Genomic DNA, 72,089 nt, shown 5'->3' on the forward strand with positions numbered 1-72,089 from the left:
TAACATTTTTGCGCTCTCCGCCGAACGCGAAAATGTCAAATTATCGCAATTTCCGCGAGCGGAACGGAAATTTAGCCCAGGCCTAATTTCTATTACTAGGTTCGATTGAAAAATGTGCCAATTCTTCCCCATTCGTTTTTGCAATTCCTGGCCTTGGTTGCTCTGATAGTCAGTCTCACTATCCCTTTTCTGATGTTTGCTCATGAAATTAAGAAGGCTATTCTCCCTTGTTAGTCTATTTTCTTTTTCTTGTGTTTCTCCTAGGGCAATCTCACTATACCCTCTAGATCTGAATTTTTTAATTATTTCATTCTGAAAGGCTTCTGCATCAGTGTCCAGACTGCTACTTCACTTGGCCCGTACTTTTTCTCCATACGGCATACTCGCTATGAGATGTTTTGGATGGAAGCTAGTGGCATCTAGTAGTGTATTGCCTGAAGTTAGCTTCCTGTACACCTTAGTGGCTTTGTATTTTTAGCAATGAATACTTCCGAATATAGAAAATTCACTTTTTCCTGACTTACTTCACCCGTGAATTTCAAATTTAGCTCATTCTCATTGATTGTGTTGATAAATTGTCTAGCACTCTCCTGCGTTCCCTTCCAGATTACAAATAAATCATCTATGAATCGCAGCCACACTGCTATGTTTTGCTCCCACATATCTCTGTGGCTGCCCCGTAGCACCTGCTCCTCCCACCAGCCCATGTGGAGACAAACATAGCTGGGTAAGAAGAAGGCCCCTTTTGTGGTCCCACACTTCTGATGATATAGGTGATTATCAAATAGAGAGCAATTGTTTTCCAAACACTGTTTCACCATTTTCAGTAACATCTGTGTGTGTCTGTATACCGCTAGTAGTCACCTCTATCAAAAATATTTCACTGCCCTCATTTCATCTGTGTGACAAATGCTGATATAGAGTGATGTTATATCTAGGGACATGTACATAGTTATGTTCTCAAGGAATATCAAAAACAATTTTCAAAAAATTCCCTTATCTTTAAAAAAAAATGGGAAATCCTACCCATGTGGCTGTAAAAAATAATCAATGTACTTAGATATGTTCTCATATACTTCCCAATAGCAATTATAATTGGTCTACTGGGCTGTTTGACCACGTCTTTGTGGATTTTTGGTATGAAGTACATAAGTGGCATTCTCGAATGGTCATTTCGCAAGAATAGATTTCCGCCTGTTTGAGTAGCCCCTTATTGCGCCACTCCATTAGTTCTGCTTTGACTCGTGCCTTCTGAAGAACCAGGGCCTTATGGGCCTGGCGGCGCAGGGCATGCCTTAATCTCCTGAGTTCACCTGCTTTGTTGAACAGAGACACAGGACATTCTGTTGAGCGTAGAAGATCAGGTTTATTAGCTGCAGCTAAGTACAGTTGTCCCAGAAGTACACTCAGTATGTTCTTAGGAGATTGCCAGTTTACTCCGTGGCACACAATCTTTTATAGCACATAGATTCACCAAGAACACTCCCAATGCATACATGGTTATCCAATGAGAAGAGTTTGAAAACAAGATATAACCAATGAGAAAAGTTTGAAAACAAGATATCAAGTAACCCAAATAAACCTCTCTTCCAACTGTTTTTGTCACCCTCCCCACAACTTAATCAGTGGTAGTGTCTACAACTCAACTTGCAGGTGGCAGGACATATTTGTATGCTTTGGAGGACAGTTGTGAAATGAGAGAATACAAGTAGAGAATATAGCGAAGGCCAGAAGATAAGATAAAGTTAGGAAAGAATGGTGTGAACCGACAGACAGTTGAGACAGGGTTTAGTCAAACCAGATGAGGATTAGTGGACTCAGCCAGTCCCTGACATCAGTCTCGTAAACAGAGGCAGAAGGTTATTTGACACGTCGCAGTAAGATCAGCAGAAAAACTTCGTTCATTGTGCTGCCTGAGTGAGGGCAACACAAAATGGCGGTGGAACACACAAAAAATGGTGGCTGAATGCAAGCGAGATCGAAAATCGAATTTCCTCTCTTCTCTTGGGCCCAGTGTTCATATTCTCCACCGGCATAACACAGCAGATTTTAATTTGCAACTATGCTTCTTCCTTATATTCTTTGACTGGCCACAAGACAATATTGCCTCCTTTATCTGAATTATATGTATATATATATATGTCTTTTCTCTTTGGGTTGATTCTGACATGATCCTTTTTTAACATCGGTGCTATGCAGTTATGATGTGGAAGCATTATATGGATTGACAGCTATGTTTGTTTTGCTATTTCTATTTTGTGATGTCCAGGTGGTCCAAGAAGAAGATCGATTGAGAATACCCATTACTTTAATTGTGAATATAGAAGGAGGAAAGAGGCTACTATCAAGAATAATGAGTCAGGAATAGAAGCAAAGAAATTTATTTAAGGCCCACTTGGGCGTAGTACTTTTCCTAGATTTTGTTTATCATGCTAATTTATCCTTTTATCATATTTGGGATTATAGATGTTCCTCTTTCCATTAATTTTTTCACTAATCTTTTGAAGTTTTTACCCACTTGGGTTTAATTCTGAGAAAAGAGATTTAATGTAATTGAACATTACATTGATTTTTTGACTGAGATACCTAATCTTTTCTCACTTGAGATGTATTATTTTGGTACCTAATTGTGAGAAGAAGATATTCAGAAAATGAGGGTTACAAGTAACATGTGAGGTAATATGGATGTTAACATCTCTAAACGAGTAACGGCCAGTTGAAGGACAGCCGCTACACAAGTAACAATGTCTGGGATTTAGGAATATGTATGACAGAATTATGAATGCATTGTTTTCTTCCTTTGAATGTAAAACTTTATTGCAAAACTTTATCAAAAGTAAATTTCTACAAGAGTAACGGTTGTTGAGGAGCAGCCACAATACAAGTAACATTGATTGTGTTTTGAATTCATGCACATGCTCGAATTTTGATAGGCACCAAGCGTTTTCTTTCCTCTGTATGCATTACTTTATCGCATAATCAGATTAGGGTACCATTATGTTTGGTCTTCATTTTCCGTTCTAAGATGGCCGCCATGTAGCTTGATAGAGGTATATACAAACTGCTATCCTCTTTTGCTGTTGATGTTTTGAACGCAGCTCCGATGTTTCTTTGTCTCTTTTTGCATGTATTTAAACTGTTGAATTGTAAACAGTCGGTTACCCGTGACCAAGACGATACGGTCGTCGAAACGCGTTGGGTATTTATTTGGCTTTCATGCACTGAATTAAATCTTGGGATTTACGAAAGACGCTGTTTATGTATCTTTGGGGAAGGAGTGCATACGTGTACGCGATACACTTGGTGGAACTGGAATTTATACAGGACTCCCTCGGACCCTGCTTTGCACCGCTGCTTTGTGTCCCGGTACCCGAGGATGTGAAAATTGTGTTAAAGTTAGTATCCGGTTGACCGCGGTATATCCAGGAGGATTTGAAACGGACTAATGGGCTGTGCAATTTAACGGCGAAATCCAGTGCCACGATTCAGGCGGGTTCAGTTGGTGTGATTCTGTCGGCACTCACGGAGGTGCTATGGATGTGGCATGCTGTATGAAGATTCGAAGTAAGTGAATTTTGCACGTTTATCTAATCTTTAGCCCTGGAATTTTTACGTTTCATGGTATTCCGTTTGGGACACCGCCTCCAGTTAAAGTGAAATTTACCGCTGCGTTTCATGCTGCATCTCTATACGCACTGTATGTCGAGGTGTGCGGGGCTCCCCTACAATTGTATATGACTACCGGCTGGTTGTCATATTGACATTTAAAACCAAGATTTACAGAAAGTGCATCTCACACCAATGGCAGCGGAGTAATAAGCCAGGCCATGGAGTAATGTAATATTGAAGCCAAGAAGGATTATTATGGATCAGGATACAGAATCACGGAGGAGACTCAGAGCCAAAACCATGTTTGTGAAGACGGCTGAACAGTTACAAGCGGATGAACAGGTGGCGGCTCCTTTGTCCCTACACCACAAATATCAAAAACTCGAGAAATTAATAAGGAAAGAGATTTCCAAATGGTGGGAGGCGATAACGTTGGAGAAGTATCAGGAAGAAAAAAGAGTCCCAAGGGGACTCCGCATTTTGATTGCTCCATCATATGAAGACCCGGATCCTGAGCTTGCGGAGGAATGGGCGGAGAATTTAATGGATTGCTCTAATCGTATGCTTTCCATCTTGATCAAATACGCTTGGAAAGAAAGAGCTATCTTGCTTAAAAATATCGCTGAATTGAAAGAAGAGATTCAGAAGGAAGATACGATGGAAAATTTTACCATCAAGTTGGATGAGATTCAAAAAAAGATAGACAAGTATGAAGAAGAGATCATTGCAAAGAAAGAAAGGAAATTTTTGCGAGATAAGATCGATTACCAATCGGGAAGGGTATTTACGTTCAGCCGTAAATATGACCATGTGAATTGTAAAGGACTGCAAGGAAGTATAGATATAATTCAAACAAATGTTGGAGCTGAGAGTGACATCAGTGAGAGCGATGTCTCGGAGGATGGTACACCGGAATCAACCAACATTTCAATTAAACCAGCAAATTTTTGGGAGGAGTTCCGTCTAATGAATTTGACGTCAAATCAACAGAATTGGCAAATCGACAGAGGTCGAGGAAGAGGACGCGGACGCATCTTCAGAGGATGCGGCAGAGGAAGAGGAAAAACTACAAGAGAAATATCACCATCTACAAACAAATCAGGAGGGGTGGATGGTGGAAAAACAACAGCAACCCCAATGGGAGTGGAAACACGGGGTCAAAAAAGATGAGGAAAATGAATGACTGCAGAAATGTGGTAAATCTTTCTCTACGTTCTCTGAGTCCAGCTGAACATGAGGTGTTGCAATATGGCCTCTCTTTCTGTCCTTCCTCTAACTTTTCTTACTCCCAAGAAAGAATTGATCTTTTTCATTTCACACGTAAATTACGATTGCACAAATGGCACAAATTGAAAGTGAAAAACACCGGGGTCCCTCGGACAATCTCGACAGGTTCTCCGGTGATCGAAACTATTAATGAAGTAAATACTCTAATTGCCCTCAAAGAATTGGATTATGACAATGTGGAATCAATACCAATTAATGCACAATCATTGGGTTACAGAGTTGATTTGAATTGCCCCAATCACTTTAAACCAAAATCTATTTTTAACCCGACATTGCCATCCAGTGGTATTGATATTTTTGAGACATTGGTCATCAATGACCTTAAAAAACTGGCAAAAGGGAGAACATGGTCCCATGATAATTTAACCAAGAAACATAGACTGGCAATCAAATCCTTACAATCAGATCGTAATATTGTGATCCGACAGTCAGATAAAGGTGGGAACGTGGTTATTTTGAATGTACATGATTACTTACAGGAAGGGCTACGACAGGTTAATGATCAGGATTATTATGAGCAAGTACCCATCAGTGATATTGATGAGTCAAATGTTATCTTTCATAATATGCTGAAGGAATGGCACTCTAAGAGCCTTTTGGAATGGGATGAATATTCTTTCCTGTTGAACCGTAACCCAAAAGTAGCCATCCTGTACCTACTACCTAAACTGCATAAAAATTCCATCTCTCCCCCTAGGAGACCGATTGTTTCTTCGATCGGTTCTCTACTTGAAAACACATCTAAATACATTGATTTTTTCTTGCGTCCATATGTGGAAACCATGCCTTCTTATTTAAAAGATAGTAAGGACTTCTTGAATAAAATCAAAGATATTGTCTGGCGGGAAGGATTTTTGCTTATCACTTTGGATGTTTGCAGCCTCTATACATCTATTGTACATGCGGATGGTCTAGAGGCTTGCAAACAATTCTTGGGTAACCGCTCTGTCTCTTTTGTGGAGCACAATGAAATGATTTTAAGCATGATGAAATTTTGTCTTGAAAAAAATTTTTTTGTCTTTAATGATAACTTTTATAGACAAAAACAGGGCACAGCTATGGGCACCTGCTTTGCTCCCAGTTTTGCTAACCTTTTTATGGGCTACTGGGAGCAGCAGGTGTCCAGAACCTAAGAGTTATACCGCAGCCATGTAAAAGTATGGCTGCGGTATATTGATAACTTATTTATCATCTGGGAGGGATCTCGTGAACTAGCTGAAAATTTCATCTCCATTTTGAACATGAACACTAAAAATCTGACATTTGAGGGCACCATAAGTAATCATAAAATTCAGTTCTTGGATTTGGAAATTGAAGCAGTAGACAATAGACTCTGTTCTAGACTTTATCGCAAATTTTCTGCAGGTAACACTCTGCTATATGCAGAAAGCAGTCATCCAAAAACATTGATCCGCAGCATTCCGTACGGGGAATTTCTCCGGGCTCGGAGAAATTGCAGTACGGAGGCAGACTTTAAGCATGAAAGTGACTGCATGACCAAAAGGTTCTTGGAAAGAGGCTATACAACCAATGTGATACAAGAAGCACATCTAAAGGCAATCCAGTTTACACAAACTGAATTGCTAAGACCTAAAGCAGCAACTAAGGAGAATGATGATCAGGTTGTTAGATTCATTAGTACGTTTAATTCCAGTTCCTATGCGGTTAGGAAATGTCTTAATAGACATTGGGAGATCCTGAAGACGGAATCTACCTTGGATGACATATTAGGGGATGCTATCAACATTACCTATAGAAAAGCAAATTCCCTTAAGGACAGACTATGTAGCAATGAGGTACCTTGCACTAAAGGTATATATATGGACATACAGGGTTTTTTTACTTGTATGTCCTGCAAGGCCTGTAAAACTAGTTCCAATGTCAAAACTGTACATTATCCAGTCTCTGACACCAACAGACGTATTGAGAAACATCTGACATGTCTGTCAGATTATTGTGTTTACGTCTTGATATGTCCATGCCCCAAAAAGTATGTTGGCAGCACTATGTTTGCTGCTAAGAAACGGATTTTGGAACATATGAGGGCAATCCAGAACAAGGACAAGCTATCCCCTATTGCCAGACACTTCGAAGAGTTCCATAAGAGCAATCGGAACCTGTTAAGATTTTTTGTTATTGACAGAATCCTACCTTCTAATAGAGGAGGTGATAGAATTCGTAAGTTGCGTCAACTTGAATCCAGGTATATTATGGAACTAAATACGAAGATTCCAGCAGGGTTAAACTCTGAAGAAGAATTGTCGTGGCATTTGGGGGATTAAGTGTATTACTTATCATGCTTATTGAGCTTATTTAGCTTATCATGCTTTCTCTCAAATGATCCCTGTTTCCAGCTTCTTTGTTAATGCTCTGAATCTTACTGTCATATCTTTATTCCCTTCCTCATTTTGCCATACCTTTTATTATGCTAAAAAAGCTAAAAAAAACTCATATATTTATGAGAAATTTAAGACATAATTGGTTGCACGTATGGGCTGGCTCTGTCTTTTCTCTTTGGGTTGATTCTGACATGATCCTTTTTTAACATCGGTGCTATGCAGTTATGATGTGGAAGCATTATATGGATTGACAGCTATGTTTGTTTTGCTATTTCTATTTTGTGATGTCCAGGTGGTCCAAGAAGAAGATCGATTGAGAATACCCATTACTTTAATTGTGAATATAGAAGGAGGAAAGAGGCTACTATCAAGAATAATGAGTCAGGAATAGAAGCAAAGAAATTTATTTAAGGCCCACTTGGGCGTAGTACTTTTCCTAGATTTTGTTTATCATGCTAATTTATCCTTTTATCATATTTGGGATTATAGATGTTCCTCTTTCCATTAATTTTTTCACTAATCTTTTGAAGTTTTTACCCACTTGGGTTTAATTCTGAGAAAAGAGATTTAATGTAATTGAACATTACATTGATTTTTTGACTGAGATACCTAATCTTTTCTCACTTGAGATGTATTATTTTGGTACCTAATTGTGAGAAGAAGATATTCAGAAAATGAGGGTTACAAGTAACATGTGAGGTAATATGGATGTTAACATCTCTAAACGAGTAACGGCCAGTTGAAGGACAGCCGCTACACAAGTAACAATGTCTGGGATTTAGGCATATGTATGACAGAATTATGAATGCATCGTTTTCTTCCTTTGAATGTAAAACTTTATTGCAAAACTTTATCAAAAGTAAATTTCTACAAGAGTAACGGTTGTTGAGGAGCAGCCACAATACAAGTAACATTGATTGTGTTTTGAATTCATGCACATGCTCGAATTTTGATAGGCACCAAGCGTTTTCTTTCCTCTGTATGCATTACTTTATCGCATAATCAGATTAGGGTACCATTATGTTTGGTCTTCATTTACCGTTCTAAGATGGCCGCCATGTAGCTTGATAGAGGTATATACAAACTGCTATCCTCTTTTGCTGTTGATGTTTTGAACGCAGCTCCGATGTTTCTTTGTCTCTTTTTGTATGTATTTAAACTGTTGAATTGTAAACAGTCGGTTACCCGTGACCAAGACGATACGGTCGTCGAAACGCGTTGGGTATTTATTTGGCTTTCATGCACTGAATTAAATCTTGGGATTTACGAAAGACGCTGTTTGTGTATCATTGGGGAAGGAGTGCATACGTGTACGCGATAAACTTGGTGGAACTGAAATATATATATATATATATATATATATATATATATATATAATCTACTGGCGTTTGCCAGTAGATAGTTATAGTTAGGACCTATTTTCCATAGGAAATCTGCAACATTCTATTCCCAATAAGTCTGGCACTGATTGACGAATCTTCGCGAAATTTTTCAAACTTTTGGCCAGCTCCACTCCGCTCCTACCCTGAAAGTTTTGTGGTGATTCGTCAAGCGGGGACCGAGAAAAAAGGGGGGTCCCAAAACGCATTTTCCCCATGCAATTTCCCATTGGATCTGTTGTCGCAGCTACAGCCCGAACCGCTGAACGGAATGACACCAAATTTGGCAAAGAGGTAGTCCTTTGTTCAGACTCGTGCCTTTTGCAAAAATGGTGTGAATCTGTTCAGTAGTTCCTGAAAAAATTAAGATAAAATGTTAGTGATATCTATGGCCGCGGAGGATCCGCGGACCGTACACGCACCGTAAGCGCACCCTCTCCGAACCAAGCGCGCACCCTCCTGATCGTGCGCTGAATGCTAATTGGCAGTCGAGTGTCTCTCTACATTCGAAACCAGGAACTGTTGGCGCCCATTTTCTGCCTTGGTAGAAGCGAGGCTAAAGAAGCAAGGGGAATAAGTGTGTAAAACATATAAAGGCAGCAGAGTGGAAATACTCTGACCCTTTAGAGGTGCTTAGGGGGTGCCAGAAGGACCCCCTGGGGCCCCCTTTTTAAAAAATAAAAAACGGCAAAATACGCGCACGGTGCGCGTATCCTAACGCATTTAGTGCACGGATTCTCACGCGTTGGGTGCACGGATCCACGGCAATGTTTTTGGAAAAAAGACAATAAATCATTGGTTGTATGACTACTTTCTACACTGAAAGGTAGGGTGTATATTTCTGTTTTTTAAAGGTATGACTCTTATTGGTTAACAAAAACAGATTGTACGGAACATTATATATGATAAGCTGATATGTTGAAAAGTCAAGCACACTTCCTGTCTTGTTTAGTAATATTGTGTGCTGAACTTGTGACCTGTGAGGTCAGTGCAGTGTTCCATGACCTGTTTCTATGGTAACAGGCAGAAGGCAGATTGGGGGAAGGGTTGAAATGTATTTCAGTTGGAAAGAGTTGAAATGTTTAACCAATAGAAATGTGTGTTTGCTTTTGAGTTTATGTGTGAAGGATTGTGATTTGATGTTTACATGTATATGTGTGGAAAATGAAAGGGAAACTTTTCCATTCTTTGTTTTTGCTGAGAGGTGAACAGTGCAGAGATTCTGTAAAAGAAAATATGGTGAGTGATTGATATACTTCTTAATCTACAAAAGAACTTGAAAGATGAGTTATTTAATTGTGAGGGGATGTATGTAGACTATTTTGATTTTAATCAGACTAATGTATTTCTCCTGCTAACGTGTAGGGAGTACTTTTTTTCTGTACAATGTGTGTGCATGTAGAAACCATTCTGTGATAAGCATTTGTGTTTTTCATGTGTTTGTAGACAGATAACTGTGCTGTTTTTATATTTTGGTAGAATTAGAAACCAGTCATTGTTTATGAATTTGTGAAATGAGTTATGTTATGTTTCTATACTAAAATTTAGTACTACTTCTAGATGAAGAAATGTGTTTTGGTATAGTGCAAGGGATAGTGTTGTTTGTCTAGAATCACACAGTGAGTCTGTGTGCATTTGGGAACCACTGTGAGAGAAGCATTTGGTAACATCGTGTATTTGCTGACAGATAACTGTTTTAACTTGTCATGTCGTGAAGTTTTAGTAGCATTAGAAGACAGTTATGGCTTATGATTTGATTAAATGAGTCAGGCTTTGACAGAAAAGTGCAGTCCTGAAATATGTAGATTGTGTGCAGTTCCCTTACCACTTGCACTGTAGTGAATGAGTTTTGGTAAACTCCTAGGGATAGTGGTGCTTGTCTAGAATCACACTGTGAGTCTGTGTGCATTTGGGAACCACTGTGAGAGAAGCGTTTGGTAACATTGTGTATTTGCTGACAGATAACTTTTTTAAAACCTGTCATGTTGTGAAGTTTTAGTAGCATTAGAATCCAGTGTTTGCTTATGCATTGATTAAATGAGCCATGCTTTGACACTGATGTGCTATACTTAAATATGTAGATTGTGTTCAGTACCATTAACTCTTCTAGACTAGTGAATGAGTTTTGGTAAACTCCCAGGATAGTGTTAATTGTCTAAAATCACACTGTGAGTCTGTGTGCATTTGGGTAAGGATTGTGAGAGAAGCATTTGGTAACATTGTGCATTTGCTGACAGATAACTGTTTTAAAACCGGTCATGTTGTCAAGTTTTAGTAGCATTAGAAGACAGTTATGGCTTATGCTTTCATTTAATGAGTCAGGCATTGACAGTAAATTGCAGTCGTGAAATATGTAGATTGTGTGCAGTTCCCTTACCACTTGCACTGTAGTGAATGAGTTTTGGTAAACTCCTAGGGATAGTGGTGCTTGTCTAGAATCACACTGTGAGTTAGTGTGTATTTGGGATCAGTGTGAGAGAAGCATTTGGTAACATCATGTATTTGCTGACAGATAACTGTTTTAAAACCTGTCATGTTGTGAATTTTTAGTAGCATTAGAATCCAGTCTTTGCTTATGCGTTGATTAAATGAGTCATGCTTTGACACTGATGTGCTGTACTTAAATATGTAGATTGTGTGCAGTTCTCTTACCACTTGCACTGTAGTGAATGAGTTTTGGTAAACTCCTAGGATAGTGTTGCTTGTCTAAAATCACACTGTGAGTCTGTGTGCATTTGGGAACCACTGTGAGAGAAGCATTTGGTAGCATCGTGTATTTGCTGACAGATAACTATTTTAAAGCCTGTCATGTTGGCAAGTTTTAGTAGCATTAGAAGCTAGTCATTGCTTATGCGTTGATTAAATGAGTCAGGCATTGACACTAAAGTGCAGTCCTGAAATATGAAGATTGTGTGCAGTTCCCTTACCACTTCCACAGTAGTGAATGATTTTTGGTAAACTCCTAGGTATACTGGTTGTTGTCTAGAATCACACTGTGAGTCTGTGTGCATTTGGGAACCACTGTGAGAGAAGCATTTGGTAACACTGTGTATTTGCTGACAGATAACTAATTTAAAACCTCTCATGGTGTCAAGTTTTAGTAGCATTAGAAGCTAGTCTTTGCTTATGCATTGATAAAATGAGTCAGGGTTTGACACTAAGGTGCAGTACCATGTACTATTCTGTTCACTGTGGCAGAACTGAAAATGTAAAAGTTTTACCTAAGCACTGTCCTAGAAGTAGTCTGATTATTTAGTCAGTTTCTAAGTACCAAATAGATTGCTTCAAATGTCTATGCAGTATGCATATAGTGTTCTAACATACTATACACTTGTCTTTTACACCTTCACTTCCCTAGTCAGTATCCATACACTTACAGAAAACATCCTGTCACTTCCTTTGCAGTCCTCTAGAGACCCATTCAACAGCATGTAATAATCCATTCACTGTGCCAAAAACCAAACACTTATAAAATTCACCAAGACACTCTCTTTCCAGTACTCTAATGATTCAGTCACTGCCTAAGTATTCATGCACTGAGCCAGGCCTTAGCACATGAACTTCTTCAAACCCCTATCCACTATGCATGCAGTCCTCTAACCACCTGCACACTTGTCTTTCACACCTTCAATTCCCCAGTCAGTGTCCGTTCACTTCCAGCAAACACCCTGCACTGCCGTTGCACTCCTCTAGTGACCCATTCATCATCATGTACTAATCCATTCACTGCGCCAAACCCTAATAAATTCACCAAGGCACTCTCCTTGAAGTACTCTAATCATTCAGTCAGTACCCAAGTACTCATCCAGTGACCCAGGCCTTAGTATATGGACTGCTTCAGACCCTTATCCACTATGCATGCAGTCCTCTAACCACGTACACAATTGTCTTTCACACCTTCAATTCCCTAGTCAGTATCCATACACTTCCAGGACATACCCTGTCACTCCCTTTGCAGTCTTCTAGTGACCCACTCAGCACCATGTACTAATCCATTCACTGTGCTAAAACCCAAACACTTATAAATTCACCAAGATACTATCTTTGCAGTACTCTGATCATTCAGTCAGTGCCTAAGTATTCATACACTGAGCCAGGCCTTAGCACATGGACTGCTTCAAACCCCTATGCACTATGCATGCAGTCTTCTAACCACCTAGACACTTGTCTTTCACATTTTCAATTTCCTAGTCAGTATCCATACAGTCCAGCACTTGTCACTGCCTTTGCACTCCTCTAGTGACCCATTCAGTACCAAGTACTAATCCATTCCCTGTGCGAAAAGCCTAGCACTTATAAATTCACCTAGGCACTCTCCTTGCTGTACTCTAATCATTCAGTCAGTACCCAAGTAGTCATGAAGTGAGCCAGGCCTTAGCACATGGACTGCTTTAAATGCCTATGCTGTATGGATGCAGTCCTCTAATCACCTACACAGTTGTGTTTCATACCTTCTATTCCCTAGTTAGTATTCATACTCTTCTAGCAAACACCCTGTCACTCACCGAGTGTGTCTCCTTATAGTACTGTAATCATTTAGTCAGTTAGCATGTAGTCTTTTAGTGATGTAGGCTTTAGGGCATGAACTGCTTCAAAGTAGTATGCACTATGCATGTAGTGTTTTAACGATCGTCACACTTGTGGTTCAGGGCTATAGTTTCTTAGTCAGTATTTATATAAAATGTGTATGTACAGTAATGGAATAGTATAAATTTGAAAGTTATTAATATACATTTATTTGTGATTGTTTTTTACAGATACAGAACAGGAGTGTTTCTCATCTGTTTGCACTCTTCTCGTGCAAGATTGTTTGGATGAAGGGTCCTTAGGTGTTTCATCATACTTGCTGTGCCGCACGAGTATTTGTTGTTAGGATCCCCTCGTAACAGAACTCTTTGGCAAATCTTGCGAGTGACGAAGGTGACATTGGTCTTTGTTTGCCCCTTGGGAAAAGTAAAACATTTCCTCACCACTGAAGAAAAACGTTGTGGGCGTGGTGCCTTCTGCAAAAAAATTTGCTCAGATTCGGTAAATATTTTAAAGTGGCAACATTTACAGTTTTTGTAAATTGAACTTATAAAATTTTGTTAGCTGTATGCATTTTACATATCTGTGATTTGTTTCTTGTGGTATTTTGTTGAGAATACCAAGTTCAGATTTTCCAGGTCTGTCGTCGACCTCCATGGTCCCCACAGGAGTGTTCCGCCTTGTTGTTTTGTATTATTGTTGGTACATTTTGTTTATTAGTTTATTGTTCATATATATGTTAATAAAAAAATAAAGTTTGAAAATAGTTTATCGTTTATATATTTATTATTATAAAAAATAATGTTTGAAAAAATAATTAATAACGTTTTTGGTTGTTCTCTTACTGCTGTGTGACTCTTTCTTGTTCTTATGACTGTTATTTGATGGAGTCCACCGTGGTGTTAAATTTTGGGGCACTTATCGCTTGAATACTGGTGATATCTGCAGTTTGCACCAACTTCTGAATAGTGTGTTAGATTTATCTCAACTTTACTTCCGTTAAAGTGCTGATAATGAAATGGAGAGTAGCCATTCCCGTGCAAAAAGACACGAGGTGCACCTTTCCAATTTATTCTAAATACTAAAATTCTGTATTGAATTGCACTGAGGTATTGGCTGCACTTACAGTGTACACACAAAATCTATTACGAAATCTCATTGTATTTATATTGATTGGGAATAGTGCGTCAGGTGCTGGATCTTGACGAGATACACTGCTCAGTTCGTATATTGTTCTGCACACGAAAAAAATCACATCACAACTTTCACACCAATTGCAATGCGAAACAAATTCCGACAATAAGACACGTTAGCACCAGGGATTTTACACCTGCTTTCTGCTGGTGTTAAGCAGGACAACTACCTGCACCATGAAAGGGAACACAGCCAAGAGCCACACCAGAATACCCACAGGTGCCATAGAGTCAATGAGCATGATACAGGTATACCCATGAGGGCCAGAAGACTCATCTCAACAACTCCAGGACCGCCAATTCCCTATAAACCCACATCTAAGTAAGTGTGTCCCTGTGGTCATTGTCTTAGCATGAAAGGCACGAGCCCTGCAACATCACAGTGTGCTGTCACCTCAGCGTTGGCAGTGAGCCTGCATGTGTAGCTACGTACGCATCTTCCTGCATGCACAACTGGCGTGTGCTGGTCTGGGGTTCACAGGTCAGTGCAGGGGTGTGCCTATCCGGCAAGGGGAACGGGGTGTCTCGGACATGTCCGTTTACAGGAAGTGTGGTAAGTGTGTCTCTGTGTTCTGGTGTGGCCTGCTACAAGAGCCGCAGCAGTCGATGTTGTAAAGTGGCATGCACCACCTCCAAACGGCACTGTGATGTTGTAGTTGGAATGTAGCAGGACATGCGCAAATAGGCATTACAATGGTGTGCCGTACGAGTGCACGAGATACAACAGCGCACCGTACAAAAGTGTGGGGGCTCGTGGGAGGGAGGAGCAGCCGTTTGGCAACATAACGCACACAGTGAACTCGACCATGTGCCACATGCTGGGCATCTCATCCATGATGACCACGGTCGCAGACATCCCACAACACCAATGACTGGCTTTTGTACACATCCTGTATGAATACAGCGTGGTTTTCACTTCTATGCTCGTTCAGTGGTGTGATGTTGGTGGGTTGTGTGACTTGTGCTCCTTGTTGTTGTGTTTCATTTTGGCCATTGTTAGTCTATATGTGTGTTGTACTTAATTGTGCATGTGTGCCATTCTGCCCATCACCTCCCTCCCCCCACTCCCTGCTTCTTCCTCTTCCTAGTGCTGTTGTGTCTATAATTTTGTTGCTGCACACATAAATACATGTAAAGAATAAATTAGAATAGTTCCTTGATTCTTTTAGGTTTCAAAACTTCTCTATTGGTTTCTTTTTAATTTTCCATATGAACCATTTTTTTAATATTCAACAACACATAGAAGTCAGAAGTGCAACGTATTCTATCAACACACTTTCTAGAACATTCTACAACACGTGCAGGTTAAAAGTTCATCGATTTTTTTAAACTTAACGATATTTTTTTTTTAACATTTTCTTGAACATTGAACGACACGTGCAGGTTAAAAGTTCACGATTGTTTTAAGTTTGAACAGTGCCTTCCAAATGCAAGTAGCAGGTGTGGTTGAGCTGAGCAAATTTTATCCTATGATATGTACTCCACGTTGAAACTGCTTTTTCTTAACCAATCACAAAGATGCTTTTTCACAAAACTAATTTGCACCCTACTTTTAAAAAAGAATGCTTTTCATGATATCTTTAGAGATAAGTTATAGATATGAATTAGCATTTAAAAAACCTTTGAAATTCACTGAAAAAAACATAGGTTTCATGCACGTTATAGTTAGGAATTGGCATTTAAAAAACCTTTGAAATTCACTGAAAAAACCATAGGTTTCAGGCACGTTATAGTTAGGAATTAGCATTTAAAAAACCTTAGAAATTCACTGAAAAAACCATAGGTTTCAGGGGCGTTATAGTTAGCTGGACATTTCCCTCGCACAAAACCCTAGAAATTCCCCTGTTATAGTTCAGCTAACTATAACTCGCGCCCCGCAATGCACTGCTGATGACGTCACATATTACATCACTCATGACATGGTCAGTGACATCACTGATGACATCACTGATGACATCTCAAATGACATCACTGATGACATCACCGATGACGTCATCCATGTGATAAATTAGAACATCTTCTCACACCCTAATATAACCTTTGATACACCGACTCAAAATTTCAAAAGGCCATTTTGACAACCATAGATACTCCAATACCAATAACTACACACCCACTCATTGACTTTTAGGTCTACATACATGTCTACTCACTCACCTGTACAGTCACTCATACTTACAGTCACTCTGTGCATTTATATACCTATATAGACACTCACACACTGCCAATCATCCAAACATCCATTGAGGTACTGACACATCTAGTCAGTCATGCAAATAATTAATCACAGTCCAATTTACTCACCTATACAGTTAAACACACTCAAGTTCACTTACTCATAAAAATACTAACAAATTCTGTGTCTTCCTGCAGAAAAATAAACAGCACATGACACAGATATCATTGCACTATGGCACATACAGCCACTCCCAAAATCACACACTCTCACATACAGAATAGATACTGTCATTGAAGAGTGCGAAAGTATATTAGAAAATGCCCCAAATCCCATTGTAGAAGAACCCATCCAAAAAGTTCCTGTATCCTCTTCTAAAAATCCAGTGATACCCCAGTTATTTCTTAAACATAAGAAAGGTGGGTTAAAGCGGTTTGTTGGGGATCCCTATGTTCCTGTGGATTTAAATGAAAGTAACAAGGGAGGTGTTCAGGTTGAGGATGAGACTAGTAGTGAATCTACCCCCAATGTTATTTGCTCCAATAGATTTGCCCCTCTAGTCTCAATGAGCGCTAATTACGATTCCACCCCTTCTGAGTCCGCTCTGAAACATTCTAGCTCGGGACATTGTTGTCCCTGCACCCATACCATCGGAGCATTAGAAAGGGTGATCAAGGAACTTAGAGGAGAGGTCATGGGCATAAGGGGACTACTAACGGATCTCTTGGACCGTATCCAATACGCACATTCTGAGAACCTGCATTATACCTAGGGCGGTACCAAACCCATCAATGAAGTAGACTCAGCCCCCATTGATGGGGGTAACAAAAATAAGTATAAAATCCTAGTTGGGGTAGAGAACTGGATGCAGCATTCCAGGGGGGGTGGGGAAGTCCCTAAGACCATTCACGAAGATTGTATCACCATTCCCAGCAGGAGTGGTAGCCACAATTTGGCACCTAAGCCTAGATCTTTGAATCTAGGGTCGCAGGGGATGCCCAGATCCCCTGTGGATCGAGACCAAATTGGCCCCGGATAGAAATCTCCTAACATTATTCTTATGACTAATGTTCCAAAATTACCCATTTCAGGTTCTCACGAGTCCAGTGAGTCGTTAATCAATAAATCGATCCACTGGATCCGCCATGTCCGAGGGTGTCGATCTGTTATTAGGGAGGATATCGTGAAAGCTAAGAGATGTCCTACCCCTGACCCCAATTTTGATAGGTTTGAATTAACTTTGGTGGACGCCCTATTAGTCGAGAATCTGGTTACACTAGAATATAGAACCTACTCCCCAGACCCCTCCAGAATCCAGTTCAGGCGATGGATAGCGACACCCTCCAATACTGTATTAAACAGAGGAGCTTCATCCTTATCTTCCCTTGACAAAAATGATTGACTCTCTGCACCTTACTTAGTTGAGAATACAAATAGTACAAGTCTTACCACCCAGGGTACCTTCCCCTTACGCAATTTAATATCTTCACCTTGCCAGATTTCACATGCTAAGCCTAATTTAACTAACCTTGATAGCTTATCCCCGACGAATTAACTGAAAATATTGTCCTGGAATATAGCAGGCCTTAAGAAAAATATGAACATACCGTCATGGGCCGAGTTTGTGGGTACGCATGATGTCTGTATCTTTCAGGAGACATGGAGCATGGAAGCGCTCTTTATTTCAGGATATGCCACCTCTTTAATTCCCGCAACCTCTAGAGGCAAGGGAAGACCCTCTGGAGGTCTCCTAATATGGATTAACCTTGATTTGGGGTGGTCTATTACTCCTATAGAAAGCAATAGTCATGATATCTTGTGGCTATCCATTAAGGCCCCAAAAAAAGGAGAATCCCTTAACCTCTTCAATGTCTACATTAGGGGAACAGTGAATGGCAGGCCATCGACCATCTTGAGTGAGCTAGAACTCCACTTAGCAAAATGCCCACCCACCTCAAAAACCATCATAGCCAGGGACTTCAATTGTACTTTTGAGCCCCTGGGCAACGAGGACCCCCTGAATCTAGCTGAAGAGGACAATAGATGGGGAGTACCTCCTCTATCCCTGGCCCCAATTAAAAAATGGACTGAGATTGTTATGCAGGTGAACGCCCTCATTTTGGAATACGGCCTGAGAGCCGCAAATGGAAGAACTTTGTCAGACCTTAAGGGGGCGAACACCTTCAACAAGCTGACATGTCCATCCCGTATCGACTACATCTTGCTGGATTTACGCCTCTGGGAAAGTCTAGCCGATATGGAGGTAAGTCCCACTGTAGACAGTGACCATAACCCTCTAATTTTATCTTTGCAGAATCGTTGGGCTGCTCCGCTGTTAAAAGTACCTGTATGTACTGCAGACTCCCTTCTTTCTAAAAAAGGTAGCACTCTCTAATTGTGGTAGACGGCTAAGGTGGCCTAGAGTATTAGCGGATGAAAAGAAGATCTCTCTTATCTCCACAATTTTAGTCGAAAAAACTAGAGATCTCGAGGAAGCTACGGCTTCGTCCCAAACGAGGGGTATGATTTCTATAATCCATCAGGAAACTATCTCTCTGATTGCGGAACAGTTTCGAGGAAGCACCAGCTCAGGAAAAAGGAAACCCCAAAAAAACAATCTTAACCCTTGGTTTACAGGGCTCTGTAAAGAGAAAAGAAAAGCCTTAATAGCTGCAGTCAAAGCGAAAAATTGTACTAGGGTCAAATTAGCGAGGAAAGATTACAACTTATCCTTGACATCAGCTAAACGTGCTTGGGAGGAGGCACATTGGGATGAGTTGAAAATAGCGGCAATTGAGAGAAACCCTGTGTCCTTTTGGTCACTAATTAGTAGTAAAAATAGGGCAGGCACTGTTCCAATTCCGAATCATATAGATAGCCACAAATGGTGGGATCATTTTTCAAATCTATATGCTGATGTCGTAGAGGGTGAACGAGTGCCCAGTAGGGTTATCCAGTACTTACCCATTCCGGACCAAATAATTCCTTTCAGTCTGGATGAGGTTGTCAGTGCTATTGATAGTATTATACCAGCTAAAGCCGCAGGACCAGATGGCATTCCGGGTGATCTGTTCCGCTTGGAACCAGGTAGATGGGCTAAATATATCCAGTATCTGATTAATAGCCTGTTAGAGGGTGGCGAAGTCCCCCCTTCCTGGAAACAAGCTGAAGTTATCCCCATTTATAAGAAAGGCGATCGCCAAGACCCTGCCAACTATAGGCCCATTAGCCTTGTAGATTGTATGCAAAAAGTGGCAGGACGTACCCTCCTCAATAGAATCCACCTTTGGATGGAGGAAGGGGGAATTCTATCTAAATGCCAAGCGGGCTTTAGGAAAGCCACTAGTACCATAGATCACGTCTTCCGTCTATTACTACTCTATTGGAAATTGGTAGTTATTGCAAAGGGGAGCTTATATCTCGCCTTCATTGACCTCAAGACGGCATTCGATCTAGTCCCACGCGCAAAGTTGTGGGCCGTCTTGCAGGAAATGGGAATACCCCCCTACATTCTTTCCCTTTTAGTTCGTCTTCATGACGATACTTCTGCAAGAATTAGATGGGGAGACCAAGGGCAGACTACAGAGAGCATCCCAGTAAGGAGAGGAGTCCGCCAGGGCTGTGTTCTAGCCCCCACACAATTTTCGCTTTATGTGAATGGTGTGGTGGACTTCTTGAGCCACATTCCAGCTGATGCACCAACCCTGGCGGGAGAAAAAATAGCTACACTTCTCTTTGCTGACGATACTCTCCTGATCTCCAAATCCCCTATGGGTCTCCAAACATTACTTACTCGCTTCCAGGCTTTTTGTACACAAAGGGGCCTTATTATTAACATTTCTAAAACAAAATGTATGGCTTTTAATCCTGGAAAACAGTTTAGACCCAAACGTATCCTTAACGGCTCAAGCCTTGAGCAAGTTCATTGCTTTGAATATCTGGGGATGAGGCTCTCGGACAAATTGTTATGGGGACCCCACCTGAGCAAGATGCTCTTAAATCAAAAAAGGGCAGCGGGGGCAATTCTAAGAGAGCATCGCCTGTCCACCTCTAGATTAGTTTCCCCTGTCCTGGTTGTATATGAGGGGAAGGCAGTAAGCTTGGCATCCTATGGAGCGGAACTTTGGGGGTTCGAACCAATAGCAGAGATCCAAAAGTCAGAGAACAAGTTCTTAAGAGACATGGTCTCTGTCCCTCAATGTACCCCCCTAACGCCTCTGTTCCTCGATATGGGGAGGCACCAGGTGAGCGATACAGTCAGATTACGCCCCCTCTTGTATTGGGCAAGACTAAGATCTACTCCTGAGTTATCACACTATGCGGCAGGTCTCAGTGAACTGATTACTATGGACACGGGCAAAAGGGTAAAATGGCTCAACGAACTCAAGGAACTCTTATTGTCTCTGGGCTTAGTTGATGCATGGGAGAACCAAGCACAGCCATCTAAGGCTGAGCTAAAAAAGATTTATTGGAACTGGATACACCAACGGCTCCTATCCTACCCGAGGCATGGGAAATTATCAGAGGACTTCTTACAGCACAAAAAAGTTGGCCATTTGGAACCCTATTTAGACTTCATTCGAGTTCCTATGGATAGGAATCTGTATATACTTTTCCGGTTTGGGTCATTGCACCTTAATGCTTTAGTTGCCCAAAGGGACCCAGCAAAAAATCTTTCTTCCAGTTGTCCGTGTTGCAATGTCCTGTATGAAACTGTAGTTCACTGCCTATTTGCATGCCCGGCATACCGGCAGGCCAGGAATAAATGGCTCAAACCCATCTGTGTTCAGTTAGGAACAAGGAACCATCAAGTTGCACTTCGCATCTTGAGATCTGATGCGTCCAGGCCGGCCTTTGTGTGCGGAGTTGCCAAATTTTTGGGCCGTGCTTGGATCATTCGCACGAAAGCCATTTCCAAAGCCACAAAATCAGACAACGCAGCTATCCAACAAATTTGAACCGACTTTTCTGTGCAAGAGGATTAATGGAATGAACTGTGACTTTGAGATTCCCTGTTGATACTTGTATTTCGTTTTAAATGGGATCCCATATTTTATGAATTGTTGTTATATTTATTGGCGTTACAGCTCGCGTTTTAAATTTTTATATATCTCTTTTAAATATCATAAATTTTGAAATGTACAACATTGATTTTATGGTTGTGAAAGCTTTTATGATAGCAATTATCGAATAAAGCAAATTGAAATTGAAATTGAAATTGACAGTTATATACTCTTACACACATATACACTGCGTTTCACATATGTAGTTACTGACACATGTACAACTGAGATATACATTCAATCACTAACACACCCATACGTACACTCACCCAACCATACAGTCCATCACAGATGCACTCTTAAAACCATGCACCCACTGAATCACCCACTCACACATCTAGTCACAGAGTCACACACACCCTACACACAAACACTCAGGCACCCATACAGATACTCAGACAACCAATCAATAACCCATATAGACACTCATATAGCTATTCACATAACCATGCAGCCACTTATACACCAACACACAGACACATACAGACATTCACACAGTTTAGTCACTAGCCTGCAGTAAGATACATTTAATGACTCACTTATAGAGTCAGTTACGCACCTAGAAAATCATCCATTCACACACTTGTAGACCCACTTATTTTCAACAGGCCTTTCCCTATATATATTAAACATAATAAAACTGTTCAGAAACACATACTCATTGGATGATGTCCTCAGTGATGTCATCGGTGATGTCATTTGAGATGTCATCAGTGATGTCATCAGTGAAGTCACTGACCATGTCATGAGTGATGTAATATGTGACGTAATCTGCAGTGCATTACGGGGGCGCGAGTTATAGTTAGCTGAACTAGCTATAACAGGGGAATTTCTAGGGTTTTGTATGAGGGAAATGTCCAGCTAACTATAACGCCCCTGAAACCTATGTTTTTTTCAGTGAATATATATATATATATAATTCACTTAAAAAACCATAGGTTTCACACATGTTATAGTTAGGTGGACATTTCACTCGTAAAAAAACAATGAAATTCCACCGTTATAGTTAGTTGAGCTAACTATAACTCGCGCGACCACCACTCTATCACAAGGATGATGTCATCAGTGATGTCATGAGTGATGCCACTGACCATGTCATGAGTGATGTAATATGTGACGTCATGAGCAGAGGATTGCGTGCGCGCGAGTTATAGTTATCTCAACTAACTATAACGGGGGAATTTCATTGTTTTTTTACGAGTGAAATGTCTACCTAACTATAACATGTGTGAAACCTATGGTTTTTTAAGTGAATTTGCAAAGTTTTTTAAATGCTAATTCCTAACTATATAACGTGTGTGAAACCTATGGTTTTTTATGTGAATTTGTACGTTTTTTTAAATGCTAAGTTATGTATGTATTATTATATATTTTTTTTAAGGTTTTCCACCATGCGCACACCATGCGCGCACCGTGCGCGCACCCCATGATTTTTAAAAAAATGTCACCCTTAGGGGTCCTTCAGGGACTCCCTGACAAAGGCTAGGGGGTCAGGAACTCTCTACCCTGCCCCCTTTTCACGTTCGCCACCACTGTTTTTCATTGTCGCACCCAAAACAAACAAAATGGCGGACAACACTTCCTGAGTTCGACCGCGCATATAGATATTGATGTACTTTTAACTGCAATTTAGTCAGGAACTACTGTACAGATTGACTCCATATATGCAAAAGGCACATGCCTGACCTGAGGACTACCACTCTGCCAAATTTCAAGTAATTCTGTTCAGCCGTTCGGGCTGTATCTTCGACTAAAGGTCCTATGGAAAATAACATGGGGAAAACGCGTTTTGGGACCCCCTTTTTTCTTGGCCCCCGCTTGACGAATCACCCCGAGACTTTCTAGGTAGGATCTGAGCAGAGCGCCCCATTAGTTTTGAAAATTTCGCGAGGATTCATCAACCGGCGCCAAAGTTATTCAAAATAGAATTTTCAGATTTCCTATGGAAACACGGTCCTGACTAAAACTATCTACTGGCGACCGCCAGTAGATCATATATATATATATATATATATATGTATATATATTCACTGAAAAAAACATAGGTTTCAGGGGCGTTATAGTTAGCTGGACTTTTCACTCGTTCAAAACCATTGAAATTCCCCCGTTATAGTTAGTTCAGCTAACTATAACTCGCGTGCACGCACTGCACTGCTGATGACGTCACATATTAGATCACTCATGACATGGTCAGTGACATCACTCATGACATCACTGACGACATCTCAAATGACATCACTGATTACTTCATCCTTGTGATAGAGTGGCAGACCTCCTCTCCCCCTAATATAACCTTTGATACACACATTCAAAAATAGAAACTAAAATTTCCAGAACAATGAACATACCAATATCAGTTACAACAACCTATTCAGTAATTCTAAGATCCACATACACATCCACTCATTCACCAACAGTCCTATACAGTCACTCATACATGTACTCACTCATCATATGTACTCATACACCTGTACATCCTGTTACACAACGCCACTCATCCATAGAGTTACTCACACACATAGTCACTCATGGTAATAAATAATCAAACATCCATTTACTTGCATATACAGTTATACACACACCACCACACTTACTTCTACAGAAACGTACACATACTTAGTCTTTTAAACAATCACGTATAGAAACACATACTTATTCATGCAGGAACTCTTCCAATCTCTCACTCTCACATATACTCACTTATATACACCAATAGTCACATATACTAGTTTAAAACATATGTAGTTACTCATAAAGACACTATTGAGACAGTCATTCAGTCACTAACACACCCCTGCACACACTCATCCACCTATACAGTCCTGCACACATGCTGTCTTCAACACATACAAACAGTGAGTCACTCATTCATGCACCTATGCACTACGTAATACCCCCTCCGAACCATACAGACACTCAGACACTCATACTGATACTCAAAAAAACAACTAATAACCTATATAGACAGTCATGTAGCTACTCACCAACCCATGCAGCCACTTATACACAAAGTGAGAGACTGATACAGATATTTACATATTCAAACATTACTCACTAAGCCATGTATTCACTAAGATACACTTAATCAGTCAGTTATACAATCAATTTTTCAAAAAAATAATCATCCATTTAGACACTTATATACCCATTTATTCTTCCATCGACCTTGAGATATACATATATAAAACATATGTAATTTTCAGAAAACACACATTCACTTGATGATGTCATCAGTGATGTCATCAGTGATGTCATTTGAGATGTCATGAGTGATGTCATGAGTGATGTCACTGACCATGTCATGAGTGATGTAATATGTGACGTCATCAGCAGTGCATTGCGTGCGCGCGAGTTATAGTTAGCTGAACTAACTATAACGGGGGAATTTCAATGGTTTTGTACGAGTGAAAAGTCCAGCTAACTATAACGCCCCTGAAACCTATGTTTTTTTCAGTGAATTTCTAAGGTCTTTTAAATGCTAATTCCTAACTATAACGTGCCTGAAACCTATGGTTTTTTCAGTGAATTTCAAAGGTTTTTTAAATGCTAATTTCTAACTATGCCTACAGAGATAGGATATGTGAAGAAAGAAGGAAAAACGCACAGAAATAAAAAAAGAAATGCAGAAAGAAGCAACAGAAGTCCTCAAAGACGAAGAAAAGTGCAGGAAGAAGGATAACGTGCAGAAAGAACAAACAGAAGAGCAGAAAGAAGCCTTGTTACAAAATCATCCTGTACCCTCAACTTTTTCAGACGGATACTGGTGGTAACTGAGTCTGACTAACCAGTCCTAGAGCCAGTGCTATGCTAAAAGACACTCAGAATACAGTGAAAACACCTACATACACTAGGGAACACTATGCGTTGGGGTCCCCCTGTGATCAGCATGACCTCCTCTGTAAGCCCCTCGCATATATTAGGGCAGGGGATTAAAACTACCTCTTAAAACGCGCTACAGGGCGTGTTTCCACACGTCACCTCAGGCCCTGTCCCCTCACTTCCCCACTGTGTAAACACGCCCTGTGGCCGTTTTAAGTTGGGAGATTAAGTCTCCTTGAATCATGAGGGTCCCTAGGGTCCAACTAGACCACTAGGTACCTCCAGTAAGCGCCACAGAGCTGCGTTGCAGAGAGGTGTAAAAAGTGGCATGGCCTGGACCACCTCTCTGCAACGCAGGTCAGTGGCGCTTACTGGAAGCACCTGGTTGGCTAGTTAGCCTCCAGGGGCCCTCAGGATTGAAGGGGAATTATTTCCCCAACTTAAAACTCGCCATAGGGCGTGTTTGCACACGTCACCTCAGGTCCCGTCCCCTCCCTTCCCCACTGTGTAAACGCACCCTGTGGCTGTTTTTTAAGTTGTGAGATTAAGTCCCCTTGAATCCTGAGGATCCCAAGGGGCAAAATTGTCCACTAGGTACGTCCAGTAAGCGCCACAGAGCTGCGTTGCATAGAGGTGTAAAAAGGGGCGTGACCTCAGAACACCTGTCTGCAACGCAGCTCCCTGGCGCATACTGGAGATACCTGTTGGGCTAGTTGGCCCTCAAGGACCCTCAGTATTGAAGGGGAATTAATTCCCCAACTTACAACTGGCCAGGGGGCGCGTTTGCAGAGTGCTGCACGGAGGGGGCGTGGCCTCCGGCACGATGCCGGTCTTTTATTTTTTTTATTTTTTTAAGAAGGAGGGCTGTGTGCCCCCCCTTCTTTTTCTAATTTACTGGCCCTGGGGACCCCATCCCCCAGGGCCTGCACCCTAATTTTTTTTGTTGAAAAAAATTAATTTGGCCCTCCCAAGGCCTTGATCGGCCCCGGGGACCCCAACCCCCGTGTCATGGCCTTTTTTTTTATTCTTTAGGAGGGGGCTGCGTTGCCCCCCTCCTCAGGCCACTTATGGCCCCGGGGATCCCATCCCCCGGGGCCGGCCTTTGATTTTTATTCTTTTTTTTATAAATATATTTATAGAAAACCTAGGACATGCTGGACAAACCGTATGTGCCTATCACCATGACGATTTGCGTGATATTCATTAAAAGGCGACTATGCATAGAATGAATCCACATGGAATGTATTTACACCGCTAGTGAAGCTCTGACATGTCTGACGCCCTACCGTGCCTTATCCCGGCGCCCCCGCCGGTTGGTACTCTCCAAGTAGACACCCTTGTCTTTTATTTATACAAACATGGGTAGCTATTGACGGGCACATTTAATATACACACACACCAAGCCATTCAAAGCGGATTCAACAAAAATTCGACCAAACTATGCAAGAAACCCCCCTCACGGTTAATAAAACACACATCCACCACCGGATGTGTAATACTTTTTATTTTACTCTCTGGAAAGGAGACGAACTTCACTTGAGAGTCACAGCGTGCTCCTGGCTGAGCCCAATGCTGTGTTACACCCACCAGTGCCCGCCGAGTGCCTCACACCTCTGTGTTGTATTCCACCAGCTAGTGCGTATGCTATGACACTCTCTAGCCCATGTGCACTGTAACACCACCCCGTGAATATGTCATGCCACACTTGCCTTCGCACGGCTTATATTGCCCCATCTAACGTGCCTTCCTCGATGCCTATGTTATAATGCGCAGCGCTATGCCATACATATTACAATCTGGGATCCATATCTATGTCACAGTGCATATGCAACGTTACACTCCCCAGCACATATTTTATATTACAACTTTAGAGACTAGTTAGGTTACACAACACTACCCTGTGCATATTACACTCCAAGGTGCATATCGCATAGCACGCACTAGTGCCTGTGCTATTTCGCGCTCTCCAATGAATCTGTCATTGCGCACAATGTATTGCATATTATATTTCACACCCCGGTTCATCTTATATCACACTTTTTGGTGCATAGTTTATACCATATACTGTATCTAGTTTTCATTTTCAATCGTGCTCTCAGGACTATGTTTTATATAACACTGCGTCCACCTACCCTTTTCACGGGCATTAAATTTTGCGATGGGGTGGAGGGTCAGGGGGTGTTTCTGCCAAGTGAATCCGGAGTCACCGTCACAAACGTCCTCTTCTTCCTGAATAAAAGTGAGATTATGCTGCATACTTGTTTATATTTTAAGTAGTTCGCACAGACACACATTTTAAAAACAATAAAGTTCCTAATACCCACCTTCTCTGAACAGTTAGCTTGCTGACCCATCCACCTCCTCCCTATCCTCTGTTGTCTGAATCCATGGACTATCCTCCTCCCTCCTGCCATGCATGGATTGATGTGCTGCCACTGCCCTCCATTTAGCATGATGTACCAGTCCACTACTCCTGCCCTCCATTGCCCAATTCTATGGCCCATCATTGACCTCCTGCTTAGCCTCTGTGCTTAGCTTGCTGCCCCTATTCTCCTTCCCCCTGCCCTCCGATGTCTTTGTGCATGCCCCTGCTCCATCCTTTTTGCCCACCATGTTCCATGGACCTGCCACTCCTATCTACTCTGAGTGTTCTGTTGAGCTGCCACTCCCCTCCCACCTGCCTAGCATTGTCAGATGACTGTAACCTGTCCCTGCCACCTCCATACTGCCTGTCCACATGCCATGCCCCTATCCCCTTCCTCCTGTTCTCCATGGTCCATTTTACTGCCACACCCTTCTGCCCTCCCTGGTCTATGTGCTGCAACTGCTCCTCCTGCCTGTCCCACGCGGTCTGTTGTGAGGCCCCTTCCCCTGAACTCTCTTGTCTGTGCCCAGGTCCTGACCCTCCCTTCTATCCTCCATGGTCCTTTGTGCATGCCCCTGCACCCTCCTTCTTGCCCATCATAGCCATTGGGCTGCCACTAACCCTCCCGCTTGCCATGCATGGTCTTCTGTGCTGCCATGGCTCCTCCCACCTTCCCTGTGTGGTCAGCTAGCTGCCCCTGACCCCCTCCCACCTTCCCTCCATGGTCTGTGTGTATGCCATCATAGTCTCATTGTTGCTCTCCATGGTGTGTCTTGTTTCTAGTGCCCATCCTGCCTGACCTCCATGGTCATCTTGCTGCTCCTGCCCTGCCCCCTTGCCCCCAGCCATCTTTTTCCATGTGCAGACCCTTATTCCCTCCCTCCTGGCTTGTCTGTTCCATTGTAATGCCCCTGATCCGTCCCTCCTGCCCTTTATGGTCTGTTATGCTGCAGCTTTAACTCCTGTCTGTCCATTATGGTCAGCTAGCTACCATTGCCTCTTTCCCCTCTGTTCTCTGTTGTCCACGTGCATGGTCCTGTCCCCTCCCTATTGCTCTCTATGGATTGTTGTGCTGCACTCCCATCCTGCATGCGCTGTGTGGTGTATTGTGCTGCTGCAAACCCTGATGCCTGCCCTTTAGGGTCAGTTTGGTGCACCTCTCCATGTCCCTCCTGTCCTGTTATCCGAGTCCATGTCCCTACCCCAATTCCTCCTGCCTACCATGATCCAATGTACCATGCTTGCGAATATTTTGAACTTGGTAAGAGGGAGATTTTGAAAAAAAACTGGGGTATTGATTTTCCCCTTTGAGTTACATTGAAAAAGAGGAGATTGTAGACAGGAGACAGATCAAATAAAGCCCATTTGAGCTTAAAAACATTGGAAGTTTCCTGGCTGAAACGGGTCTGTTGGCATGTATGGTTGTACTACCACTGCCTCTTCCTTCTGCCCACAATGGTCTATTATATTGCCACAGCCTCTCTTGCCAGTCCTGTATTGTTGGTTTGTTGCCCCTGTCCCCCTTTCCACTGCCCTCCATAGTCTGTTGTGCTGCCACTGCCCTTCCTGCCTGCCCAGTGTGGTCAAATTGTTGCCTCTGCACTCTCCTACCTGCCTTCAATTTTCAGAGTCCGTGCCCCTGGCCTCTGCCTCTCAACAGTATCCCAATGAACAACTAGATTGCTAACATTCTATATTTATTACAAAAGTGTGGAACGCCTGACGTCATCTTGATGTAATCAAAACTGTAATACCTAGAGTATTTCCTTTAGAAATTACATATATGAGAGGGTCTTTTTTGCATCAAAATTATGGTTAGTGCTCTCAAAAACTAAAATGAGGACATATTTTCTGAGTTTTCAAATAGCGACAAAGAGCTTTTAAATTATTTGTAATCTTTATGTTTTTTTATCCAGTTGACCACTTGATTAAATGTTGCACCTAGGGGAGAGGATGTAGTGTTACTTCCAGAGCTGCAGACTTTGCAACTGGGGAACCAGGTTGGAGTTTCTGCTTCAGCTCAACATTCTGTGATTCTGGTCAAATCACTTAATCTCCCTATGTCTACAACCAAAATGAATTTGATCTTGTGTGATGCAACCAATGCTCATGTAAAGCACTCCAATACCTGACAAGTCTGCACTATATAAAACTGCAAATACACAACAAATAAGTGTTTTGCACACTTCTGTCATTGGGCTATACTTGGGCTACATCTGGGTGATATTTGGGCTCAATTTGGGCTCTGTTGTCTCTGGTGGCCATCTTGGGAGATTTATTGTTATGAAGTTTCCTAATTTCCTCATTTACTGCAGTCTCCTCAGTGGGAATACTTTCATTTTTTTATTTTGGTTCCATCAAGAAGGCATTCAGATGTGTCACACATTTGCCATAAATTCTGTATGTTAGCACTCTAGTTGCTCATTAGATCACTGTAGTAAAACTACTGCTCACCAGGGAAGTCTGCTGCTGGTATTCAAAGTGCATGTTTCGGTCTGCATGTCAGAATTTTTTTATGAAATAGAAGAAGATTTGAGAAGTCAAAATGTGCCCTAATTTTTCCTTCTGCAGAACTAATCATAATTTCTATGGCAAAATGAACCCCTCATTTTGTTCCTTTGTAAATTATATGTTTTAAATGTTACCACTTTATTCCAATCAAGATGGCTTCAGGTGTGCCATACTTTTGTCATAAATAAGACTGTTAGCGCTCTAGTTGTTCGTTAGAACACTCTGGGACATTCTGTCATTGGGCTATACTTGGGCTGCATCTGGGTGATATTTGGGGTACATTTGGGCTCTTTTGTCTCTGGTGGCCATTTTGGGAGACTTATTTGTTATGATGTTTCCTAATTTCCTCATTTACTACAGTCTCCTCAGTAGGAAATACTTTCAGTTTTTTACTTTGATTCCATCAAGAAGGCATTCAGATGTGTCACACATTTGCCATAAACTCAGAATGTTAGCACTCTAGTTGCTTATTAGATCACTGTAGTAAAGCTACTGCTCACCAGGGAAGTCTGCTGCTGGTATTGAAAGTGCATGTTTCAGTCTGCATGTCAGAATTTTTTAATGAAATAGAAGAGGATTTGAGAAGTCACTCAAAATGTGCCCAAATTTTCTTTCTGCAGCACTAATCCTACTTTCTATGGCAAAATGAACCCCCTCATTTTGTTCCTTTTTAAATTAAATGTTTTAAGAGTTACCACTTTATTCCAACCAAGATGGCTTCAGGTGTGCCATACGTTTGTCATAAGTAGGACTGTTAGCGCTCTAGTTGTTCTTTAGAACACTCTGGGAAGCTGCAGTAGAACAGAAAGGAATCAACTGACAGTCTCTGCCCTTGTTGGATGTACATGTTTTACTGAGAATGTCAGACTTCATTCTCACATGACTGAGAAAGATAATGTGAATTTGCAGAAAATATGCTATCAGTTTAGCTTATAGATCCCCTTCCAAACCTCTGTGGGAAAAGCATGAGAAAATAGTTTTCTCGCAAACATGATTCATGATATCAGAGCAGAAGGCTTTTTCACATGGTAAAATCACTTAGAACACACCACAATTCCTAAAATGGGTATGGTACCATCAACAAATGATTTATAATGTAACTAAAGTCTTAAAACCTTCCATTAACCGCAATGCTTTTTAATGAGGTGCTATCATGTATATTGGTCCCAAGATGGCTGCCAACACTTCTTGGATTAAGTGCTGACAGCCAATCAGATCTCACGATGAGATGTGTGGTTAGGCTCCGTCCAGATATATATGTGAATTTACTTTTGATTTTCTCAGGAACTACTTAATGGATTTACACCATTTGAGCAAAAGGCACGAGTGTGAACCAAGGGCTACCTTTTTGCCAAATTTGGTGTAATTCCGTTCAGCCGTTCAGGCTGTACCTTCGACTAAAGGTTCTATGGGAAAATGCATGGGGAAAACGCGTTTTGGGACCCCCCTTTTTTCTTAGCCCCCGCTTGACGAATCACCCCGAGACTTTCAGGGTAGGAGCTGAGCGGAGCGCCCCATTAGTTTTGAAAATTTCACGAAGATAAGTCAACCGGTGCCAAAGTTATTCAAAATAGAATTTTCAGATTTCCTATGGGAACTCGGTTTAACTATAACTATCTACTAGCGACCGCCAGTAGATAATATATATATATATATATATATATCCAAACCTACAGGAACCCATTTGAGGGAGGCCACACGATTGAAAATAAAGCCCATATTTCTTTATTTGAATGTTTGCCAGCAGGTGCCTCTTCAGGAAACAAGACACCAAGCGCTTCTATCGCCAGACGCGTTTCAAGGGATGACCTCTTCTTCAGTGGCGTGATAACAAAATGCAACGCTGCCATGCACAGTCCTTATCACACCTGCCTCAGTGGGCGTGGTCCGTAGGCCTTCTGGGTGTTGTAGTGCATAAATTATTCCCAAGTGTGTGCGTTGTAAGTTGTTAAATAAATTCAATTAACTGATGTGCAAAGTCTTGAAGGGAACCTGCCCCGCTTTGTAACAAACAAAAGAGCCAAAGCTGACTTCACCCTGCAATGATGTCAGCTTTCCATCGTTCCGATTCTGCCGCACCCGGTGGTGCAATCACGGATCCGCTGTAAAGGCGGTGGGCCTCTCCTCACGACCGGGACCGGCCGTCAAATAAATCCAAACCTACAGGAACCCATTTGAGGGAGGCCACACGATTGAAAATAAAGCCCATATTTCTTTATTTGAATGTTTGCCAGCAGGTGCCTCTTCAGGAAACAAGACACCAAGCGCTTCTATCGCTAGACGCGTTTCAAGGGATGACCTCTTCTTCAGTGGCGTGATAACAAAATGCAACGCTGCCATGCACAGTCCTTATCACACCTGCCTCAGTGGGCGTGGTCCGTAGGCCTTCTGGGTGTTGTAGTGCATAAATTATTCCCAAGTGGGTGCGTTGTAAGTTGTTAAATAAATTCAATTAACTGATGTGCAAAGTCTTGAAGGGAACCTGCCCCGCTTTGTAACAAACAAAAGAGCCAAAGCTGACTTCACCCTGCAATGATGTCAGCTTTCCATCGTTCCGATTCTGCCGCACCCGGTGGTGCAATCACGGATCCGCTGTAAAGGCGGTGGGCCTCTCCTCACGACCGGGACCGGCCGTAAAATAAATCCAAACCTACAGGAACCCATTTGAGGGAGGCCACACGATTGAAAATAAAGCCCATATTTCTTTATTTGAATGTTTGCCAGCAGGTGCCTCTTCAGGAAACAAGACACCAAGCGCTTCTATCGCCAGACGCGTTTCAAGGGATGACCTCTTCTTCAGTGGCGTGATAACAAAATGCAACGCTGCCATGCACAGTCCTTATCACACCTGCCTCAGTGGGCGTGGTCCGTAGGCCTTCTGGGTGTTGTAGTGCATAAATTATTCCCAAGTGGGTGCGTTGTAAGTTGTTAAATAAATTCAATTAACTGATGTGCAAAGTCTTGAAGGGAACCTGCCCCGCTTTGTAACAAACAAAAGAGCCAAAGCTGACTTCACCCTGCAATGATGTCAGCTTTCCATCGTTCCGATTCTGCCGCACCCGGTGGTGCAATCACGGATCCGCTGTAAAGGCGGTGGGCCTCTCCTCACGACCGGGACCGGCCGTCAAATAAATCCAAACCTACAGGAACCCATTTGAGGGAGGCCACACGATTGAAAATAAAGCCCATATTTCTTTATTTGAATGTTTGCCAGCAGGTGCCTCTTCAGGAAACAAGACACCAAGCGCTTCTATCGCCAGACGCGTTTCAAGGGATGACCTCTTCTTCAGTGGCGTGATAACAAAATGCAACGCTGCCATGCACAGTCCTTATCACACCTGCCTCAGTGGGCGTGGTCCGTAGGCCTTCTGGGTGTTGTAGTGCATAAATTATTCCCAAGTGGGTGCGTTGTAAGTTGTTAAATAAATTCAATTAACTGATGTGCAAAGTCTTGAAGGGAACCTGCCCCGCTTTGTAACAAACAAAAGAGCCAAAGCTGACTTCACCCTGCAATGATGTCAGCTTTCCATCGTTCCGATTCTGCCGCACCCGGTGGTGCAATCACGGATCCGCTGTAAAGGCGGTGGGCCTCTCCTCACGACCGGGACCGGCCGTCAAATAAATCCAAACCTACAGGAACCCATTTGAGGGAGGCCACACGATTGAAAATAAAGCCCATATTTCTTTATTTGAATGTTTGCCAGCAGGTGCCTCTTCAGGAAACAAGACACCAAGCGCTTCTATCGCCAGACGCGTTTCAAGGGATGACCTCTTCTTCAGTGGCGTGATAACAAAATGCAACGCTGCCATGCACAGTCCTTATCACACCTGCCTCAGTGGGCGTGGTCCGTAGGCCTTCTGGGTGTTATAGTGCATAAATTATTCCCAAGTGGGTGCGTTGTAAGTTGTTAAATAAATTCAATTAACTGATGTGCAAAGTCTTGAAGGGAACCTGCCCCGCTTTGTAACAAACAAAAGAGCCAAAGCTGACTTCACCCTGCAATGATGTCAGCTTTCCATCGTTCCGATTCTGCCGCACCCGGTGGTGCAATCACGGATCCGCTGTAAAGGCGGTGGGCCTCTCCTCACGACCGGGACCGGCCGTCAAATAAATCCAAACCTACAGGAACCCATTTGAGGGAGGCCACACGATTGAAAATAAAGCCCATATTTCTTTATTTGAATGTTTGCCAGCAGGTGCCTCTTCAGGAAACAAGACACCAAGCGCTTCTATCGCCAGACGCGTTTCAAGGGATGACCTCTTCTTCAGTGGCGTGATAACAAAATGCAACGCTGCCATGCACAGTCCTTATCACACCTGCCTCAGTGGGCGTGGTCCGTAGGCCTTCTGGGTGTTGTAGTGCAGGCTGCCAACACTTCTTGGATTAAGTGCTGACAGCCAATCAGATCTCACGATGAGATGTGTGGTTAGGCTCCGCCCAGATATATATGTGAATTTACTTTTGATTTTCTCAGGAACTACTGAATGGATTTACACCATTTGAGCAAAAGGCACGAGTGTGAACCAAGGGCTACCTTTTTGCCAAATTTGGTGTAATTCCGTTCAGCCGTTCAGGCTGTACCTTCGACTAAAGGTTCTATGGGAAAATGCATGGGGAAAACGCGTTTTGGGACCCCCCTTTTTTCTTAGCCCCCGCTTGACGAATCACCCCGAGACTTTCAGGGTAGGAGCTGAGCGGAGCGCCCCATTAGTTTTGAAAATTTCACGAAGATAAGTCAACCGGTGCCAAAGTTATTCAAAATAGAATTTTCAGATTTCCTATGGGAACTCGGTCCTAACTATAACTATCTACTAGCGACCGCCAGTAGATAATATATATATATATATATATATATATATATATATATATATATATATATATATATATATATATACATACATATATATATATATATATATATAAAAGAGGGCAAAAGTCAAAAACAAAGGTTAAAGATAAGTTGTAGTTAGGTAAACTTTATTTATGTTTGCTATGTAAATCCAACTCAACCTACACAAATATTAGACATGCTAAAGTTATAGTTATATTTTTTAATGAAACATTTATGCACCTCTTTCAAATTAATGTCATATATATATAACTCACGTTTATACTTAAGCACCACCTTCTAATTCATATAACTCGCGCACCTCCGAACACAATCTTCTCACCTCACTTGCCACATCACATTAACTATTAATCACCCCTTCTCGATGCACTACCTATACCATTGCACATTGCAGAAGTTAGAGCATGTGAAATGATTGCATTAACAACAACATTTACGACTTCTGAAATTATTCTATAATATGCCAGAACATAGTTCATGGTACAATGACAAGTTACAGTTAATATAATATGGCGAATAAGGTAAGAAGACGTGTAAGAAGTAGGTCTGGGTGAAGTTTGCCGAATTCTGCTTTGTAGAACTCCGCTAAGTGCCGAAAAAACTCTGCCACATTCCATGGAGTTCCGCTAGTGACAGAATGCTGGAAGTTGCTCTACTTGAGTAGATTTTTTGTGCCAAAAGTTTGTCCCACACTGTAAAATCAGTGTGTACGTCACCATGTGGATAGTCCCTGGTCTTTCCATTTGCTCCGTGCAATCACTATGGTGATGGGGTAATAATTCCCCCAATCCTCATTCTTTCATTTAAATACCAAGCAGTTGCCCTGTCGAAATAAATGCATTTTGGCAATTACATTGTTTTTTTATAATATTCACTAACTTTCACAGGCCCCCACTTAGATTTAAAAGTGCCTCCCTGTCTCCAGGTGTAGGTCGGCTCTCTTCAAACCAAATTTTTAGAGAGCGAGGACTGCCAATGATGAAGCATGACACCTTACAGCTTTTTGAACTCTGCACCACCGTCCAAATGGATTGTGGGCCTTGTAGTCTGGTTGGGAGAAATAACAATCACCCGGTGGATGACATTAGCGTCGGACACAAACACACCTTGTGTAAATAAAGCCCCGCAGTGCTGCCACTAATCTCAAGAATTAGAATGTGTTTCTCAGTGCACTCAAACATGCATTTGCAAGTGTCAATTCAAATTATGTTCGATATTGTTACCAGAACAGTTTTTCTAGCACACATATGGAGCATTTCGAATTCTGGCACTGGTCATGTATTTACAGCTTTTGAACTCTGCACTGCTGTCCAAATGGATTGTGGGCCTTGTAGTCTGGTTGGGAGAAATAACGACCACCCGGCGGCTGACATTAGCGTCGGACAGAAACACACTTTGTGTAAATAAAGCCCTGCAGTGTTGCCACTAATCTCATGAATTTGAAGATGTTTCTCAGTGCACTTAAACACGGATTTGCAAATGGCAATCTAAATCATGTTTGATACTGTTACCAAAATGTTTTTTTCATTTGAAATTTGAGATGTCTTAACACAGAATTGTTAATAATTTATGCAGCATGACCTCATTCGATTCAAGCGTATTTTAATTAATTTTTTGATCTAATGCAAAAAGAAAGGGCATTTTATGTTTTTAAAGAGAGTTGGCGCTACTATGTTAAATACCCAAATACCCTGGCTAGTCATTATGACAAGCTTCCATCAAGAGCAGGAGAGATATCATTATATCTTCTCAGGGCATATATCAGCAGGCGCACTATGTTTAAATGCTTGTTGTTACTATGTGGAATAATGCACTATGCTTTTATTCATGTGTATATTTTTGTTGCATTCAGCATTTTAGTTATTAGGCAATTAGAATGTTTTGCCAGTGACATATCTTGTTTACGTGTAACAGTCAATATAGCAGTTATCAGCATTTGATTATAACTACATAGTCTGTCTTCTGTGCCTATACCTTTTCAAATGGGGGGAAGGGGTATTTAACTAGGATTGTTTATGTCGCCAATTAGATTGATAAAGGCTGCTGCGCAGCCGAAAAACGCCTATCTCATCTAATGCGGGGTCGAGGGAGACCTGAAATACAATAAATTAGCCTTATTCCTGCCTACCTCGAGTGCATGCCTCTTCTTCATTGGAGTAGGATGTTTCTTTTGATATATATATATATATATATATATATATATATATATATATATTATCTACTGGCGGTCACCAGTAGATAGTTAGAGTTAGGACCTATTTTCTATAGGAAATCCGCAACATTCTATTGGGAATGTCTTTGGCGCCGATTGACGAATCTTCGCAAAAGTCTCCAAACTTTTGGCAAGCTCTGCTCCGCTCCTACCCTGAAAGTTTTGCAGTGATCCGTGAAGCGGGGGCCGAGAAAAAAGGGGGGTCCCAAAACGCGTTTTCCCCATGCAATTTCCCATAGGATCTGCTGTCGCAGCTACAGCCCGAACCGCTGAACGGAATGACACCAAATTTGGCAAAGAGGTAGTCCTCAGTTCGGACTCATGCCTTTTGCATATTTGGTGTGAATCTGTGCAGTAGTTCCTGAAAAAATTAGGGTAAAAAAGTTAGTGATACCTATGGGCGCGGAGGATCCGCGGACCGTACCCGTACCGTAAGCGCACCCTCCCCGAACGGAGCGCGCACCCTCCCGATCGCGCACTGAATGCTAATTGGCTGTCGAGCGTCTCTCTACATTCGAAACCAGGAACTGTTGGCGGCCATTTTCTGCCTTGGTAGAAGCGAGGCTGAAGATGGAAGGGGAATAAGTGTGTAAAAGATATAAAGGGGGCAGAGTGGAAATACTCTGACCATATAGATCTGCTTAGGGGGTCCCAGAAGGACCCCCTTTGGCCCCCCTTTTTTTTTTTAAAAAAATGCAGTGAAATGCGCGCACGGTGCGCGCATCCTATCACGTTGGATGCACGGATTCTCTCGCGGTGGGTGCGCGGATCCACGGCAACGTTTTTTGAAAAACGACAAGAAATCATTGGCTGTATAACAACTTTCTACACTGAAAGGTAGGGTGTATATTTTTGTTTTTTAAAGGTATGATTGTTATTGGTTAACAAAAACAGATTGTAAGGAACATTTTATATGATAAGCTGATACGTTGAAAAGTCAAGCACACTTCCTGTCTTGTGTAGGAACATTGTGTGCTGAACTTGTGACCTGTGAGCTCAGTGCAGTGTTCCATGACCTGTTTATATGGTAACAGGCAGAAGGCAGATTGGGGGAAGGGTTGAAATGTATTTCAGTTGGAAAGGGTTGAAATGTTTAACCAATAGAAATGTGTGTTTGCTTTTGAGTTTATGTGCGAAGGATTGTGATTTGATGTTTACATGTATATGTGTGGAAAATGAAAGGGAACCTTTTTCATTCTTTGCTTTTGCTGAGAGGTGCACAGTGCAGAGATTCTGTAAAAGAAAATATGGTGAGTGATTGATATACTCCTTAATCTACAAAAGAACTTGAAAGATGAGTTATTTAATTGTTAGGGGATGTATGTAGACTATTTTGATTTTAATTAGGCCTGGGCGAAAATTGCGATAATTTGACATTTTCACGTTCCGTGGAGAGCGCGAAAATGTCAAAATTTCCGCTTTCCGCAGCTTGGCGATAATTTGTTTCTTGCTCGCGCTGTAATATAATACATTCTCGCGTGCGCGCGATCGCCTTACCTGAATCCCTGCGTTCGCCGACAAGTTTTCTTGATCCGGTCGCGTTCTCCATGAGATGTTGGATTGTTTTTAGCCATTTGCGCTGTCTCACGACAGTACGCGCCCGCAGTGACGTCATGCGTCGCGTGATCACGTCTTTCTTCTTGCGATCATGCACCGCGAGACAACTCAAAACAAGATGTCCGCGCCCGCGAGCAACTACATGGGTAAGTTGGCGACCCGCAACCATGCAGAAAATCTCGCGAATATGCGATAAAAAAAATTCCGCATCTTTGCGATTTTTCCACTTGTTTGCGATAATTTTAAACATTTTCGCGATAATTTGCGAAAGTGGATTTCGCAAATTCCGCCCACCCCTAATTTTAATCAGACTAATGTATTTTTCCTGCTAAAGTGTAGGGAGTATTTTTTTTCTCTACAATGTGTGTGCATGTAGAAACCATTCGGTGATTGGCATTTGTGTTTTTCATGTGTTTGTAGACAGATAACTGTGCAGTTTTTATATTTTGGTAGAATTAGAAACCAGTCATTGTTTATGAATTTGTGAAATGAGTTATGTTATGTTTCTATACTAAAATGTAGTACTACTTATAGATGAAGAAATGTGTTTTGATATAGTGCAAGGGATAGTGTTGTTTGTCTAGAATCACACAATGAGTCTGTGTGCATTTGGGAACCACTGTAAGAGAAGCATTTGGTAACATCGTGTATTTGCTGACAGATAACTGTTTTAAAACCAGTCAGGTTGTCATGTTTTATTAGCATGAGAAGACAGTTATGGCTTATGCTTTCATTAAATGAGTCAGGCATTGACAGTAAATTGCAGTCGTGAAATATGCAGATTGTGTGTAGTTCTCTTACCACTTGCACTGTAGGGAATGTGTTTTGGTAAACTCATAGGGATAGTGGTGCTTGTCTAGAATCACACTGTGAGTTAGTGTGTATTTGGGATCACTGTGAGAGAAGCATTTGGTAACATCATGTATTTGCTGACAGATAACTGTTTTAAAACCTGTCATGTTGTGAAGTTTTAGTAGGATTAGAATCCAGTCTTTGCTTATGCGTTGATTAAATGAGTCATGCTTTGACACTGTTGTGGTGTACTTAAATATGTAGATTGTGTGCAGTACCATCAACTCTTCCAGAGTAGTGAATGAGTTTTGGTAAACTCCTAGGATAGTGTTGCTTGTCTAAAATCACACTGTGAGTCTGTGTGCATTTTGGTAAGGATTGTGAGAGAAGCATTTGGTAACATCGTGTATTTGCTGACATATACCTGTTTTAAAACTGGTCATGTTGTGAAGTTTTATTAGCATTAGAAGCCAGTCTATGCTTATGCTTTGATTAAATGAGTCAGGCTTTGACACAAAAGTGCAGTCCTGAAATATGAAGATTTTGTGCAGTTCGCTTACCACTTCCACAGTAGTGAATGATTTTTGGTAAACTCCTAGGTATAGTGGTTGTTTTCTAGAATTACACTGTGAGTCTGTGTGCATTTGAGAACCACTGTGAGAGAAGCATTTGGTAATATCGTGTATTTGCTGACAGATAACTAATTTAAGACCTCTCATGTTGTCAAGTTTTAGTAGCATTAGAAGCTAGTCTTTGCTTCTGCATTGATGAAATGAGTCAGGGTTTGACAATAAGGTGCAGTACCATGTACTATTCTATTCACTGTGGCAGAACTGAAAATTCAAAAGTTTTACCTAAGCACTGTCCTAGAAGTAGTCTGATTATTTAGTCAGTTTCTAACATACTATAGACTTGTCTTTTACACCTTCAATTCCCTAGTCAGTATCCATACACTTCCAGGAAACATCCTGTCACTTCCTTTGCAGTCCTCTAGAGACCCATTCAACAGTATGTACTAATCCATTCACTGTGCCAAAACCCAAACACTTATAAATTCACCAAGACACTCTCTTTCCAGTACTCTTATGATTCAGTCACTGCCTAAGTATTCATGCACTGAGCCAGGTCTTAGCACATGGACTTCTTCAAACCCCTATCCACTATGCATGCAGTCCTCTAAGCACCTACACACTTGTCTTTCACACCTTCAATTCCCCAGTCAGTATCCTTTCACTTCCAGCAAACACCCTGTCACTCCATTTGCACTCCTCTAGTGACCCATTCAGCATCATGTACTAATCCATTCACTGCGTCAAACCCTGATAAATTCACCCAGGCACTCTCCTTGCAGTACTCTAATCATTCAGTCAGTACCCAAGTACTCATCCAGTAACCCAGGCCTTAGTATATGGACTGTTTCAAACCCGTATCCACTATGCATGCAGTCCTCTAACCACCTACACAATTGTATTTCTCACCTTCAATTCCCTAGTCAGTATCCATACACTTCCAGGAAATACCCTGTCACTCCCTTTGCAGTCCTCTAGTGACCCATTCAGCACCATGTACTAATCCATTCACTGTGCTAAAACCCAAACACTTATAAATTCTCCAAGATACTATCTTTGCAGTACTCTAATCATTCAGTCAGTGCCTAAGTATTCATACACTGAGCCAGGCCTTAGCACATGGACTGCTTCAAACCCCTATGCACTATGCATGCAGTCTTCTAACCACCTAGACACTTGTCTTTCACACTTTCAATTCCCTAGTCAGTATCCATACAGTCCAGCACTTGTGACTGCCTTTGCACTCCTCTAGTTACCCATTCAGTACCAAGTACTAATCCATTCCCTGTGCGAAAAGCCTAGCACTTATAAATTCACCTAGGCACTCTCCTTGCTGTACTCTAATCATTCAGTCAGTACCCAAGTAGTCATGCAGTGAGCCAGACCTTAGCACATGGACTGTTTTAAATGCCTATGCAGTATGGATGCAGTCCTCTAATCACCTACACAGTTGTGTTTCACACCTTCAATTCCCTAGTTAGTATTCATACTCTTCTAGCAAACACCCTGTCACTCACCCAGTGTGTCTCCTTATAGTACTGTAATCATTTAGTCAGTTAGCATGTAGTCTTTTAGTGAGGTAGGCTTTAGGGCATGAACTGCTTCAAAGTAGTATGCACTACGCATTTAGTGTTTTAATGATCGTCACACTTGTGGTTCAGGGCTATAGTTTCTTAGTCAGTTTTTAGATAAAATGTGTTTGTATAGTAATGGAATAGTATACATTTGAAAGTTATTAATATACATTTATTTGTGATTCTTTTTTACAGATACAGAACAGGAGTGTTTCTCATCTGATTGCACTATTCTCGTGCAAGATTGTTTGGATGAAGGGTCCTTAGGTGTTTCATCATACTTGCTGTGCCGCACGAGTCTTTTTTGTTAGGATCCCCTCGTAACAGAACTCTTTGGCACATCTTGCGAATGAAGAAGGTGGCATTAGTCTTTGTTTGCCCCTTGGAAAAAGTAAAACATTTCTTCACCACTGAAGAAAAACGTTGTGGGCGTGGTGCCTTCTGCAAAAAAAATTCCTCAGATTCGGTAAATATTTTAAAGCAGCAACATTTACAGTTTTTGTAAGTTAAACTTATAAAATTTTGTTAGCTGTATACATTTTATATATCTGTTATTTTTTTTCTTGTGGTATTTTGTTGAGAATACCATATTGTTTTTTTTTAACAATCTTTCTGATTTTCCAGGTCTGTCGTCGACATCCGTGGTTCCCACAGGAGTGTTCCGCCTTGTTGTTTTGTATTATTGTTGTTACATTTTGTTTATTAGTTTATTGTTTATATTTATGTTAATAAAAAAATAAAGTTTGAAAACAGTTATCGTTTATATATTTATTATTATAAAAAATAAAGTTTGAAAAAAAATTAATAATGTTTTTGGTTGTTCTCTTAACTGCTGTGTGACTCTTTCTTATTACTGTTATTTGATGGAGTCCACCATGGTGTTAAATTTTGGGGCACTTATCGCTGGAATTCTGGTGATATCTGCAGTTTGCACCAACTTCTAAATAGTGTGTTAGATTTATCTCAACTTTACTTCCGTTAAAGTGCTGATAATGAAATGGAGAGTAGCCGTTCCCGTGCAAAAAGACACGAGGTGCACATTTGCGATTTATTCTAAATACTAAAATCCTGTATTGTATTGCACTGAGGTATTGGCTGCACTTACAGTGTACACACAAAATCTAATAAGAAATCTCATTGTATTTATATTGATTGGGAATAGTGCGTCAGGTGCTGGATCTTGACGAGATACACTGCTCAGTTTGTATATTGTTGTGCACACAAAAAAAATCACATCACAACTTTCACACCAATTGCAATGCGAAACAAATTCCGGCGATAAGACACGTTAGCACCAGGGATTTTACACCTGCTTTCTGCTGGTGTTAAGCAGGACAACTACCTGCACCATGAAAGGGAACACAGCCAAGAGCCACACCAGAACACCCACAGGTGCCATAGAGTCAATGAGCATGATACAGGGATACCCATGAGGGCCAGAAGACTCATCTCAACAACTGCAGGACCGCCAATGCCCCCCAAACCGACATCTTAGTAAGTGTGTCCCTGTGGTCATTGTCTTAGCATGATAGGCACGAGCCCTGCAACATCACAGTGTGCTGTCACCTCAGCGTTGGCAGTGAGCCTGGATGTGTAGCTACGTACGCATCCTCCTGCATACACAACTGGCGTGTGCTGGTCTGTCGTTCACAGGTCAGTGCAGGGGTGTGCCTATCCGGCAAGGGGAACGGGGTGTCTCGGACATGTCCGTGTACAGGAAGTGCGGTAAGTTTGTCTCTGTGTTCTGGTGTGGCCTGTTACAAGAGCCGCAGCAGTCGATGTTGTAAAGTGGCATGCACCACCTCCAAACTGCACTGTGATGTTGTAGTTGGAATGTAGCAGGAGATGCGCAAATAGGCATTACAATGGCGTGCCGTACGAGTGCACGAGATAAAACAGCTCACCGTACAAAAGTGTGGGGGCTTGTGGGAGGGAGGACCAGCCGTTTGGCAACATAACACACAGTGAACTCGACCATGTGCCACATGCTGGGCATCTCATCCATGATGACCACGGTCGCAGACATCCCACAACACCAACGACTGAACTCTGTACACATCCTCTATGAATGCAGCGTGGTTTTCACTTCTATGATCGTTCAGTGGTGTGATGTTGGCAGGTTGTGTGACTTGTGCTCCTTGTTGGTGTGTTTCATTTTGGCCATTGTTAGTCTATATGTCTGTTGTCCTTAATTGTGCATGTGTGCTATTCTGCCCATCTCCTCCCCCTCCCCCCACTCCCTGCTTCTTCCTTTTCCTAGTGCTGTTGTGTCTATAATGTTGTTGCTGCACACATAAATACATGTAAAGAATAAATTAGAATAGTTCCTTGATTCTTTTAGGTTTCAAAACTTCTCTATTGGTATCTTTTTAATTTTCCGTATGAACCGTTTTTTTAAATATTCAACAACACATAGAACTCAGAAGTGCAACGTATTCAATCAACACACTTTCTAGAACATTCTACAATACGTGCAGGTTAAAAGTTCATAATTTTTTTTAAACTTTACGATATTTTTTTGTAACATTTTCTTGAACATTTAACGACATGTGCAGGTTAAAAGTTGACAATTGTTTTAAGTTCGAACAGTGCCTTCCAAATACAAGTAGCAGGTTTGGTTGAGCTGAGCAAATTTTATCCTATGATATGTACTCCACGTTGAAACTGCTTTTTCTTAACCAAGCACAAAGATGCTTTTCCACAAAACTAATGTGCACCCTACTTTTAAAAAAGAATGCTTTTCATGATATCTTCAGAGATAAGTTATAGATAGGTATTAGCATTTAAAAGACCTTTGAAATTCACTGAAAAAACCATAGGTTTTATGCACGTTATAGTTAGGAATTGGCATTTAAAAAACCTTTGAAATTCACTGAAAAAACTAGGCCTGGGCGAAGCACTACGCTACGCTCGCGTAGTTTGCGAAGTTCGCGCTACTTCGCACTACGCGAACTGCACGTAGCACAGTGCGAACACGCGTAGCGTAGTGTTGCGTAGTGCTGCGGTCATTTTTTGCTTGCTCGCGGTCCTCAACGTCAAGTTGGCGACCGCGAGCAAGCAAAATGACATCCTGGCGAGACTTTTTCCTTGTTCGCGATCGCGAGCATGGAAAATAAACCTCCCGGCGAGATTCCCAACGGAGAAGGTCAGGTTTCTCATTGCGAGGGGTCGCGTATGCTCGCGACCGCTCGCGATGAGAAACTACCAGTTCGCGTTGAGAAAGCTGCAGCTCGAGTAAAAATCTACTCGAGCAGCAGAAAACTACAGCTCGCACTGTGCAAGATGCCATTTTCAATGATTGCACAGTGCCGGTTGCTTGTCCGCACTGTGCAATCATTGAAAACAACATCTTGCACAGTGCGAACATGTTACTTCGCAGTTCGCGAAGTGCTACGCGTAGCTCGCGTAGTGCGAACTTCACTTTGCGTAGCTTCGCGAAGTGCTACTTCGCGAACTACGCCCACCCTTAGAAAAAACCATAGGTTTCAGGGGCGTTATAGTTAGGAATTGGCATTTAAAAAACCTCAGAAATTCACTGAAAAAACCATTGGTTTCAGGGGCATTATAGTTAGCTGGACATTCCCCTCGTACAAAACCCTAGAAATTCCCCTGTTCAGCTAACTATAACTCGCGCCCCCGCAATGCACTGCTGATGACGTCACATATTACATCACTCATGACATGGTCAGTGACATCACTGATGACATCACTGATGACATCTCAAATGACATAGACAGTCCATAGGGTTATATGAGCTGACACCCTGGCAAACCCGAAATTGGCAGCTCCATTATGGTACCACCTATATATATCAAACAGCATGTCTTCTCACCCCTGACATGAAGTTCATGTTGAGAGCAGTGTGGCATGCACCCAGGTGGGTGCCATAGAGGTTGCCCACCTGGTTGCCCCAGCTTCCCTGTGTTCTGGCTGGCAAGCCTGTATTTCCCACGTCTGCTGCTGCCAAGAGAGGATTCTGACCTCTTGCCAGTCAGTGTGATCACTCCCAGGAGTCAAATACAAAGGCTTCTGCAGGAAGGAGGTCACACCTCATTCTCCCAAGCCGGCTAGAGAAGTGGCACATCCAGGCGGTGTGCCTCAAAGGCTTTACAACCACTGATATGCATCAGGGCTGACTCCCAAAGGAGGAAACAGCTCTCTCCCTGCCCTGCACACATTTCCACCTGGACAGGTGGGAAATTAGTTAGTCACAGCTCCAGGCTAGGTATCCTGGTCTGTACCCTAATATTCAGTTTCTGCCATCTTTAGGAATGGCCGAATAGAGGGCCCTGGATAGAAAAGGTGACCAACACCATGAGATATTTGTGGATCCTTGAAGAATCCATTAGCTTGGTATGCTTTCGCTTTTGTTTTACTGTGTAATATCAGTGCACATTGATAGCTGCCCAATACAGCAAAACAAAAACATCAGACTTGGGACTCATAGAAACCATTTCTCATGACTGCCATCTTTCATTTTGGAATAGAAAATGTTTCTGGTGTATTTACTAGAAGTATTTTCTAGTACTGTAGATGTCTGGTTGAAGTCCACTGCACTGTGAAAGTAATGTGGTGGAAGTCAATGGGTCATTTTATGCCCTAAAGCATTTAAAACCCACCAAATCCATGTAGTTTGATGGCTTGTCAAACATGAATTGACAACTAGCTGCAGGGATATATTGGCACATTGGACTAACTTCTTTGTTCCATACTCATAAGGTACTTCTCCAGGATGAGGTGGCTCCCAGGATTGTAGGCTTCTGACTCTGAGGAGCAGCCAAAAGCACGGTGGTCAATGAAAGGTGGCAAGTGCTACAATGGCTATGCACAGCTAAAGGAAAGTTTTGGTTTCCAAACATGGTCTATGGAGAAGAGAGCTAGAAAAAGAATACAAAATATTGAGAAGTCCAAGGAAGATAGAAGAGAAAAGAGAGAGAAGAGGTTCTAGAAAATTAGAGAAGAGTGAAAGAATGGAGAGTAAACGGAAGAGCGCAGGAGAGACTGGAATGAGAAGATAGAGACATCAGCAAACAGGAAGTGATAGTGGGGAAAAGGTTGGGAGAGGCAGTGGGGACAGGGATTGGGAGATTGGGAAAGAATCGAGGAAATAAGAGAGACTAAAGGCACACATAGAGAAATGGTGATTGGAAATGTTAGGTGGAATTAATAGCCAGTCATATTTAGGCCATTACATCTGCCCCGATGTGAATTCAAAGCACAGTTCTATACTTTATTTTCTAAAAGAGATCCTAGTGTAAGATTTAAATATCACCTTGCATAGTGGTATTTAAAATCATAATAAGGTCTAACTTTTGCTACTTGATCCACAATGCTTTTGGAAATTGCTTATCAATGGCACTGCCTTATTATCTGTTACTATATGCTCTAGGCGAGAAGTGCTGATGTATTCTCTTTTAATGCATTTCAGCCATGACTACATTTGCTGGCATAGTCACTGGAAAGTGCAACCTACTTGCTGAGAAGCTAAACTTATTTTAAGGAGGTGATTTGTATTTCTAAAGGACATTTAAATATGGAAGTCTCCTAACTGCTTCATAACATCAAACTTTCATCTGCACTTGTAGTAATGCCGAAAAATCGCTCTGCAAATAAATCTAATACATATGTCAAGCTTCCATGCTTTCTACATTCACCACTCAGAGAGTAGCATGTTCTTCCAAGCAATGGTAGCCACATAGAGGGTGCCATCTTGAGGATTCTATGCAAGGAATCTGGTGCATGGGAAAGAGTAAAGAATCTCCATAATTCTGAAAGTGGAGGTCTCGCTAGCATGCAAATGGTACGTATCATGTAAGCAACATCAAAGAGAGATGTCATCTCATAGCAGGATGTCAGATACAAACCGTGAAACCACCACTCACATCATTAGAGGCAGTGCTGCTGCATACCTATCTATGGCTCCTTTAACTGGAGATCAAACTAGTTTCCTTGCCCAGGCCACGGGCCTCAAATAGACCCATCCTAGGCTAATACATCACCTATTCTGTGGCATACCTACCTGTCTTGCTGTTCAAACTCCAACAAAGGTCCCCTTTTGTACAACACCTTTCGCACAACCTGCCTGTAACTATGAGGAGTTTGTGCCTATGTAGGAGCCTGCTTAAAGTCCCTGCCATTTTGACTGATGCTTTTGATGAAAAGTAATCTTTTGTCACAACCTTATAGACAGGGCCGGACTGGGAACCAAAACCGGCCCTGGCAAAGTGCTCGGCCGCCCCCCTCCCTCCCCCGCGGGGGGGGGGGGTTGGGTGTGCCGCCGAGCTCTTTGCCTGGGCCGGTGTTCAGCCGATTTTGTTACAGGGCCGATTTTGGCCCTGTAACAAAATCGGCCCCCAGGGTCCCAAAACCGGCTCCCACCCATGCGGCGCACCGGAGGATTGCCCGGTGCCCACTACGGCCAGTCCGGCCCTGCTTATAGTGACTCATTGTGGGACCTTCCTAAATACACTTGTAAAATGGCATTTAAATTCTATTTAGTTTTCACCATTGTGCAGCCCTATAATGTTTAAAACAGATTGTTTGCCACTAATATCCCTAAATGTGATTTATGGATATACTCCCCAAGGGACCCCACCCCCACTCATGCTCTGAACTTCACCACAGGAACAATCTTCCCGGTGATTTGTGAATTGGTCAATTCATCCATTTCCTCTGGAATTGTCCCGCTTCCTTGGAAATGTGCCATGGTCAAAGCAATGCTCAAAAAGCCTAACCTTGACCCAGAACACCTGGGGAATTACTGGCCTATTTTCCTCTTCCCATCAATTAGTAAAATCCTGGAGAGGCATGTTAATTCAGTCTTATCCAGGTTCTTAGAATCAAATAACCTGCTTCACCCTTCACAGACTGGCTACCGGCCCCAACACAGAACGGAAACGGTGATGTTAGCAGTGACCGAAGAATCCAGGAGAATATTGGATCAAGGTGGTGCAGAGGCCATCATTCTCCTGGACCTCAGCACTGCATTCGACACCATTAACTATGACATCTTAATCCTTAAACACAGGAATCTGAGAGTGACTGGGGGTCATCACCTGGCTTCAGTCATTCTTAGAAGACAGGTTCTTTCAGGTATTTGAGGGTAATGTCAGTTATAAACGGATGCCACTTAGCTGCGGTGTGTCTCAGGGGTCTTCCCTGAGCCCCACATTATTTATCCCTGGCACCATTGGCGCGAGTCTCCCTTCCATTGTTTTTGCTGTGCCTTCTCTGTTTTTCTGGTGATAGATGTTCTGGGCGCTGCGCCACTGCCATTCAGTGCCGCAGTGCGGATGCTCCCTGTGTAAAGATGACATATGAATTGATGTATCCCTGATTGGCTTATTTGGTCTACCTGTTAGTCCCTAGTAATGTGGCCTGTGTGTGCCCAGGGCTAGTAAACCAAATGCTGCTGGTGGGCCTGCAGCGCTGGTTTGTGCCACCCACAGAAGCAGCTTGTAAAGAGTGTCTCAGACCTGCCACTGCAGTGTCTGTGTGCAGTCTAGAACTGCCACCTTGGTTGTGAAGTGCACCCACTTCCCAGCCCCTGAACCTTCCCTTGGCATCATGTAAGCCAACCCTATGGTAGGGTGCATTGTATGTGTTAGGTAGGACATTCTCTGATGTGTGCAGCATGTCCTGGTAGTGAATTACACCCAATTTCGTGTTTCACTACTGTAAGGCTACCTGTTCTCCATAGGCCAGAATGGGAGGTTTGGCTATTACATTCTATAGTCCTTACTGACCCATAGGACATGGTAGAAAAACAAATTTAGTATGCCTGGGCTCAGAATATTAAAATACATCTTTTAGTGAAGTTTATTTTTATATTCTGTGTTTGAAAATACCACTTTTAGAAAGTAGGTATTTTCTTGCCTAAGCCTTCCAGTGTGCTCTGCTGTTATGTGCATTGGCTGTCTGGTTTTGGAGGGACAGGGCAGGTTGAGTCAGACCTGGGTTGAATAGAGAGATCTGCGTTGGAGTGTGGGGAGGGGTAGCTCCTGGACCTGAATAGGACTGTGCCTGGCAAGGTGAATGCCGGCTCCACCTCCCACTGTGCGTCTGATGGCAGAACCCCTCTTTCTGAAAGGAAGGATGTAGCCTGGTAAACAAAGTGCTCCAGAACTGGGCAGATCTGGTTCTGGCTGGGTTCAGTGACTTGTAGCTTCTGAGAACAAAGACTTTTGGGGTATAAATATCTGTGCTGAAACCTCTACAAATGGTATTTCCCCTGGATCTCAAGACCAACCTCTGTCCGTGGAACTGAAGGAAGCTGCAGGAGAGGACTGTCCTGGTGTTTTGTGCTGTTCCCTGGATTGGCCTGCAGTAGCTTTCATTGGACTGGAAATAAGAGGGAAAAGGAGCTGTAAGAGAACTTTTTAATCTTGAACCTGCAATCACCCAAGGGCAAGAGAGAGAACTAGCCTCCTGACTGAAGTCTCAGGACCAGTAGATTTCATTTTGTCGCTAAGGCATGTTAGCGAGCCGCCGCAGCCAAGGAGCGTCAAGAAAATCATCGCACTGCTGCTGCCGAGGGCTCGCTGGCCTGATCATGGCCCCGCACGTTTGCGGGCCTCAAAATTATCGCTAAAGCCTGTTAGCGAGCCGCCACAGCCGTGGAGCATCAGGAAAATCATCGCACTGCTGCCGCTAAGGGCTCGCTGGCCTGATCATCGCCCCGCACATTTGCGGGTTTCAAAATTATCGCGTGGCTGCCGCTGAGGGCTCACTGGCCTGATCATCGCCCCGCATGCATGAGAGCCTCGAAATTGTCGCTAAGGCCCGTTAGCGAGCCACCGCAGCCATGAAGCATCAAGAAATTCATCGCGTTGCTGCCGCTGAGGGCTCGCTGGCCTGATCATCGCCCGCACGTTTGCGGGTCTCAAAATTGTTGATAACACCCGTTAGTGAGCGGCCGTGACCAAGAGCATGAGGAAAAACATTGCTATCCCGCCGTAGCGGCATTTTTTGGGGATTATTGACAACAACATCCCGGAACTGTGAGTGAAAGGGTCGCAGAGACCATTTCCCTGAACTGAAATTTGCATTCCCCGTTTGAACTATTTTTTCAGCATCCAGAGAGAATAATTTTTGCACAGTATTGTTGCTTTCTCGTTATTTGGTCTTGTGATAAGCCTATATATAAAGATAACTATTTTTTGATACCTACCTGTGTTGTGTTCCTTTGTAGTGTTCCTCACTGTATTACTGTGTATAGTCATAAACGCTTAACACACTGCCTCTGAGACTAGCCTATCTGCTCGTGCTACGTTACTACAGGGTGGAGCAGGGGTTGTCAAAGGGGTGCAGCCCTTCACCTTGACTTAGGAAGAAGGGTCCCTGCTTGGACAGTGGCCATCCACTGCCAACCAGAGACCCCCATTTCTAACATTAATGTATACATGTGCACGTTGGCAGAGATAGTCCGTCCATTTGGCATAAAAATAGTCACCTAAGTTGACGACACACAACTTGTTGTGTCCTCAACCTCCCAGGAACCTCAACCTCCAGCTTAGGTCCCTGCCTGGAGAAGGTAGCAAAATGAATGAAGCTCTCCTGCCTGAAACTAAACAGAAACAAGACAGATCTCATGCTCCTAGGCAATTTGACATCTTTCAATCCTGAGTTACTGTGGCCAGATTGTCTTGGGTCTCCACCTGTACCAAAAAAGCAGATCAATATTCTGGGCATATGGCTCGACCAATCCCTGACTTTCGACTTTCAAGCAGCTAAACTGTCGGCCACATGCTATGGTATGCTAAGGATGCTGAGGAAAATTCTTCCCCTTCTCCCATTCCTTGCTAGGCAGATAATGGTCCAGGCACTGATTCTATCATGCATGGACTACGGCAACGCACTCTATCTGGGAGCTCCCCAATCCACCATCTCCAAACTTCAGGTCATTCAAAACTGCAGCTCGCTTGCTTTTCAAAATTCCCTATCGGCAATCCGCCAATCCTGCATTGAACACTCTGCATTGGCTGCCTATTCTAGAGAGAGTCAAATTCAAGGCCTTCTGCATCATCCACAAGTCCTTTTGGGGGGAATGCCTGCCCATTAACCAATCCATGGCTGTCCCATACTGCCCTAACAGAAGCCTCTGCTCGGCCAACTTCTTGCTCACGGTTGTCCCTAAAATAAAGAGAGCAAGAAGTGCAGGACGCTCTTTCTCCTGTAATGCTGCCAAGCTTTGGAACTCCCTCTCTCTCCAACTACGTAGAGAGTCTAACCATTCATCTTTCCGAAAACTCCTGAAAACCTGGTTTTTCCAAATTAACAGCCAATAGAGGTGCCTCCTCTGTCCGCGTCCACATATAGTGCTGGGATGCCTTAGGGTAGCTATGCGCTCTATAAAGGCGTATTCATTCATTCACTCCTATTTTTATGTAGATTTATTTTAAATTAGTAGCAAGTTAACTTCAAACTTCACTTACAAAGATGGGTGGAATAATGAAACCATATTTTATTAGGAAATACATTTCCTAAATGTGTATGAAGTAAGGTTTAACTTTTAAGGCCAGGTATGATGTTTTCCTGAGGCAGAATGTCCCACTTAGGACATTTTCCAGCAAAACAAATTTGAGTGTGGAGGCTGGACATGCACAACCTGAGGGAATAGGTGTGGGAGGGAGGGCTCTGAGCTGAGGCCAGCTCTTTTTAAAAAAAAATAACTTAATAAGTTTTGCATTGCACAAAGCTTGAACAGGTTAGAGATTCATAACATAGCGACTCATCCTACTTTACAACTTTGCAACTTTACACCCTTCTACTTTAAAGCCCATCTAATTGATATGAGTTAAATTTGGATTGTGAATAGTTGATTGAGTTTGCTTTAATATGTACCTTAAACAAGTCCACATATTCCTTCACATATAATCAGACGGTGTGCACCTGATATCAAAACCACAATATTGATGGCACAGAATATTGAGGACAGAATATTTAAAGCAAAATATCAACAGATAAGGAAGTATATTTTTCCTGTACCTTACTCCACATATATATATATATATAAATATACCTACAAAATATATATGTATATCTTCAAGGTATAAGGTATGCAGGTATGAAGTTAGGAACAGTAAATCTATACTTTCCCATATGCACTTACCTTTCAATATTCTGCCCTTGATATTCATGTACTACAATATTCTGGGGGTTGTTCTTTAGTATCACAAACAGTATTTTGGAATGAATGCACTTATAGACCACTGCTGAATTGTTTGGTGATAGCTGAGGGCCTTGACCCCCTAAAAAAATACTTCTGGCGATAGGCCTGAATGGGTCATTACGACCTTCCTCCTTAATATTCATGAGGTAGGTTAATTTGCGACAGATTAGGAATCACTATTTCAAATGTTAATCTTCCATACAATAGAAAATGTGATTTGCAAATTGCAATTCACTATATATAATGCAATTTGCAAATCGCAATGCCAAATGTTAGTACGTGTGGCTCTTAATTTTGAGAATGACAGGCTTTGCAACAGGAAAACTGTGAGACGTTGGCCTGGTATATGCTGTTCACTAGTTAAAGTGGACACCTTGCACCAGTACAATTCGACTCTTATGGTAGTAGGTTTAAGAACCTTTTAAAGAAAGCTATCCTAGTGGTAGCTGTGGAGAGCAGTCTTCAGGCTAAGTCTTTAGAGGAATGTAAAGCAGCTTGTTTTACCTTATAATCTCTTGAATTACTAAATGAAAGGACACCACACAGGTATATATATAAAGTATATATGTATTTATTACTAGACACACTCTACTAATCTCTTTATGAGATTAGAAGTCAGAGACATATGCACAAATCAACATTTCACAACAAGTTAAGCACAAATATGGCTGGGGCCCTAGGGGCGTACCAGACCATATACTAAAAAAGAGACTTAAGAATAACGACTTGAGAAGGGACAAGGCCTAGGGCCTTCAGAAGCACTGGGGCCTCACTAATCCGCCCAAGGCAGGTAAGTAAAGAACCCACGGGAGACGCATGCAGTGTGAGAACACAGCCGCGGATCCCAATTGACCTCAATAGAGCAAGTCGCGATTGGAAATTTAGAGTTTTAGGATACTTCGAGAGAGTCTACAAGCAAGTCACTTACAGGGTAAGTAGTTCTAGAGCCAACACCCACAGGAGCACTGTAGTGCTGGAGTTACCTCACCCAGGGAAGCCGGGTGCATAGGTGTCTTTTGGTGTCGAGTCGCGGCGTCGTTTTCAATGGGAGCCAAAGAAGACTTGCTGCTTGTGAAGACAGGAGAAGTGTCCGGTGGAATCCAAGGCTGGATTCAGAAGAAGGAAGACCTGAAAGCTGAGGGGAGAGTGTTCAAGGTCACTTGGCAGTGACCCGGGGCAAGGAAGATGGATGCCCACAGTCGTCGGGTGATTTCAGGTGATCCATGGGTGTCTTGACTCTTCAGCCACGAGGTCCAGGAGGCGTCGACGACAACCAGGGGCTGGATTCGGCATGTCCCACAAAGTCTGCAGCTTACTGAGGTGTCAGCGACCAGATTGGAGACAACAAGCCTTGGCAACAGCAAGTCTCATGGAAAGTGTAAAAAGTCAGCGGTGCAGACCAGCAAGGTCTGAGGGACTCACCCAGTGAGGGTAAGTCAGGGCAGGCCAGGAGCAACCAGGGAAGCCCTTTGGTTTTGGAGAAAAGTCTTCTGGGGACCCACAAGCCAACCGGCAAGGGATCGCGAAGACGCCTCAGGAGGATTCACTCAACAGGGGCTCAAGGTCACTCGGGACAGGATAGGCCTCTGATCTTCGGTGGAAATCCTGCTGGAGGTTTGGACCACATGTGGTCCAATGCACAAATTCGTAGAACTTCGTGAAGGAGTTGCACATGAAAATAGTGCACAGTACCCAGGGATTGCGGTTTCTCGTAACTCGTGGGGTCCACTGGCCTCGGAGAAGTCAGCAAATTCTCTTCCTAGGATGCAGGGACTTCGAACTCCAGCGGGAACGTTTGTGACCGTTGATTGCAAGATTGGGTGCCTGCCAAACAGGGGAGTCACTCCTTGACTCCAAGGGAGATACTTCAGTCTTCCAGAGGTAGTGGAACGTCGAACGTCCAGGATTCTTCTTCAGAGCGCCATCCAGGGATATCTAGTTTGCAATGGCAAGGGTTCCCTAACTTATGCTAGAAGGAAGGCAGGGACTAGCTCTATGACCCCACCTATGTCCAGTTTCGCACCAGAGCAGCGGCAGGTAGCCCCTGAACCGGTTTGAGCTGGCATATGCACAGAGGAGCCTACTGCTCCCCCAGTGCAGTACTTCAAAGCACTCTAGGAGTTCTCCCACCCAGCCCCAATACACTAAACCCTGTCTGGGAGGTGACCACACCTCCCTATGACAGGATGCCTATTGTTGGGCCTCCTCCACTGTGAGTTTCGGTCAGCAGCAGGAGGGCAGCCCAGTATCTGTGACTGGTGGCATCCATTTTGTGATGCCAGGGCTCTTCAGGATTCTACCGTGTTTCCACAGTGGGTACATGTTTATCCCTCTAGAAGGGTGGGATCATACTCCGACACCAGTTACTGGTGTGGGGGTATGATTCCAAAGCGTTTGACACCAAACACAACATGTTTTGATGCAGCAATCCCAGAGTTTGCATTTACCGCGAGGTTATAATGCACTTACGAGTATATGGTTTGACCGCATTCACCAACAGCCCCAGAGAATGGACTCTGAGAGCTGCAGAGAGGCCCTGCTCAGGCAGAGGCACCACCTCACATGGAAACCAAGCACCCTGCCCTCAGGATTGATAGGGCCTGCCTTAGGGGTGACTGATAGGTTTATAAATGTGTGTAGGTAGAAATATAGTGAACCTATATCTCAGTGAGGAGTGCTAACACTACCTCACCCAGGCTGCAGTAGCAGGCCTGTGGTGTCAGATTTTGTCTGCTTCCCAGGGGTGGCATAATACATGCTTCAGCCCCTGGTAGGCCTGTGAAGTACCTATGCCCTTGGTACCTAAGGTACCATATACTAGGGGTTCATAAGGTACCACAGTATCCAATCACTAGTGCACCTAATATGCACTCCAAGTTGTTTAGCGAGAACAGAGAGGCTGGGGCCCTGATTAGCAGGGTCCCAGCCAGACTATAGCCAGAAACCAGTGTAAACATCAGAAAAAAAGTGGGGCAACGTTAGGTGCAGATTAAGCCTGGGCAAAGAACTAAGCTACGCTCACGTAGTTTGCGAAGTTCGCGCTACTTCCCACTACGCGAATTGCACGTAGCACAGTGCGAACACGCGTGGCGTAGTGTTGCGTAGTGCTGCAGTCAATTTTTGCTTGCTCGCGGTCATCAACGTCAAGTGGGCGACCACGAGCAAGCAAAATGACATCCCGGCGAGACTTTTTCCTTGTTCGCGATCAGCAACATCAAGTTGGCGATCGCGAGCATGGAAAATAAACCTCCCGGCGAGATTCCCAACGCGAGGAAGTCAGGTTCCTCATTGCGAGTGGTCGCGTATGCTCGCGACCGCTCGCGATGAGAAACTACCAGTTCGCGTTGAGAAAGCTGCCGCTCGAGTAAAAATCTACTCGAGCAGCAGAAAACTACAGCTCGCACTGTGCAAGATGCCATTTTCAATGATTGCACAGTGCCGGTTGCTTGTCCGCACTGTGCAATCTTTGAAAACGACATCTGGCACAGTGCGAACTACGCCCAGGGTTAGTGCAGATCCTACTCTCCTACAAAAACCATTTAGCACATTTGGCCTACCTGCCATTCGAAATGCATGAGGTACCAAGAGAACAGCCATGTTTATCAATGCCAGTTGCAAAAACTCTTCACCATGCGTCAATTTGTGTGGCGAGCAAACAATGTTACGGTACTCTTGTTGGCCTACAGTGTTCATTATCAGTGCTTTATTTCTCACTCTGAACTATCAAAGTTTTATAAAAGACGTAAATAAATAAATGACTTAGCACCTTTCAGCACATGAATTCTGTGGGCCATGTGCCAATTATTTATTGTTCTCAACAAATAAAAATTGGCAACAGTATTTTTCATATTTTGATATCTTAAAGCCCATTAGTCCATCGTTGACTCTCATTTGACCTTACTCCCACTCATGTTTTTTTTTCATATGGCTAAAGTTAGAGGGAGGACCAGTAAATACAGACAGTGGTGTTTTGCTTTATCCCCAGGCAGCCAGCTCTCATGTTTCAAGTTCTGTTTGAACTCTCATTGATATAAAAGAAGGGCTGGTGAAGATGATCTGACAGCCAAGGAGATTAGAGTTCACACTTCCCCTCTCGTCTCTCTTAGATGAAAAGAAATCCTAGTGGGCACGGAACAAAGCAGTGATGGCAGAAAACAGAAAATAACTCCAAAGCGGGTGAAGTGCACAAGATGATCAGTCGGTGGAACGGTTCTGGCAGTCAGCAGCCTTGGCGAATCTGTGCGGCTGCTGAGACTGAGCCAGTCAGCAGTAACAGCAACAACTCTTCTGAGTGCATTGCTTTCAAGGTGAACTGAAAAACAAGTTTGATTCTGATGTCAGGTTTAGCAACAGACTAATGTTGTTCACTTATAGATGAAGGCTTGCGTCTGATACAAGTGTCAACCTATTAAAAGGAACACTACAGATGCAGCTGCTAAATACACTACTGCTACCCCTGCTACTACCAATGCTACTGCTAGTACTACAACCACTATTACTACCAGTACTATTACTGCCACTATCACTATATTCCTACATATAATGGTAATAATAACAATAATAATAATAATAATAATAATAATAATAATAGTAACAAAAATAAAAATAATAATAATAATAATAATAATAATAATACGAAGAAGAAGAAGAAAAAGAAGGCGTAAGCTGACAACCACATAGTGAGTATTATCATTATTAGTGTTATTTTCATTATTATGGGTAGCATCAGTAAAAACGTTGTTGATAGCAATAATTTTGTTGTTGTTCTTTTTTTTTCATCCAATGATGACCATAGTATTACTGGTAAAAATAATATTAATAGCAACAAAAGCATTAATAATCAGAATAGTAGGACTAAAATCAATAATATCAATAGTATTAATCATAGACACCATTCTCCTGAGGCGGAAAGCCAGGAGTGCATTCAGCTCGTGAAATTTTAAAACTGTGTGTGTTATTTTTACTTACTTGATCTATTCTCTGAACCTCACTCGGGGCCATACTACGCACCCATCTTTCTCCGTGCAGCGGATTTAGCGCTGACACGGGACTAGCAGGAAAAAGCCAAACACCCCGACGCCATCACCGGCGAGCACGCTGGCCACGCCCCTCTTAGAGGCCACGCCCCTCCTAGCCGTCCTCCTGCACACATAAAAATGTGTATCTTCAGGACACGCAGCGGCCGAGCGCAGCGGGCGCGTCGTCTGCATGCCGAAGGCGCGCCTAAGGCAAGCCCGTTTGCGCACGTCCGCGACGGGCCGGGACCAGGGGCCATGTTCCCTGATTCCTCTATCACCTATTCTAGAGATGCCCTTTTTAGCCTCAGACCAGCACACTGTTCACAAAGTCTGCCCCTGAGTTGTCATCTGGCCCCTATCACTTGCTCCATTTCCAATCTGTCCCTTTCCTCCCTCCCCTTACTAACAAACACTACGACCTGCAACTTCCCTTCCACCCAATCCCGGTCTACACATATTAAACCCCCACAAGTTTTTACGTTCCTTAGTCTAAACTGTAGGTCTCTAGTGAAACACAAAAGAGACATCTTTGATCTTCTTATCTCTATCCAACCAACGGCTTTATTTCTCACCGAAACATGGCTTAAAGATCACTCTGGCCCTGATATTGCATCCGCTCTCCCCGACAACTACACGTACATCGGACAAAATAGAGTGGGTAAAGAGGGTGGCGGCATCGACCTAATTTTCAACAGATTATATTCTTGTAAATGGGAGGACTTTGACATACCGAACAGTGAGGCAGGATATTTTAAACTTCTGCTATCCCCTAATTTTACCTTCTCTGGGATGCTCATTTATCGTTTGCCTGGCTCCGCCAGTTCGTGGGCAACTGCCCTTCCCGAGCTCCTTGCCCCTCTACTGCAGGACTCCACGAATTTTACGATTATCGGTGACCTAAATCCAATCTTCTTCAGGACCTAGCAGCTCTTAACATCATCTTACATAACTCTGGCTCCACCCATAAAGCTGGGAATCTTCTCGACCCCATCCTCTCCAATCTTGAATCTATTGTATGCAGCCCATCTCTACCCCTCTTATGGTCAGACCACTACTTGGTGACCTTTTCTGTCACTATTAACTGCTCACCCAACCTTCCCCTGGTCCTTACTGAATCTCGACCTCTCAGAAAATGGACTAATCTGGACCCTACAAAATTCAACGCTTATCTTGAAAATACCATACCTTGTACTGAAGTAAACATCACTGAAGCAGACTTCCTAGTTAACACCTGGCTAACTGAAGCTGTTAATATATGTCTACCTCTGCAAAAGAAAAAGCACAACCAGCATCACCCCCTGCGCCCTGGTTCACAGATGCATTGAAAAAAGAAAAGACACTATGTAAAAATCTTGAGCGCAAGTGGCACATTTATTACGACACAAGCTCTAAACAACGATACAAAACTGCCTTAAATAATTATCATACACTTTGCAGAACTGCAAAAAAAGACTACGTCAGTATCACAATACTCGAGGCACAGAATCGCCCTAAGGCCCTTTTTAAGGCTGTACAAGAATTATCGGGAGCAGCATGCCAACCCAAAGCGCCTTGCCTAGATGCTCTACAATGCAACTCCCTAGCTGAATTTTTTATTTCTAAAATTGACTCCATTTATGTTGATTTTGACAAACCATTTTCCCCTTCCCCTTCTCCAAAACTACCCAATGCAGCCACCCTATGCATCCCAGAGGCTTCTATTGACAAACTCACTACTCCTCTGCAACTGAGTAGCTCCACCAACAGGTCGGTTTCTATGATCTCTTCTGAATCCGAACACTTAGAGGAAATCCATACTCCACCTGCCCAGCAAATTAGTACCTGGACCCCTCTCAACAGCTCCTCACTCACCAACATCATAAACAATATTAAATCTGGTTCTCCGCTGGATCCTCTTCCCCCTGAAATATTAAAAACTCTGGACACCCCTGCTCTTAATACTATTCTGGACTTACTTAATTCCTCCCTCAGAGAAGCTAAGGTCCCCTCCGCGTGGAAACATGCTATGATCAAGCCACTATTAAAAAAGGCTAATGCTGACACCAACAACCTATCCAACTTCCGTCCCATTTCTCTTCTCCCTGTTTTCTCAAAAATATTAGAAAAACATATTATCACACAACTCACTCAAAATGTTGAATCCAATAAGATCCTCCATCCATCTCAGTCTGGTTTCAGATCCGGCTTCTCAACTGAATCCACCCTGCTGGGGGTCTCAGAAACCATTTGTTGTCAGGTGGATGAGGGGGAGACCGTAGCACTCATTCTACTCGACCTGAGTGCCGCTTTTGATATGGTCTCCCACCCCATCCTCATCAATACTCTTAGATCATCTGGCATCGCCGGCTCAGCCCTCAACTGGCTCATTAGCTTTCTTTCAGACCGCACTTTTCAAGTTTTTTCCCCTTCCTCTGCCTCGCAAATCTATAAATCAGCGCATGGTGTTCCCCAGGGTTCCATCCTAAGCCCCCTACTTTTCAATTTGTACGTCAGCTCTCTGACCTACATTGCAGAACAGGCAGGGTTAACCATCTACTCAAACGCTTATGATACACAGATCATTTATTCTCTCTCAACCGGTTCCCATTCCACCCCTTGCTCTCTCTGTATAGGTCTTAATAACATCGCCAAGTGGATGCACAAAAACAAACTTAAGCTGAATGGGGGGAAAACAGAGCTTCTCTTATTTGGCAAAAACACTACCCTGTGGGGCCCCCAACACTGGCCTGCACAAATGGGTAAGCTCCCCGTACCATCTAAAACAGCTCGTAATCTGGGCATCACTTTCGACGATCAACTCTCCATGAAACATCATGTAGTAAAAATCTCCTCCACCTGCATTACCATCATCAAGTGGCTTCGTAAGATCATCGGGATGCTCCCTCGGGAGACCCAGAAAACCGTAGTCCAGGCCTTAATCACCTCTAGACTGGACTACGGTAATATTCTTCTCCTGGGGGCGTGCAAAGAGGTAACCCGTAAATTGCAGACAGTCCAAAACATGGCGGCTCGGCTGCTCTGTAAATTACCTAACATATCTCCTGCTTCCAACTCACTTCGTAAACTGCATTGGTTACGTATCGAAAACCGCACGAAATTTAAGGCCCTCTGCTATATGCACAGGATAAACACAGGCCATGCCCTTCCATACCTCAGTACCTTAGTGCATCGATACAGCCCTGCCCGTACCCTTCGATCCTCAAACCAGCATAGGTTCCAAGTTCCAAGAGAGCCAGGATGGGAGGTCGCTCCTTCTCCGTCCTGGCTCCATCCCTCTGGAACTCTCTTTCTTTATCTCTCCGCACAGAACCTTGTTATCTTAAATTTCGTAAAGAAGTTAAGACCTGGTTATTTAACCAATAATGTCACTCGAGCCTTCAATCTGTCTTCCCCTCATTTTTTTGGTCTTTAGCGCCGGGAAACCTCCGGGTAGTTGCGCGCTTTATAAGCTTAAATATAATAATAATAATAATAATATTGATAACAATAAAGTAACATAATTCATGTAACAAAAATATATTACAAGCGGCCTGTGAAATTGATCAGTATTTCCCCACCCCAGTAGTAAACAATCCCTTGGGTACTGGTAACACCAAAGGAGTAAAAATCCTGCCAATTATGAGTTGTTCCCTGAAGGGCTACTAAGAAATGAGGAGCCACCTTTGGAATTGATCATTTCTTATCCGACTTCCATGGTAATTTCTCATTATGACCCATCCAGAAAGTTTGCTCCCTTTCAAGAACTGCAGTAATAATACCTACAAATACAAAGATTGCATTACATCAGTTTCTTTCAATATGGAGCAACGGTTCTGATCGGGTAAGTTGCAGAATCTCCATAGCTTTTTAATTCTAACTATGTATCAAAGAATTGTGCAGCTTTGGCCCTTCAGAGATAGGTTGTTGTCATACTATAAGGATTTCTTATGGTTATTCAATTGAGTTCCATTTATTTTTGTTACAAACTTTTCTTACTTGGATATCCTGAAAATAAGGCATTGGCCTAGATTTCCAGGAGCAAATTCTACAGGGTGCTAGTTTGGAAATTAATAGCATGGGTATTGAATCAAAAAAAAAAATATATAGCGCAAAACTGCCACCCTACGGGTATCCTGGCAACAGAACCAATTGTCAGTGTATGGATCAATCATTCGCCCCTTGGAAATAGCCAGGTTTTCAGACTCTTCCTGAAGCAAGTTAGAGAGCTAGCCTGTCTAAGGTTCTGAGGCAGCTCATTCCATAGGTGCGCAGCAGCACACAAACCTCTACCCCCCATCCTGGATTTCTTAAATCTGGTGGTTGTAATCAGATTTGCACTCGAGGAACGAAAATGCTTCCTGGGAATATACCAGATGGACATCTCCTGCAATGGGATTGGACCCAGGTCATGTACTGCTTTGTATACAATACAGAGAGATTTAAAACAAATTCTGTATTTGCACATAATGGCTCTACTCTTCAATTTTTCCACCCTGTGTTGTTAATAGCCTGCCGAATGGCTAAACATCACCACATCAAATGAGAGATCCTGTGCTAGTGAAAAGGGGCACCTGGACGGTGACCACAAAATCATGCCAAAATATGCAAAGAAAGGGCAGAAAAAATAAACTGCAAAACTGCACTCGCACACATACGATGTTTATACAAAATGCATGTGATAAATATGTTCTGGCAGAGTTTCACGCTCCATTTTGCCATTTGTTTCCCATGTGCAAAAATGTTTCATGGGCAATAGAGTGTCTCCCCTTTCTAGATTTAACGAGTAATCTAGTGAAACATGAATTTATGCTATTTTTTCACCCAGAAAAGTTTCTGTTATATGGCCATTGTCATAGCTTGTTTGTGGGAATCAAGCTCCAACAAGAGTACACTATTTTACAAATGAGTAGCAATTTATAACCATGGCAATCATCTGCACAATCGAATAGAAAGACTAAAGAGAGACCATAAGATTAAATGAATGAAGAAAAAAAGGTTTGGGGTCATAATATTTCTAGAATACAAATGTTTGGAAATAAATGCAGATGCATCCTTTAAATAGACACTCATGTCACTTCCCAAAGAGAAGATAAAAAGAGTGTCGAAGAGTTTAAAAAAAGAGCTGTTTTGCAAAATCTTTAGTGGATGCATGTAAATAGATGTGTCTATATAGTCATATACCACAACACTCTAGGCCTGATTACGATCTTGGCTGTTCTGATACTGCGTCACAATGTGATGGATATCTTGTTCACCTTATCACAAGTTTCATTATATCCTATGGAACTCACAATACGGAGGACAAGATCCGTTTGTGACCCTATCGTAATCATGCCCTTGGTTTCATAGTAATGCTTTCCTGTCACTTAACTCTATCAAACCATTTGCAACAGAAATTACCTATATAGTCATTCATTCAGTAGGTGTATTGACTCATGTGTTATGCTACTGATGAGCATTGCATTAGGTACAGAGAAACAAACATTGCAATAGAAATCCTCAACAATTTGGGAAATCATTGAATATTTAGTTTATGGGCAATACCCTGCTTTCGTTGTTGCTGACTGATAGTGTATCATGATTCAATATAGTGTTGCTTATAGTTTTGTGGTTGTTGTTAATAACAGAAAAATAAATCTTATTAACCCCTTCAGTGCTCATGACAGAACAGTTCCATCATGGGCTATGGTGGGCATGTGCTGAGGACGGAACCGTCCCGTCCTAGCACCAGACCATTGGGAAAGCGCTGGTTCTCCCCCATGTGCCTCTCATCAAACCCCCTCAAACAGGGATGGCAGCAGAAGAATATCTTCTGCCACCCTTAACCCCCGCTCTGCAATCCCATGACATAAGCAAGCACGGTGCGCGCTGACATCATGAAGAGCTGCCGGACATGCTCGAAGCTATTTGCTTCCAGCATGTCCAAGAACCAGGTAGGTTTTTCCTGCTTTGGGGGGGAGATTTGGGGGTGCACCGAGCATCAGGAGAGAAAATAGTTTTTCTCTCCTCGATGTCTGTTTGCAGGGCATTCCTGTTGCACCATCGCGCATGGGATTGCGATCGTGCAGCAGGAATGCCAAAACTAGCACCAGGGATTTTATTTCCGTAAGTGGTAGCAACCCCTTGGGCAAGGGTCTCTTCCAAAGGAGGTCATTTTGTGTTGCCCATTTTCTGCCTCCCCGGGGGCAGATCCGGCCTGTTTTGAGGCTGAAAAAACCACTAGCACCAGGAACATTTTTAGAATTCTCCATGGGGGTGGTCCCTTGGGCAGGGATCTCCCCCATTGGGTTCTAAATATTTGAAACAACCTTTGCCCATTGTCTGTCCCCCAGGGCTGAATCGGCCTATTTGAAGGCCCATTAGTCCCCAGGGGGCAGAAAACCCATCAGTACCAGGGATTTTTTTATTATTATGTTTCAGGTGGTCCCTTGGGCAAGGATCTCCCCTATTGATGCTAAGCATTTGTTTAATGTACTTTTGGCTGAAATCTGCCCCCCCCCCCCCCGGGGACAGATCAGGCCTATTTTGGGGCCCCTCTGCCCCCAGGGGGATAGAAAAACCACTAGCACAGGGGATATTGTAACAGTATGCATGGGGGCGGTCCCTTGGAAAAGGATAGCCCCCATTGGAGGTATAATATTTTAAAATAATGTTTTGACATTTGCTGCCCGGGGCGTTTCAACCTTATTTGGAGGCTCATCTGCCCCTACAGAGGGGCAGAAAACCTGCTAGCACCAGGGATATTTACATATTTATGTTTGGTGGTGGCCCCTTGGGTAAGGTTTGACCCTATTGGTGCTAATCATTTTTTTTATTACTTTTGGCTGTTTTCTGGCTCCCTCTAGGGGCAGAATGGCCTTATTTTGAGGGCCATCTACCCCTGGGGGCGGAAAACCAGCTAGAACCAGGGATATGCATGTATGCATGTTTGGGAGTGGCCCCTTGGGTAAGGATTGCCCCAATGGGATTGGACATTGGTTATTCTTCGCTTTTGGCTGTTTTTCTTTCCCCCTTGGTGGCAGATTGGCCATATTTGCAGGCCAATCTGCCCCCAAGGGAAGCAGAAATCCACTGGACATTAGGAAAGGTTGTTATGTGTGTTTGTAGTTCAGCTGGCAATTTGTGTGGACTGGCATTCGGGTAGTGAAAAAGCAATTGATAATGTTAATTTTTGTATTTCTTTTCATTTACATTTGTGATTGTAATGTTTCTCCTGTTTATTCTAGTTCAAAGCTTTTGTTGTTTTGACTGATGTTCCAGGTTGCGATTTTGTCACTGGTAGTTCTGCAATTTGTGGAGTTACATGTGTTTGGTAAGAAAACCATTTTTGTACTATTTACTCTAAATTAGTCTCATTTCCCTGCATGAATGTGGTGTTTGTAAATGGTATATTAGTAAAAGCATGTTTTGCTCCTGTGTTATTGTGTGTGGAAATCTTTTTGCATTTGTGCTTGATGTGTATTGTGTTGTCTTGTGAGTAATTATTTTTTGTTTTTTCATTCTAGTGGAATATTGTTGGTATTTGCTGTGTCTCTTCACAGTAGGTGGTATAGTTTTTGAATATATAGATCTTTGTGATAAAGCCACATTTTGTTTATTACTTATTTTGCACAGTGTTGGTTGTTGTTGACTTGTTTGTGAAGTTTCCTTTCTTAGTAAGGATTATGGCTAGCTACAGGATGACGGCTCAGCAGGTTGTTGGTATGTTTTTCAAATCTTCCTCTGACCATGGTTCAGAGACTGACTCTCCATCTGAGGCAGAAGAGGGAGTGGAATATTGTGTCAGTGAATTTTCTGTCCACAAGGAACCATCTGATGATGAAGCCACTCTCAGTGCAGATGAAGTGCCTGTTTTTGAGGAGGACATTGATGTGCCAATAGTGCAGCAAGAGGCATCTGGATTCCAGCCTGGGGCTGCAATGCTTACCATTGAAGAGCTTACCTCTGGGTTATTTTTGGAGGAGATTGTTAAGCAGACTTATTTGTATGCTGAACAGTATTTCAGAGACAACAGTGCCAGACTTAGGCCCCACTCAACAGCTACCTGGTGGACAAGTTGAAGGAGTTCTTGGGTTTAACTTTTTTGATGGGTTTGAGAAGGAAGCCATCGATGTCTTCATATAGGTCTACTAGTCCCTTGATGGCAACAGCTGTATTTCCTGCAATCATGAGTCATGATTAATATTTGCTTCTCCTTTGAATGCTGCATTTTGTCGATAATGGTTTCTCTTTGCCACAAGATCACCCTGATTGTGACCACCTTTTTAAGATTCAGCCTGTCCTTGATCACTTTGTAGATCAATTTTCTGAGATATATGCTGTAGGGAAAGAAATAGCTGTAGATGAGTATTTGGTCTTGTTCAATGGCTGCTTGGTTTTTAGGCAATACATTCCTAGCAAGAAGGCACGTTCTGGAGCTGAGATTTATATGCTGTGTGAGAGTAGGACTGAATATGTCTCTAATTTCATGGTGTACACCAATAGAGATTCCTGGATTGATCCTCCTGGTTGTCCGTCAGCTTTTGGAGTGAGTGAGAAAATTGTGTGACTTCTTGGTTAAGGACTTTTTAACAAAAGTCAACATTTATATGTAGATAATTTCTATACTGGTGTGCAGTCGTTCAGGGAATTGGTCAAAGTGGACACTGTTGCTTGTGGCACAATCCTCTCTAACCGTAAAAGTTTCCCAAAATAACTTGTTTGTCAAAGGCTTAAGAGGGGACAGCGCAGTGCAGTGCATTGCGTAGTGGTGAATTTCTAGCTATAAAGTTTGCAGACAGTAGAGATGTCTAAATGCTGACTACCATCCATGACTTCACCTGTGAATGTTTGGGGTCAGGTTGCTAAAGTGCACAAACCTGTGTGCATTTTAGACTATAGTAGGCACGTGGGTGATAGAGTAGATCAGAGGTTGGATCCTTAAAATGCTCTTTGTTAGGCTTACATTTGGTGTAAGAGGTTGGCTATCCATCTTTTCCACTTAGCAATTTTTTACATTTTTGTTGTGTTCAAGAATTGTTCTCCAGAGTCAAGGATTGCATTTGTTAAGTTTCAGGAGTCTGTGATAGGCAGCCTTCTTGTAGTGGAACATGCAAGTGCTCCTAGAGTTGAAGTAGTGGAGGATATGGCTTGATTGAAAGATAGCCACTTTGCTAATCACATTCCACCATGCCCAAAACAGACTTTCCTAGCAAGAGATGTAGAGTCTGTATGCAAAGAGGTGAGCAGAAGGAGACATCCATGTACTTCCCCGACTGTCCTTCTAAACCTGCATTGTGTGTGCCTGCTGTTTTAGAATGTACTACATGCAAAAGAGTTCTTGGGAGCATCCATGAATGTAAAAGTGAACTGCCTGGTCTGTATTGCTTTATGTTTTGTATTCATTTTCAAGGTTGGCATAAGTGAAATGTATTTACTTAGAGTTTTTGTGTTTGTAGTTTTGCATCTACTTACAAATTGTATGTGTTTTCTTTTTTGTAAAAAAGCCAAAATGTGATGCTGTGTGCGTGGACTGTTACTTGGCTTGCGGTATACATGGACTGGCACTTGGCTGGCAGTGTGCGTGGACTTATACTTGGCTGGAGGTGTGTGTGTACTGACACTTGGCTGGCAGTATGTATGGACTGGCACTTGGCTGGCGGTGTGTGTGGACTGGCGCATGGCTGGCGGTGTGTTTGGACTGTCTGGCGGTATGTGTGGACTGGCACTTGACTGGCAGTGTCTGTGGCCTGGCACTTGGATAGCATTGTGCTTGGCTGGTGGTGTGTGTGGAATGGCGCTTGGCTGGAAATGTGTGTAGACTGGCTCTTAGCTGGTTGTGTGCATGGACTGGCGTTTGGCTGGCAGTGTGCAAGGACTGGTGTGCTTGGCTGTTGGTTTGCACAGACTGGTGCTGGTGCTTGGCTGTTGGTGTGTGAGTAGTGACTTGCTTCTGGGCTCCACATACACTGGTAGCCAAATACTAGTCCACACAATCTGTCAGCCGGTGTGGTTGCTGTGTCAGTTATGTGGAATTAAGAAAGTGATGGGCCTTTGAATGGCACTGTCAATTGATGTGAGTGTTGTAATGTGCTGGGCCAGTGGCTGGTGGCATGAATGGGTTTGTGTGTGTCACACATATGAAAGGTATATGAATAGCCTATAAAGAGGATGGTGCCTTTCCATGTCTTTACAGCTCACAAACTGTGAGTTACTGGTTCAATTTTTTGTCCTTACAATTGTTAACACTGCATTCCATTTTTGTGAAATCTTTTTTTTAGTAAACATTTGAACCATGACTCTTGCCAAATCCAACCAGTATGTGTGTAAACTTGAGGAATAGATGGTTGTGCAGTAATAATTGTCTTTTCAGTCTTTCTCTGGCAGGGTGTACATTGTTTCTTTTTGTGAATGTTTTAATATGTTGGTTCAGAGGCTGGCTTTGTCAATGGTCTTGTGTGTATGACATACAAAAGGTGTGTGAATGGCATGTAAAGTGTCTGGGCCTTGACACAGCTTTACAGCTCATGAGATGTGAGTCACTGGCTCTGTTTTTTTGTCCTTTCATTCATTAACAGAGCATTTAATTTTTGTGAAATCTCTTGTTAATAAATGTTTAGATATGGAACCATCACCCACCCTCTTGCCAAATCCAACCAGTATGTGTGTGTGTTTGAGGAATAGATGGTTGTGAAGTGAAACATTTCTTTTCTGTCTTTCTCTGCAAGGTGTTCCTTCTCTCTAGCCAAAATCGACCTACTCTAGATATTTTCATAAACTAAACACCCAGGAGAGTACACGGAGGTGTCTTTCCCATGGATCCCAACAAGTTTTCTTACCCACAATTTTCTGCAAACCTCAAAAAGTGACTAAGTTCACATATTTTCCTTGCATTACTGTGCCATAATTTTCCACAATCAGAAAGAAACCACACATTTCCTACCACCCAGTGTTCTCCCAGGTCTCCCAATAAAAATGGCACCTCACTTCTGTGGGTAGGCCTAGGGCCCACGAAAGCAATCGGACCAAAACGGAACATGGACGCATCACATTTTTCCAGTGAAAACTGACCCTTTTTCGCAATGTGCCTAGCTGTGGATTTTGTGCCCTAGCTCTGCTGGCACCTTGGGTGACCTAGAAAACCTGTAAAGGTTTTAAAACTAGACACCCAGGGGAATCCAAGATGGGATGACTTGTGTAGCTCTCACCAGGTTCTGTTACCCAGATTCCCTTGCAAACGTCAAACTTTGTAAAAAAAACCATATTTTCTTCACATTTCTGGGATGTAAAGTTCTGGAATCTGTGGGGAGCCACAAACTTCCACCCATCCTGCACTGTCTCAAGTCTCCTGATAAAAATGGTATGTCACTTGTGTGGGTAGGCCTAGTGCCCGAGACAGGTTTCGGTCCAAAATGTACTGTGCAGACTTCAAAATTATCGAACACAGAAAGACTTGGTTTTCCGAGGGAGTCAACTGCGTATTTGGTCCCAGGCTTGACGAGCACCTAGAGAAATCTACCAAACCCAGACATCTCTGAAAACTAGACACTGGGGGGAGTCCAGGGATGAGTGGCTTGCATGGATCTCCCAATGTTTTCCTACCCAGAATAACCTGCAAACTTCGACTTTAGCTGAAAAAAATTACATTTTACTCACGTTTCTGTGTGGGAAAGTTGTGGGATCACCGGGCCAACACAAATTTCCTACCACCAAGCATTGCCCCAGGTCTAATGATAAAAATGGTACCTCACTTGTGAGGGTGGGACAAGTACCCGAGACAGGGAAGGGCCCAAAACGTATTGTGGAGACATCAAAATTATCAATCACATAATAACCTGGTTTTGCAAGTGGGTCACCTGTGGTTTTTTGTCCTGGGCTTGGCGGGCATCTAGTGAAATCAACCAAACCTAGACATTTCTGAGAAAGCTAGACACCAAGGGGAGTCCAGGGATATGTGACTTGGGTGAATCCCCATCAATTTCTTACAAAGTATCACCTACAAACCTCACATTCAGCTAAAGAAATCAAATTGTTCTCACATTTCTGTGAGGGTTCACCACATCAGCACAAATTTCCTACCACCCAGTCTCCCGAGTAAAATGATACCTCACTTGTGCGGGTGTCCAATGCAGAGTCAGCCTAAAAATTTATATAAAATAAATTCTCACTTAAAACTCACTGTGCTATCCCCTCAATCCTTATGTTTTTGGCTTTACCAGTCACAGACCCATGACCCACCTACACAGTGGGGTACCGTTTTTATCGGGAGACTTGAAAGAATGCTGAGTGGGTGGAAGTTTGTGGCTCCCCACAGATGCCTGAATTTTCCATCACAGAAATGTGAGGAAATTTGAATTTATGAAAAGTTTGAGGTTTTTTCAGAAACATACAGGTTTGCTAGGTTTCCCTAGGTGCCGGCTGACCCAGGGTCCAAAATCCCTAGCTAGGCACATTGCGAAAAAATTATCAGTTTTCACTGGCAAAATGTGATATGTCCACTTTGAATTTTTGGACATTTCCTGTTGTGGGCACTAGGTCTACCGACACAAGTTAGGTACTTTTTTTAACAGGAGACTGGGGGGAATGCTGAGCGGGTGGAAGTTTGAGGCTTCCCACAGATTCTAGAACTTTCCATCTCAGAAATGTGAGAAAATTTGATTTTTTAAAAATGTTTGAGGCTTGCAAGGGATTCTGGGTAACAGAACCTGTCGAGCTCCACACAAGTCTACACCATCCTGGACCCCCCAGGGTTTCTAGTTTTTAAAAATGTACGGGTTTGCTAGTTTTCCGTAGGTGTCGGCTGTGCTATGGTCCAAAATCAACAGATAGGTGCATTTCTTAAAAAGGGTCTGTTTTTACTGGCATTATTTGACTAGCCACACAAGTGAGGTACCATTTTTATCAGGAGACTTGTAGGAATTCGGGGTGGGTGGATATTTGTGGCTCCCTATAGATTCCAGAACTTTCCATCACAGAGATCTATGGAAAATGTTATTTTCCACAACGTTTGATGTTTGCAAAGGATTCTGGGTAACAGAACCTTGTGGGAGCCACACAAACCACTCCTTGTTGGATTTCACTGGGTGTCTATCTTTTAAAAATGTACAGGTTTGCTAGGTTTCCCTATGTGCTGGCTGAGCTGGGTCCAACATCCACAGCTAGGCACATTGTAAAAAAAAGGGTCCGTTTTCACTGCCAAACTGTGATGTATCCATGTTGCGTTTTCACCCACGGGCACTAGGCTTACCCACACAAGTGAGGTACCATTCTTATCTTGCCATTTGATTAAACACAGAATAGTACAACAAGTGTTATTACCAATTGATTTTCTATGCATTTCTGCCTTCCAAATGTAAGACAGTCTATAAACAAGCATTAAGAATGCAACAGGTCTCGTCTTTATTAAAGTTAAAGCAATTCTGTTTCTATTTATTCAGTTTTTTAGTGTTGCTTCTATTAGTGTTTTTCATATTTTCATGTCCTTAACATGCATATGTATATATGTATATTTATGCATGCATTAATATTTGTATTAATATAAATATGCAGATGTATATATATATGTTTCTAAACATACATATTTCTAAATGCATACGCTTTTATATACATATATATATGCATACATATGCATATGATGTACATGAAATCTTGAACTAACAGTAATAAAAGCAAACTAAAAAAGCTTCCTTTGCTTGTTCTCTAGTGCCTTTAGTCAAAGAGTAAAGGGTTTGAGAAATATCATGCTGTTTTGGCATATTGTGTTTTACAGAGTAAGTAGTAGACAGTGAGTAGAGAGTGGGTAGTAGAACGTGAGCAGTAGAGAGTAGCAAAGAGTACCAGAGAGAAGTAATAGGTAGTAGAGAGTGTGAGTAATAGAGTAGTAGTGTGATTAGTAAAGTCTGTAGTAGAGTGAGCAGTAGAGAGTGAGCACTAGAGAGTATTAGAGAGTATTAGTAGAGAGTGAGTAGTAGATAGTATAGAGTGAGTAGTAGACTGTAATAGAGAGTAGAGAGGAGTAGGCAGTATTAGAGAGTGAGTAGCAGAGTAGTATAGAGTGAGTAGGAGTGAGTAGTAGAGAGTAGCAAAGAGTACTAGAGAGTAGTAGAGGCTAGTAAAGAGTA

The sequence above is a fragment of the Triturus cristatus genome, chromosome 4_2 (genome assembly GCF_964204655.1).
Source record: "Triturus cristatus chromosome 4_2, aTriCri1.1, whole genome shotgun sequence".
NCBI lineage: Eukaryota > Metazoa > Chordata > Amphibia > Caudata > Salamandridae > Triturus > Triturus cristatus.